At 36.8% G+C, this 72089-nt stretch overlaps 1 protein-coding gene across 2 annotated transcripts; it reads right to left on the reverse strand.

Moving 5' to 3' along the window:
- Window positions 1-39818: 39818 nt before the first annotated feature.
- LOC121430001 (carbohydrate sulfotransferase 1-like) lies at window positions 39819-59915 on the reverse strand. Of its 2 annotated transcripts, none has more exons than XM_041627270.1 (3): window positions 59752-59915; window positions 44241-44302; window positions 39819-41466 (listed from the first exon to the last, which is right to left on the reverse strand). In XM_041627270.1, the coding sequence occupies exon 3, from the start codon at window positions 41344-41346 to the stop codon at window positions 40000-40002; it is 1347 nt and encodes a 448-aa protein (XP_041483204.1). In that variant the 5' UTR covers window positions 41347-41466; window positions 44241-44302; window positions 59752-59915; the 3' UTR covers window positions 39819-39999. The 2 variants fall into 2 exon arrangements, with proteins under 2 accessions (XP_041483204.1, XP_041483205.1); XM_041627271.1 differs by lacking the exon at window positions 59752-59915 and adding an exon at window positions 50630-50900.
- Window positions 59916-72089: the final 12174 nt, after the last annotated feature.

The raw sequence follows: 72089 nt of genomic DNA on the forward strand, positions 1-72089 counted from the left end.
TCATTCCCATTATGAGTAAAAACAAAGAAGGTCATGCACACAACTTGAAGAACAGAACAAGGTTAAAGGTCAAGTCAACCACAGAAAGAGCACTGATTTGAATCAGTAGAGAAAAACCAAGCGTAATGCCCATAATTTCATCTAAATCGAATGTAAATTAAAGAAAGTTAAAATGTTATTTTAAAGTATTGTTTATTTTTCACAAAAGAGTTCATATATGCACAACTCAGTGATATTATAAGAGTCTATTATGTCAATCACTCACTATTTCTTTTGTTTGTTTGTTGCTTTTTAATTATGAAATAATGATTATTTTTACATATTTGACAATAAGAACACTCTTGAAACACAAAATATTAAAACAATGGATATTCCACATGCTCAGGAGGAAAAAAGTTTATTTGACATGACAAAAAGGAAAAAATGAATAATATACTTCATATTTCAAACTAGAAAAAATAAAAGAAAGAGCAAGTCAGTAATGTCATTGACGAAAAGAAAATCTATAATGTAAATGGGGCAGTTAACCTAATGTTTAGAATGCACAGTGGGATGCACAAGTCAAAGAACTCAAATGGCATCTAGGTTTAAAGGCATTATAATCCCCCAAAATATTCCTTAAGAAATCAATGTTCAGTTTCACTTTCCATTTGTTTTTTATAATTCTCTCCAAGCAAATATCCCCTCTTATATTACAGAGTAGAACAAGATGAATGATTACTAGTATAGGATTTGGGGTTACATGGCCAACACCATATAAAAACTTAGGTTGAATGAAAACTTGAAATACCAGTATTTATTATTTAGATGTAGGAGTTCAGACTTTAGAGGCAGTTTTTCAAGAAATATAGGGCCAACGAATAGATATAGTACCCCGCGGGAAAATTCATTATTGGCAATCAAACTCGCGTGATTGCGCATCATTTCACCCAAGTCCTGGGTATATTTTATTAAGGTTGTGCTTGATACCGTCTTGTGTGTCTTGGGTAGTCTTTCATAGCAATGTTGGAAAATAGCAAACTACTTGTGGAATCACAATTGAATGTAGCTTGACCTGCAAGAAGTTTCAAATTCTACTTATAGGCATACTCAGTTTAGCTATAAATCAGGCTTCAGGAATTATGTGTTCACAAAATTATAGTCATGTTTAAAAGCCCTTGGTGGAGACATCATTCTCTGTCTCGATGGAATGACAAAACACATGAACTCCAAAACAACTACAAAAAGTAAAAGTTCATTAACCTCTTTCACAAAATAAATCCTACTAGATTCTGTAAAGAAGATTTGAGTGCTTAGATTACTCATGGAGTTGCAGTAGGATCCATGGATTATTTTGTCAGCTAATCTTGGCAGAGGAAATCTTCTCTGAGAATGAAGGGTGGCCAATACATCCAGGCATTTAATAACGTTCACAAAAGGCCTTGATGTTCATCATAGCCATAAACTCTGAAGACACTCAGGGAGCGTTTATTCATAAATGACACTTTTTTACCCTAGAATCATGATTAGAATCATGATTCAAATCACGATTCTGCAGAATCACGATTGCGTTAAGTCGAAATTGAATATAATCATGATTAGAATCACAAACATGAGACACGAAAAAAGGGGCGTTTGGAAAGACGTTTCTGTAGAAACACGAAAAAGGGGCGTTTGGAAAGACGTTTCTGTAGAATCACGAACGAAAAAGGTCGTATAAACGATATCGTGATTTGAATCATGATTCTATGGCGTCATTGTGTCGTGCTTCTTCCGGGTTCGACTCAAAGGCGTGCGCTGTGTTTCGTGCATGTTAATTTTCGTGTAGCAGTATTGCCAGCATTTAGGAATTATCATTCTGTGTATTGTACCCCCGGGTTGTACTGTAGCGTCATTTCTATATTTCATTGTTTTCATCAATCATATCTTCAAGTTCCAAAGGCACAAATTGGACTGACGATGAACTCAGCTCAGGGCTCTGCTTGTGCTTTGGGCTCAGCCTGAAGCATTAGCATCCCTTACCGGGATTCACAGAAATATTAAGACGATCCCTTTCAGCGGCGCTTGCGAGGGATTTCAGCGGAGATGTGGCACCGCCTGTCGAGACAAAATTAACAGAATTCGTGCCCAGTACAGGACCATCATAGACAAGAAAAATCGATCGGAAGGTTGGAGGGAGGATGATGACCCCTTCTGGTTCCCGATCAAAAACAATACGAGGTACAATACACAGAATTCTGGAAGTAAAAGATTTATTTTTCGGAAGCCGAGTAAGCGTTGCACTTGCACAAACGATCGCGCGTTAGCTCCGGCGGCAGCAAAAATCTAGCAGCCGACGTGAAGTTAGAAACACGTGCGAAAATGTTGACCTATACTTCCTGGGTCAAACTGCGCACTGTGATGCGCACTGGATCGGCCCGAATTCAGGGAGAAACAGCTTTAGAAAGATGGTCGTATAAACGCTGATTCTGTCGGATCGTGATTCATGCTGCTGTTTTGAATCATGATTCAAATCATGATTCTGGGTCGAGGTCGCATAAACGCAGCCATATTGACAGATTAGTCATAAATGAACTGTTAAAAAAAAACTGGAGATCATGCTTCAAATCCTAACATTTCTGAGGTGAAGCCAATCCCCATTTCAGTCATTACAATTGCCCATAAACCACGACAGTGCTTTTTTATATCAATGCGTGGAGCATGATTATTCATGTTATTGAATTAAAGTCATGTTTTTGTATATTTGCCAATGGGTCAAATGATAGCTAAATAATCTAATGATAGCCAAATAAACATATACAATAAGCTTTCCCAATTGTAAATTGGAGTAGCCTAGAAGTTGTTCAACCTGGGCCCTGCTGCATAAAAAAGTTACTATAGGTGGTTTCAGACCGCCTCGAAGTTCGTCAGTTCCAGGTATTCTCTGATCGGGAAATTTACCCAGATCAGAAAATACCAGGTATTTTGGTAATGTGAAAGCAAACTAAGCGTAATATCCCCGAAAGCAAATACCCGCTAAATAGTATGTACTTGGCAAAATTACGAGAACTTTCATGGGGATTTTTCCAAGGTCGCAGGTATTTTGGTGATGTGAAAGCAAATTACGGGAAATTTTAGCCCAGCGTGTTGTTGGGTGCGGTTTGAAACCCCCTTATAATGGTAACTTTGCCATCCAATGGTATTAAACTTGCATGGAATCCTTGATTCTGATTGGCTGTTGATTGAGTTACAATGGTAGTTACATTGGCAGAATTACCATAATGATAACTTTTATGCAATGGCCAGGCCAAGCATGGTCTACATGTATGAAGCGGTTCCTGTATTACAGTTGAATATCGCAGATTGGTCGACTAGGCAAGTTTCCGCAATCTTTGGTAAGGCATTAATCTAGTCTGCAGGCACAGACCCTGATTGGAACTTTGATCAACAAGTGTGCCTCCACGCAAAGACTAGCACATACAAAACTTGCTAGTCTGCAGGCACAGACCCTGATTGGAACTTTGATCAACAAGTGTGCCTCCACGCAAAGACTAGCACATACAAAACTTGCTGTTCCAAGAGAGCCTTCAGTACACAAGGCATGAGTAGGCTGCACATTCAGACCCTTATTTCGAGTGAAGGGTTTGCCCAGCAGACTAGCATTAATCCTCATTACCAGGTCCCTCGGAGACCCGTCGGTCCTCTGGTTGCTCGCTTACAAGCATTCATGATTTATTAGCAATCAGGTGATCACCACCATTTACCATCTAATCATCTTTTTGAAAGAAAAATTATTAGTCATTGAGTACCTCTCATTCAAAGGGGAAAAGGCATTATAAACAAAAAGTCCCCCCCCCCCGAGCTAATCAAGAAATAGCTTTTTGGTCAACATTTGAAGTGTAAAAATTTGTATAAAAAAAACCAGGTGCCATAAAATTTGTATCATAAGGTGGTTTCAGACCGCCTCGAAATTCACCAGTTCCAGGTATTCTCTGATCGGGGTAAATTTACCCCGATCAGAAAATACCAGGTATTTTGGTAATGTGAAAGCAAACTACGCGTAATTTCCCCAAAAGAAAATACCCGCTAAATAGTAGGTACTTGGCGAAATTACGAGAACTTTCGTGGGGATTCTTCCAAGGTCGCAGGTATTTTGGCGATGTGAAAGCAAATTACGGGAACTTTTAGCCCAGCGTGTCGTTGGGCGCGGCGGTGTGGGTGGCTGCTGGGCTAGTGATTTTGAATCTCGCGCCTTGCCTGCTAATCAGACCACACTGCGCATGCTCGTAACTTCGGGAACTTATCCCAAACAATGTGTTTCGGGGCGGTGTGAATGCAGGAATAATTAACGGGTATTTTTCAGCCTTAAAAAGTTCTCGTAATTTAACAGGGATTCTTGTGATCGAGGCGGCTTGAAACCACCTATAGATCATGATAGGAGTCATGGGACTGACCAGTTTATTAAGTTGACATTTATGTTTACTGTGCGATTGATTGTAAAAATAAATCGACATCAATCACTTGGCTTGATGTCAAATGGCCCTGGTAGCTGAATGATTACTTTATTAAGGGAAAAAATATTCTGTCTTCACAAAGAGAAATTCAGAATTTCTTGCAACTTTAAATTCAATTCACACTTCCCGCTGGCTTTGCATACTTCCACAGAATACCGCAAGAACTACAAACAAGATGTCACTCTGAATGGTGTATTTGTTGAAAATTTGCTCAAATAAGCCAATTTCCGCAAACATGCAGGAATGCTGTTCCACGGTATGTCAAATAAACTCTTGTGTAAACCAAGACCAAACATTTAAGAAGTGTTCTTCCATTTTATTTCATAATGCTCATAACCGGCCATGAAAGACACAAATAGATAACAATTTGAAGGATGACAGCAGCTATTCTTTCACTCGAATATCAAAGGCCAAGTTCACCTGCCCAAAACAGAGTCAGTTTGATACCCTTTTCATAAACCTATCCTCCAATTAGCCGCCTAAGAGTAATGCGGATAATTCAATAAAAATTGCGTTCATAAACTCCGAAAATAAGCCGCATTATTTTTACGAGCACCCGTCCTGAAAGAGGGGACAATCGTCATGACAACTGGACACGCCCCCTCCAATGCGGTTGTGTTGGAAAAGGGTGACCTTGTGACCGCACCATGGCAATTATCCGCATTATTTGGAAATGCGTTTATAAACTCAAAATCTTGTCCCGATGCTGCTATTATGCGGATAATAGCAGCATCAAAATAATGTGGATAACTCTGGTCCTCCTCCAATTTTACGACCAAATTATACTGCTATTATCCGCATAATTGGGTTTATGAAAGGGGTATGAGTGTTCAAGAATTCAAGCATAGACAAAAGTATCATAAAAAACAGATTTTAACAAGTTCTGAATTTTCAAAGTTTTGCTAGCTTTTCAAAACAGTGATACACACAGGCAGAATTTTGTGGATTCACATTACGGTGCGCCACCCATCGGCTGTAGAGGACAGGCCGAAATACGCATTGCATCATAGGGGGAAAAAGGTCAACATCTGTTACACGTGCTCTTAAAGATAAATTCCAGTATTGGTAACGATCTCAAAATGACTTTTTACAGAATCTAATATAATGACCACCCAAGTGTCTGTTTGTATGAATAAAAAATATGTGCCAAAGGATTCTGGAAGAAATTGTGTAATTGCTGAGAAATAAGCAAAATAAGCGCGGATTCGGTCACTTCCGTCGGGTCTTTATTCCAGCAATAATAATACACTGTCCCACGTGTGCCTACCTGTGTTGGTGATCTTCAGTGTGAACATTTTTCAGCATAGATTTCAAGATTTCACAAAGTTCAGTTTATGTAACTTTACCAGATCTAGATCCTCGATGATATACTAACAATTAAGCCTGGTTTTACAGACTTTCTCATGAAATCAGTGTTTACTGCAACTACTGGCATTTCTCTTTAATACTGAGGTGAATGCATGCATGCAATTATTCAGCGCTGGCCAACACGGCTGCCTGCGCGCGATGTCGACTCAAAAGAAATTTGGCCTGTTCGCTGCAACCAATAGATGGCGCACCATTATTGTGAATCCACTGAATTCTACAAGTAAAGCCATAGCCCATAAGCAGAGGTTGCAGCTAGATTTGCCTTTATATGAGGTTAATGCGAAACGTCAGCAATAAATAATACAAAGCACTATGAATTGTGGCTGCATTGCCTATACACTATACTGTCTTTGTGTTTTTTGTTTTCTTTTTATCGACCAGTATTTGGCAGGGGTATTTCGTATTGAAAAATTGCTCCTGGACATCCCGGGGGGGAGGCACTCGACCAAAAAAGTGGTAGGGGTGTGCCGCGGGAGAGGCAAAAAACGGGGGCCTTGGAGCGGGCTCACTGTAAAAAGGAGGGTCCTCGGAACAGGCTTCTGAACTACAAATGTTTGTGAAAACGGGGGTCCTTGGAACAGATCTCCAGAACAGTGTAACGAAAAATGCAAAGCTTTGGAGCAGATTTCTTTCTTGTTTTTTCTCAATAAGAAGAAAATGCCATGCCTTTGAGCGGCTTTCTTTGTTCTTTTTCTCAATAAGACAAAAATGCTATGCCTTGGAAAGGAAATTTGAGTGTGAAAATGGGGGTCCCCTCCGTGGCACATACCCATTATGCATTATACCGAGTGCCCCCCCCCCCCCCCGGGCTGGACGTTCAATGTTAAAAATAAAACAAATAATGCAAAACCAGAGTTTGTGGTCTGCTGAACCTCCCTCATATATTTTATTTGTTAACCCAGTTCCAGTAAATAATGGGTTGATGTTAGAAAATAACATAATACGCCGTATTTAATAATGATGAAATTAATCCATTTGAATTCAAATGAACACTTATTTCATTTATTTCATTCTTTAAGTATTATATAAACAGGGTAACCCATCAGCAGCTTAATACTGTTGTACTTGGGGGCCCTGTATAAAGATAGGGTTACATCAAAACCAAATTCTCCCGAATAAATTCGGACCAATTCTGCCCAATACGGCCTGATTCGGATGGTTAAGGTGGATTTGAATTTTCTCAAAAACCCGGAGGGCGAACAGAATACTCCCAAAACCACCTGAATATGTGTATTCAGAAGAATCCGCAGCTAATTTGGTTTCAGTGTAACCCTAATAGAAGTGCATACATGTATACAATACAAATGAAAAATACTAATCATAAAGTAACTCCTAAAAATATGATCAATACTTACCAACCATTCCTGGCAACTCTTATGCGCAACTCTCTCTTTTATCCCGGACAATTTCGATCCTCATCTATGAAAAAAAAACAATGTTTTTTTTTACATGTATATACATGTAAATCTGACTTGATAAGGCACTGCGATTTCCAAATCCTATAGCAAACTTATCACAAGTATATCCTGGCTGAAGATATGTCTTGCTTCTTGAACTTCAAAACATGCAACAAAATTTCAATAAAATCCAAAATCCATTCCCAGGAGTATTCCAATCATATTCCTATCAGTGCACAGTGGATAGCAATAAATAACACATGGGCATTTATAGAGGCAGGGTATTGGCAGGTAGATCAAAGCATGTAATAGCAATTAATATATATCACCTCTTTAGGTCATGATGTACTTGTATCCAATACAAACATTTCATATGACATTGTGTGGACTTTGAGCATGATAAATGGGAGTTTGTTTGATGAGGGATGCTCTTACCCCTTTCCCCATATGTTAGGCCTACATGTATGTACCCAATAGATTACAAGCCATGTGTACAGGTGTGTTGTTGAGTAGTCTTGGGAATTATAATTTCCAGACCTTAAAATACAGAAAAAAGATTAGATTCAGCGATTTTTTTTTTATATTTTTTTAACTTTTACCCCAGTTGTTCTTTTTTCACCTTCTATTTCTCTTGTAATAGAATACAAATAAAAGCTTACAGAGCATATTGAATGGAAGATGCATTCACAAGTCCATTCGTGCTTAACATTAACGTTTTACGTAAGTATGTAAAATACTTTAAGAAAAGGGTCTGATCCTGTACACTACAGTATAGGGAGGGATACTGGTGGGGTTATATGTACAGGGGTGGGGTCACATATAACAGTAAGCCTGAGAAAGGTCAGTTTGTGGTTCTCAAAAACGTTGTTCTGCGGTAGCACCCGTTGATTATACTGACCACATCAAGCCAACCAATGGTCAATCTGATAGGCTTCTAATCCAAGATAACAGAGTAATAGAGGAATATTGAAAGGAAATATTGTATTTTAAGATAATTTTAAAGTTAATGACCTTCACCAGTACTCTAGAAAGCAATTGGCATCATGAATGCATGTGATGGAACAAACGGTCTCTTCAAGAAACAGGCCATGTATGTATGATGAAATATACATGTACATGGCGAGGTCCCCAGGAAACAAATATCAACGCTTTGACAATTATTACAGCAGAGACCCTTCCTAGTAGTGAATAATTTAAGTGTAATTTAACTGATAAGAAACTGTGTAGAAAAATATAACAATATTTTCACTGGAGTAGGGGCAGTCCAAAGTCTAAATTCCAATGAAGAAGTCACATGATTATATTACGTGCAATTTCCCATGCACAGGTATTTCTGGTTTCAATCTTGACAGGCAACTGACGTTGGTGGAGATATTTTGTTTTGGTTTATGTTTTTAAATATAGTACTCTCGTTTTAGTGCAGCATAGGTAAAGGTCAATATGAGGTAAAACTATGTGAAATAAAATACAGATCTGAAGTGTCAGTGTTCATGCACTTTGACCGTCTTCCTCTGCTCATGTCATTTTATAGCAGAGGTGATAAATCTATTATTAGGAATATTTGAACATTAGTTCTGTAGTCTGTAGGCGGTGATGCACCACCTCAAGTTTGCTCAATCTCGAGATTTTAGCTTGATCGGCCCTCTTCGCAATTAATCTCCAGATTCAAGAAAGCCCGTCTCCACCATCGCAAGAAAAAGCGTTTCCTGCTCGAGCGAGGCATCGATGCATTATGGTCTTACGCCATAAATAAAATAATCCCGAGTGCGTCTGCACCTGCGAATTAGCGGCATGATTGGTAAAATAACGCGCTATTTTACAAATAACCCCAAGTTGACTTGGGATTGCAATCTCAAAATTATCCTGCGAACTAGCGCGATAACTGTGTCTCCATTACAAATAATTTCAAGATTGTTCAGATCGGGATAATTTGCCGGATCAGAAAAAGCGCGCCAATTTGCAAACTCGAGCTGGTGCAAACGGCCCTAATGGGACTCTTTGGAAATGAATAACTTTATTGGCATTTAGATCTTAGATTATTACTGTGAATACTAGATTGCTTTAATATGAAAGAGATCACACATGTCTGAGGGAGACCATATCCTACTCAAGGTGAAATAAAACCCATTTTCAGTTTTTTTAGAAAATTACATTTCATTTTTTTTAATTCACCATACATATTGAAGCTGTTCACATGTGACGTCACAAATAAAGCAAAACAAGTGGAATGCCTCTGGCCGTCTCACCTGCATCACGCGGTTCAATATAGCAGCAGTGCTGACTTTGAATACTACTCTAACTCGCACAAGATGTTCAGTGATACATGGTTACTCTTATGTCCACTTTTTATGAACTAGACCAATAAACTTACAGAGATTCACCAAAAAACCCCAACATGGCCAAAGTTCATTGACCTTACATGACCTTTGACCTTGATCATGTGACCTGAAACTCAAACAGGATATTCAGTGATACTTGATTACTCTTATGTACAAGTTTCATGAATCAGATCCATAAACTTTCAAAGTTATGATGGTAATTCAACAGATACACCCAATTCGGCCAAAGTTCATTGACCTTTGACCTTGGTCATGTGACCTGAAACGTGCACAGGATGTTCAGTGATACTTGATTACTCTAATGTCCAAGTTTAATGAACTAGACCAATAAACTATCAAAGTTATGATGGTAATTCAACAGATACCCCTGATTCGGCCAAAGTTCATTTACCCTAAATGACCTTTGACCTTAATCATGAGACCTGAAACTTGCACAAAATTTTCAGTGATGCTTGATTACTATTATGTCCAAGTTTCATGAATCAGATCCATAAACTTTCAAAGTTATGATGGGAATTCAACAGATATCCCCAATTCGGCCAAAGTTCATTGACCCTAAATGACCTTTGACCTTGGTCATGTGACGTGAAACTCATGCAGGATGTTCAGTGATACTTGATTAACCTTATGTCCAAGTTTCATGAACTAGGTCCATATATTTTCTAAGTTATGATGACATTTCAAAAACTTAACCACAGGTTAAGATTTCGATGTTGATTCCTCCAACATGGTCTAAGTTCATTGACCCTAAATGACCTTTGACCTTGGTCATGTGACATGAAACTCTAATAGGATGTTCAGTAATACTTGATTAACCTTATGGCCAAGTTTCATGAACTAGGTCCATATACTTTCTAAGTTATGATGTCATTTCAAAAACTTAACCTCAGGTTAAGATTTGATGTTGACGCCGCCGCCGCCGCCGCCGTCGGAAAAGCGGCGCCTATAGTCTCACTTTGCTTCGCAGGTGAGACAAAAATGATAACATGCATAATATGGATTGTCCTAAAGCCTTCACCAAGAGATTTTTTTGTAATTTTACAGCAAACTTTTCGTCAGGGTGAACTTCCCTTTAAGTGAAGACCTACAATGTATTCTCATGACCATGGGAGTGTTTCATCAATATTTTTGTCCTAAAAGTTGTCAGATCTGACATCTTTCCTTAAATTTTGATTGGCCGAGAGGCACTCTTACTATGGTAACTGTCAGATAAAATGGGATAAAACATCGAACAAGGCCTTTCATGAAATGTTCCCCAGAGCCACCACATCTCCTGATACCAGAAAGGCGATTATAAGGTTCTTCTAGAATGGTGTTAACCCACTTAACTGCATGATCAATAATGCACATCATCACAGACCCAGATGTTACCCATGACAACTACTTGTGAAAGCCTTGGTGAGGCTGTGTTCAAATTGCACTGTTTACCCTCCAAACATAGATTTTAAAGATGTGTTCCATTCATTTTGTGTCAGCCATAAAAAACAGGTCTATCCTTCGAAATACATACAAGACATGGTCAAATAGAGATGTGTTTTGAAAGCCAAAATTAATCTGCAAGCAGTAAACTCCCAGGGGGGCCAGTAAAATATATTGCTGTACACACGTGTGACCAAAAAAACGTGTTTAAAGGGGTGGGTTTTTTTTTCAGTTTTGGACGCGGTCTGTGCGTGGACTCGTAACGGGTATCAAAACACAGATTTTCAAGAAAAAGGGTGGTTTTGAAAGACTGGTCAATCGCGGGGTCAGATGTCTTTAGAGTATTTTTTTTTTCCCTAAAGCTTTTTTTTTTAACTAATCAAACATGTTTAGGGTATGTTTTTTTTCCAAAGCTTTTTTCCCCCCGAGGTCATATTTTGGTGACAACTTGTTTAGGGGCCAAAATGTGTAAATAAAGCCCGGAAAATACTTGTTTAGGGGGTCATTTTGCACAAGGAGAAAAACTTGTTTAGGGGGTGTTTGAAAATTACTTGGTCACGCGTGTGTACAGCAATATATCTGACTGGCCCCAATAGATAAGCCTTTTATAGAATCATGACGATGAACAAGTCCATGAAAAACTTACCACTAGCAGTAATGGTCTATGAATGACCATGATAATGATAATCACACCTCGCTGGTCTTTGAACTTGATATCTCTGTACATGTAATTCGGTACATAACAAATGTCTTACCTGAAAACTTTTCCAGAATGGTCCCACATTATACAGGTAAGCCAATGTGTGTATGTGCGTGCATTTTCAACCATTATCCTCAACAAACTTCAAGTGGAACAGTGACAATATAATATTGAATGAGATAGGCCTTTACAATCATGATGACGAACAAGTCCACAAACTTACCACTAGCAGTAATGGTCAATGAATGACCATGGTAATGAATGGACCATGATGACCAACAGGGATTTGTAGTTGACCAGTTGTTTGGCTTCTTAGCTCTCCTGTCCTGACTCATCTGGAAGACAAACGAAAGAAAAAAACAAACGTTCAAATAGATTAGACATGAATGAATAGAGCTGGGCTTTCATACATCCCCAATCACAAAAAATACCTTGGGGGTGTTTCTTAGGTAAACTGCCAGTTCATCCACTCACCGAATGGTCTACTTTCATTTAGTCTGTTACCATTCTGTCCATCAACATATTGTCTAACAACCATTTGGCCCAATAACCATTTGGTCTAATCATCACTTGGTCTAATCACCATCTCGTCTATGACCATTTCATTTTATATCAATTTTATTTTCTTTCATTTTGCACAATTGACACTAAGTCCAATTAGACCAAATGGTATATGGACTAAATGGCTACTGGACCAATTACTTATCACACAGTAGGGCCTATGTATGAATGCTTGAAATTATCAAATTACCAGGGAATTCAAAGTCTGAAATATCTGAAGAAGTTTTTGTAATTCATGGATGTTTACAAGATTGGTCAGGTATGAGTATGACCATAGCTATTAGCATGACGCATTGGGTTTTAGTTCTGGGAAAGGACAGCATCATATTAAAAGTGTATAAAGGGAATGCTCCACATGCACGTGGGACTAGAGCAAGTTACACTCCCAAGTTCAAAGCTGAATCCGCTCCTTTTGTTTTCTAAAATTCCCAACCTCAGGGTTTTTACCATCAGGGGGCCGTTTCATAAAGCTGTTCGTAAGTTAAGAGCGACTGGTGATCCTTTCTTACGCGGTAAACCATCGCCAATCTTACCATTTACCAAAAGAAAGGATCACCAGTCGTTCTTTCAGTCGCTCTTAACTTACGAACAGCTTTATGAAACGCCCACCTGAAATGTATCCCATGACGCAGATAACCCACAGATCTGCCACAGACCTACCACAACTTCTTATGTGACAGATCTCACAGAAAATCTGTCTGGTTTATTGTAGGATTTTTTACTTTCAGGGTGCTTACAGAATGGTGCTCTAGCCTAGGTTTCCATAGGTGGTTTCAAACCGCCTCGATCACAAGAATCCCTGTTAAATTACAAGAACTTTTTTGGGCTAAAAAATTAATTATTCCTGCATTCACACCGCCCTGAATCATACCCTTTTGGCATAAGTTCCCGAAGTTATGAGCATGCGCAGTATGGTCTGATAAACAGGCAAGGCGCGAGATTCAAAATCACTAGCCCAGCAGCCACCCACGCCGCCGCGCCCAACGACACGCTGGGCTAAAAGTTCCCGTAATTTGCTTTCACACCGCCAAAATACCTGCGACCTTGGAAAAATCCCCGCGAAAGTTCTCGTAATTTCGCCAAGTACCTACTATTTAGCTGGTATTTTCTTTCGGGGATATTACGCGTAGTTTGCTTTCACATTACCAAAATACCTGGTATTTTCTGATCGGTGTAAATTTCCCGATCAGAGAATACCTGGAACTGACGAACTTCGAGGCGGTCTGAGACCACCTCATGAAACTAGACACTAGAAGTTTAGACCAAGGAGGTAAATTTTGCTCATTTCTCAGCAATTACGCATTTTCTTTCAGAGCCATGATTTTAGCACATATTTTTTTAGTCATGAATGTATACAAACATTTGGGTGTGTTTTTTTTCATAGGATTCTGTTAGTACTCATTTGAGCATGTTACCACAGCTAGTACCATTTATTTATCTTTAAAGGGAATGAAACCTTTGGAACAAATAGGCTTGTGTAGAAACAGAAAAATCAAAGAATAAGAATAAAGAAAGTTTGAGAAAAATCGGACAAATAGTGAGAAAGTTACGAGCATTTGAATATTGCAATCACTAATGCTATGGAGATCCTCACATTGGCAATGCGACAAGGATGTGTGATGTCACTGATGAACAACTTTCCCTTTGGTGGACTATAAAATACCCTCAAAATGTCTCTTTTTGCTTTTTCTTATGATGATACAAACTCTTTATCCATGATGCATTCTTAAAAAATATGTATTACATGCCCTCATGTAGACAGAACACATGATTTATGGATAGATGTGATAAAAGAGGCAATTCTAGTGAAATATATACTAAAGTAATGGGGAGAGTTGTTCACAAGTGACATCACACATCTTTGTCGCATTGCCAATTTGCTATCTCCATAGCATTAGTGATCGCAATATTCAAATGCTCATAACTTTCTCATTATTTGTCCGATTTTTCTCAAACTTTCGTTGATCTGTTTCTTTGATATTTCTGTTTTCACACAAGCTATCTTGTTCCAATGGTTTCATTCTCCTTTAAGTGATATGTTGCAAACATGTATAAAGGTCTATTCTTCCTTCAGAGATCTAAAACTTTTGTCTTCAAAAAAAAAACTCTGGTAAACAGAATTAGTCCATTTAAACTTACACATTAAAAAACTCTTGACAAAAAAATACCAGATTTTTTTCTTCTATATGCAACAGGGCCAGATCTTTGTGAAATGAATACATGAAGGGCATTTTCTTCCCTATATAATTTGTGACTTTATACATGACAGGCAATTTTGCGGTATATAAAATTGTTATTATTATAATTATGTATATATGGAGGTCAACTCCTAAAGATGAATATTTTAATACATAATAATAACGTGACTTGTAAAGCATCAAATCCACTCTGTCGAATGCTCAAAGCGTAAAAAGAGCTAAGAGTAAAATAAAAAGAGTTTTCAGAAGAATTTTCAAGGGATTAATATCACTTGGGCAACAATATTGCTTCCTCTTTTTTTACCATTTTTATAACTCTGACCTCTCCTTCGTTACACTCACTACATAAGAATGCATTGATGCCCTCTGATTACTACTATAAACTGACCACAAAGTGGACCAATCATTATCTCTACTGCATTCAGGTTTGTTTAATGACTTAACTGCAGATTTTTATAAATGAAATTCATGTCCATGCAATTTTCTCTTTAGGCCAGCTCAACAGTATTTTTTTATTCTAGTGCTAAAATGGCCTTCCTCTAGTGCGATACCCAAATAATAGATTTTTAAATTAAATCTAAATAGACAGGGATGAATGAAGCAGGAGGGAACAATCTGAACTACAGCAAGAGAGGAAAAGCGAAAGAGGGAAAAGGAAAGGAACACAGTCCAATATCTGTGCACTCCCTCCCCTCCTACCCCCCCCAAAAGCATAACAAAATTAAATTTTCCTGGTTAAGACATGATATGCATGTAGGCCTATGTAAAAAATGAAAACAAAATTCAAAAAAAGTTTATCAATGCACTCATCCCCCCCCCCCTTACCCTGAACATAATAGATAATCTGCATTCTCACACTTGGTGGTTTTAAACCACCTCGATCATAAGAATCCCCGTTAAATTACGAGAACTATTTTAGGCTAAAGAATACCCACTCACACCGCCCCGAAACATACCCTTCAAAGATAAGTTCCTGAAGTTTCGAGCATGCGCAGTATGGTCTGATTAGCAGGCAAGGTGCGAGATTCAAAATCACTAGCTCACAGGCGCGTAGCCAGGGGTGGTCGCCCCCCCAAAAAAAAAAAATGTCCCCAAAAAGAAAAAAAAGGAAAAAAAAGAGAGGAGAAAAGTGTAAAAAGGTAGTTTTGTGTATTTTTCTTTTTATTCTTTTTTTTCTCAAAAGAGAAACTCTGTCACTCTTGCTCTAAATTTATGAATTTTGCTTCCGCGCTGTGCGCGGTTAAATGACAAGATCGAATTTCTCCATTGTTTCCCCCACCCTTTCTCTAACCCTGTTTTTCCACCTTGGCTATATGTGTTTCTTGCCAGTTACATGCAGTTCAAATGTATACATTAGGGGATGGAATTAGAGTAAGGTAAGGCCGAAGTATATGAAGTTATCTTTTTTTTATTGATCGTGCAACTTGTGGTCGGGTCGGCTCCGGACGGGTAAAATCTTTATATAAATTTCTGCCGTAACCTCCATAAAGGCAACCTCTCCCGATCTTCAGCTCATTACTATACATCCATAATTTGGGGGCAAACAGGTTCCTAGTTTAAAAAGAGGAAGGTATAAAAATTGTGTCGTATTGAATAAAAAAAGTACAATATTTTTTATCAAATGCTATTAGACTTCATGTCATTTCCCTGCACATTCATCTCTTGTCCTGTTTTATGCCCTCAGTTTGAAATTTTGAATGACACTTAAGTTTCTTTATAATTCAAAATGAAGCGCTTCAGGATAAGTCAAAGAAATTTGGCAACCTTTTTTATATAATTTCAATAAATCACAGAAGTTTCAACTTTTTGCGCACTATTTTCCTTGTAATGAAGTTCAATAATCTTAGAAAATCAATTGAATTAGAGCCGATGGGGTATTAGAGATATCTGCATTTGATGAAATGTCCGCCCTTTTAAATTTCAGAGTTTCATTGGTCAGCGCGGGGAGGAATATCTTCCTCCCGGCATATACACTTCTTCTCCTCTGTTTTGCGAGTTAAAGATATGCACTGTCGCTAAATTGTTCGAATCTGATCTTTCCAAGGGAAGTATTCAATATCTTAGTAAATACCCTTTTATTTGCAAAAAAAAATTGATAAAACGCTTTAACTTCCGCGCATTGCGCGGGGTTATTACAATTCTAATTTCCTCCATTGTATTCCTTTTTTGTGCATTCACAATCACTTTTAAAAACAAGGTTCAAAATCAAAATATAGTTAACTAAATTGGAGCTGATACAGGTACTAGAGACAAGAGAGACGGCTCCTTTTCATTTCCTTCGCGCTTCACAAAGGAGGGGGAAACTCCCCCTCCCTGCACCCACCCCCTAGGGAGCATGCTCTGTAAGTGTTGGCATGCTTCGCGTGTATTTACCGCCCCCTCCAAAATGAAATCCTGGCTACGCGGTTGCTAGCTCAGCAGCCACCCGAGGCGCCCGCGCCCAACTACACGCTGTGCTAAAAGTTCCCGAAATTTGCTTTCACATTGCCAATATTACCTGGTATTTTCTGATCGGGGTAAATTTCCCGAACAGAAAATACCTGGAAGTGACGAACTTCGAGGCGGTTTGAAACCACCTACTTAGGTAGTTAACACCAAATATAATATTTCAATAATGATAAGATAACAAAAGATGACATTGTTCTCAAGTACAGAACTCACTGAAAAAAGAGAGGATTATTTACTGTCCAACAACAGAAAAGTCACTAGTATTACGGACCTACACATGTACAAAACCAAAGTGATTACCAGAGGCAGTCAGGTATTACACTTTTGGTTTCGTGAACTGAGAGTTTAAAGGTATTGATTTTCTATTAACCTACCTTTGAATGGGAATTTGAGGGCATAATGCCAGCTCAGTTAAGCATGTAATGGAGATTGATACTTTGGTGCCTTCAGCGATCTATAAACACTCTATAAACACCTTTCTTTTTCATCAAAATCACACCAATCATAAGGGGTCATTCACACGATGTGGGGATTTTTTCATCAACCTGCAACTTTAATAGGGTTTTACATACACGTGTATGTAGGCCTACTTATCCTTTTGATATATAAAACTGTAGTAGATCCTACATGGACAAGTACCTGGGTTAACAAAACATAAATATAGGTCCTGCATAAAAACATCAAATTCCCCCACCCCCGCATTTTTTTTATCTACATGTATTCAATTGCATGATTTGTTTATTGGTGTGTCTTTAGCACTATGTAAACTTGCAAATTTTCCAAATTATTTTTTTTTTGCAGTGTAAATGACTGTACAATACAATTACCAACTATTTCACAATACTCCAGTAGTGAGGGTTATGTTATAGTCAACTGATTCCAAACACTGGTATCATTGTGCATGGAATATCCAGGTAAGAGATAAGGTATTTCAAGAATTTAAAGGGGGAACATACAAGTAATAATGATCAAGATTCAACCCTATAGGTACATGTATAGGTATGCTTGTTACTTCATTACTGCAAATCTAGGTTGCACATATAGTGAAAAGAATGAAAGTAATCAATTAAGACACTGTGTAGGGAACAAAGGCAAGGAATGATACATTTCAAATTCCAATTAAAAAAAAACATGGGAATAAATGCATGCCCTTTTTACATAAAGGCAAACAATATCATAAGGATGGTTACCAAAACTACATGTATAGAAAACAAAGTATTCATAAAAGTGGGCCCTTTTCACCAAATCATTAAATATTTACTGTATGTATAAAAGTAAGTTAAAATGGGACTTAAATTAATCAGGCAATGCTAAATGTACCGTGGGTATAAAAAAGATTATCCAATATTGGAGGGATAATATTCAGAGATTATTACACATGTATTTACCAAGATGAAAAAGCTTTTTATTGAGACATCCTACTGGTATGAATTTTCTTAGGGGAGCCCTTGATAATTTTTTCCTGTTCAAAAAAAAAGAAATTGCGAGTTTTTGCAGTTGCAACAGGGACGGATTCAAGAACTTAGAATTAAATGAATTGAAAATTCCTGTCAATTCAAAATGAACAGCAGAGAGGTCTTTGTCGAAAATTGGTGGACTGGGACAGCAGATCGTCCTAAGAATCAGATCTGACAAAAAATTGCAAATATTTCATTTGTCCAAAGTCACATTTTGAGACTGCTTTGTCATGAAGTGTTTTTGACAATAGATTTGCAACACTTAAGAAAGCGTCTGCCTAGTGTTTGCGAAAAAAAAAATCAATATTAGGCGGTTTCAAACCGCCTCGATCACAAGAATCCCCGTTAAATTACGAGAACCTTTTAAGGCTAAAAAATACCCGTTAATTATTCCTGCATTCACACCGCCCCGAAACACATCCTTCGGGATAAGTTCCCGAAGTTACGAGCATGCGCAGTGTGGTCTGATAAGCAGGCAAGGCGGGAGATTCAAAATCTCTAGCCCAGCAGCCACCCACGCCGCCGCGCCCAACGACACGCTGGGATAAAAGTTCCCGTAATTTGCTTTCACATCGCCAAAATACCTGCGACCTTGGAAAAATCCCCACGAAAGTTCTCGTAATTTCGCCAAGTACCTACTATTTAGCGGGTATTTTCTTTCGGGGAGATTACGCGTAGTTTGCTTTCACATTACCAAAATACCTGGTATTTTCTGATCGGGGTAAATTTCCCGATCAGAGAATACCTGGAACTGGCGAACTTCGAGGCGGTATGAAACCACCTACTATCAGGTTTAATGAAACGGGACCCAGGAATCTTAAAAAAGTTAGAGGATTACATATCCTAATTCTTTTCAGCTCCAAACTGATGACAAAATGACTCCTTGGCAGATCTTATTTTAGTCTGCGGTCGAGCATACCAGCATGAATGCTTTCCCTTCATGATGAAAACTCCCTTTAGAAATCAGAAAGAAACTTGATATGAATGAAATCGTTTATGAAAACACCTGTACTGTACTGTAAAGTGTGTTGTCAAGGGACATTCGAAGTTTGAAAAGTATACTTCGTTCAAGGTTTCTATCCATTATCAGGTCTAATTCTCAGATCGTCAAATACCATCATGTCTATCGAACTTATAGTATATGAAATCAATTTGGCATATCATGTAAAATCATCACCTAAAGGGATATTTCAGGGGCCGCAGAAGCGGGGGTTAGGGAGCGTCAGCCACCCACTTTTTTTCCAAAACCATGTACAAGAAAGTAAAAAATGACCATATGATTGTGATTTTTTGCATACTCAGCCCCCCCCCCCCCCCCACTTTGAAAACCATTCTGGGGCCCCTGTATTAAGCACTCCAAGCTAAAAGTATTTAAATAAATAGAGAAAAACTCAGAGCAAAATGCTGAAAGTTTCATCAAATCTGATAAAAAATAGCGAAGTTGTTGAATTTTAAAGCTTAGCAATATGTTGTGAAACAATTATATGCACGTCGTCATGAATATTCATTAGATGGGCTGATGACATCACATCCGTACAATAATATGTTGTTACATGAAATCATAAAAGTTTCATTTTTTCATACATGTGTGAATGATATGTCTCCCTTATCCTGAAATACATGTGAGTTGCATCAATGAATTATAATGCACTTTATTTAGTTGTTATTCCAATAATTTTGGTTCTTGTTCAAGGGAAAATGTTTATTAAACCTGATTTCGTATAATAAACAAAAAAAATGAGAGGGGATATGACATCATCAGTTTGCTCATTGAATATTCATGATCGAAGCCATGCTAAGCATTGTTTCATGGGAATAATGCATATCTTTAAAATGCCATAACTGTGGTATCGAAATTAATATTCCTTGTCCGATTTTGATCAAATTTTCAGTTGTTTTGTATGTCTGATTTTTCTTAATCTGTTCAAATCATATTTTTTCAGCCTGCAGTACCCATTATTTGGCCCAAAAGTTGTTTTAATTTCAAATTTGTCCAAGCAAATTTTTTTAGTATTATTTTCGAGGGATACTTAAAACTGTAACTTAGTACTGCCTCAATCTTCCAAATTGGATATCAAAGGGTGCGTTTATTCGACACTTTTTTACCCTAGAATCATGATTAGAATCATGATTCAAATCACGATTCTGCAGAATCACGATTGCGTTTAGTCGAAATTGAATATAATCATGATTAGAATCACAAACATGAAACACGAAAAAAGGGGCGTTTGGAAAGACGTTTCTGTAGAATCACGAACGAAAAAGGTCGTATGAACGATATCGTGATTTGAATCATGATTCTATGACGTCATTGTGTCGTGCTTCTTCCGGGTTCGACTCAAAGGCGCGCGCTGTGTTTCGTGCAGGTTAATTTTCGTGTAGCAGTATTGCCAGCATTTAGGAATTATCATTCTGTGTATTGTACCCCCGGTTGTACTGTAGCGTCATTTGTATATTTCATTGTTTTCATCCATCATTTCTTCAAGTTCCAAAGGCACAAATTGGACTGACGATGAAGTCAGGGCTCTGCTTGTGCTTTGGGCTCAGCCTGAAGCACAAGCATCCCTTACCGGGATTCACAGAAATAAGACGATCCCTTTCAGCGGCGCTTGCGAGGGAGGGATTTCAACGGAGATGTGGCACCGCCTGTCGAGACAAAATTAACAGAATTCGTGCCCAGTACAGGACCATCATAGACAAGAAAAATCGATCGGGAGGTGGGAGGGAGGATGATGACCCCTTCTGGTTCCCGATCAAAAACAATACGAGGTACAATACACGGAATTCTGGAAGTAAAAGATTTATTTTTCGGAAGCCGAGTAAGCGTTGCACTTGCACAAACGATCGCGCGTTAGCTCCGGCGGCAGCAAAAATCTAGCAGCCGACATGAAGTTAGAAACACGTGCGAAAATGTTGACCTATACTTCCTGGGTCAAACTGCGCACTGTGATGCGCACTGGATCGGCCCGAATTCAGGAAGAAACAGCGTTAGAAAGATGGTCGTATAAACGCTGATTCTGTCAGATCGTGATTCATGCTGCTGTTTTGAATCATGATTAAAATGGTGATTCAAATCATGATTCTGGGTCGAGGTCGCATAAACGCAGCCAAAGAGCTCTATTTATTAGACATTCCAATAAATGGGGATTTCCAGTGCTCATTTTCTTTTAGTTTCCAGGGTTCTTTTCAAGTTTTTTTATGGCTAAATGCCCCCCCCCCCCTCCATGATTTTTTTCCCCTGACCTTGTCTAAATTACTTTTTACTTTGTCAAACTCATATTTCATCCAAAATACTTCATCTAATCTTATTTGGTGTTATCTAAACCAAATGAAAATTAAACCAGTGATAAAAGGGCGCTGGGGGGTAAAGGGACTTTTGTTTATAAATACCTGAATGTCCCTCCATGTTGAGCTTTAGGGCCTAACACTCACATGGGCCAAACTGAACTACATGTAGTGGTAGCGGTATTAAGTTTTTGAGGCCCTTTCAAGTTATTTCCGAGTTGGGCTAAACTATCAAAGAATCTACTGGAACTTAAGAAATCCAAATAGATTTATTTCCAGTTCAACTCTGAAAGCAAAGAGTATACCTGTGACAGTCAGCAGCAGACTCACTGTATAGCAGGGGGGGAGGGAATATTACATGTACAGACAGTTTTGGGCAATTTCACCCCTGAAATGCTCAAAAGGGCCCAAGAAAATCCCTATACATTGCAGTGTTAAATACTCATATCAAAAGAAAGTATAGTGAAAAGTAGCCTCAGAAAAAAAAATTAAATGCCTGCTGTGTAGTCTGTCTATCCATGGACTGCATTGTTGATGTTCTCTCAAGCCTATATTCATGTTTCAGAAGATTATAAAGTGGATTACGTAGATCTGTACACTACATATGAAGAGATGCACTCTCATAGCAAATTCTTTTCTTTCACACGTCCTCTAAAACTTTGCTCAATTGCTGAACATTGTTCAAATTATTTAAGAAGTTATTTATCACTCAAGATGAAAAATGATGTGCATCAAATATATTGTTTGGTTCATGTAGTGAAGAGATGCACTCTCATAGCAAATTCTTTTCTTTCACACATCCTCCAGAACTTTGCCCAATTGCTGAAAATTGTTCAAAATATCAAAAAGTTAGTTTCACTCAGGATGAAAAACAATGAGCATCAAATATATTGTTTGGTGCATGTAGTGGATAGGGTGACACTTATAAAACTGGCAGAGAAGTTTCATAGACTTTTGACAAGATGGGACAAATTTGAATCAGTTTTATGTCAAATATCCTTTCTCATCAAAACCGAAACTTTTGTCAATAAAACGTTGCACCATAGTCACTTGAAAATAAATATCTTGCCAGACTGCTAAATGAAAGATATAGATCAAATGAAAATAAATACAAAAGCTGACAAAAGAGGATTTATCCAAGTCATTTGAGCATCCTATTGTCGGTTAACCAGTTGAATGAAAATATTTCATGCTCGATGGAGCTTATCCTACAAGGAAGTTGTATTAATTCAATCAGGCTTGGGAGTGATAGATTATAATACAAGGCATCACTGACAGGTTACATATAGTTCAAAATGTAATAATTTCAAACAAAAATTCAATATGTGGGAATGATAACAGTGATCACACAATCAAATCACGGAAACCATTAAATGGCCAACAAACTTGGTATGTTTATCACTTGATGTTTATTCATTATGTTGATTTTGTTTTTAAAAAAAACAAGTGGAATGCCTCTGGCCGTCTCACCTGCATCACGCGCTTCAATATAGCAGCAGTGCTGACTTTGCATACTACTCTAACTCGCACAAGATGTTCAGTGATACATGGTTACTCTTATGTCCTCTTTTTATGAACTAGACCAATAAACTTACAGAGATATGATGGTTATTCAACAAAAAACCCCAACATGGCCAAAGTTCATTGACCTTACATGACCTTTGACCTTGATCATGTGACCTGAAACTGGAACAGGATGTTCAGTGATACTTGATTACTCTTATGTACAAGTTTCATGAATCAGATCCATAAACTTTCAAAGTTATGATGGTAATTCAACAGATACACCCAATTCGGCTAAAGTTCATTGACCTTTGACCTTGGACATGTGACCTGAAACACGCACAGGATGTTCAGTGATACTTGGTTACTCTAATGTCCAAGTTTAACGAACTAGACCAATAAACTTTCAAAGTTATGATGGTAATTCAACAGATATCCCCAATTCGGCCAAAGTTCATTGACCCTAAATGACCTTTGACCTTGATCATGTGACCTGAAACTTGCACAAAATGTTCAGTGATGCTTGATTACTATTATGTCCAAGTTTCATGAATCAGATCCATAAACTTTCAAAGTTATGATGGGAATTCAACAGATATCCCCAATTCGTCCAAAGTTCATTGACCCTAAATGACCTTTGACCTTGGTCATGTGACGTGAAACTCATGCAGGATGTTCATTGATACTTGATTAACCTTATGTCCAAGTTTCATGAACTAGGTCCATATATTTTCTAAGTTATGATGACATTTCAAAAACTTAACCTCAGGTTAAGATTTCGATGTTGATTCCTCCAACATGGTCTAAGTTCATTGACCCTAAATGACCTTTGACCTTGGTCATGTGACATGAAACTCTAATAGGATGTTCAGTAATACTTGATTAACCTTATGGCCAAGTTTTATTAACTAGGTCCATATACTTTCTAAGTTATGATGTCATTTCAAAAACTTAACCTCAGGTTAAGATTTGATGTTGACGCCGCCGCCGCCGCCGCCGTCGGAAAAGCGGCGCCTATAGTCTCACTTTGCTTCGCAGGTGAGACAAAAAGCAAGACTAGAATTCTTTTGAACTCCTTCAAAACTTTTGTGACTAAAACCTATCAAGGAGAATGGTTATACACTACATGTATGTGGACTGTAATTAGGAACCAATCAAATTTTGCTCACATTATAGTTTGAATCTTTTAAGATTTCTTTTTCAATCTTGAGGGATTTAAGGGAATTCAAATCCTTTGAGATTAAAACACGAATCTGTAGGATTCATACTTAATTGAGAATCTGTTTTGTCACTAAACAGTCGATCTGGATTGTGCATTCCGCATGTATACATGTATGTAGAGTAAAATATGTGTAAATGACTTACCAAAGAATAAACCTTGCAATAATAGCCTATTACATTCAGTCAGAGGCCGTCAGTCTCTCAATATAAAAAAAGCTGCATAAATTGTACATCCAAGATGCAATCATCATGAACACTGTATTGATGACTGTTGCTTTCCTTTATCATTTTATTTATCAGTACCACTGCCCTTCAGCAACAAAATAAATAGTACAACTCCACTGGCAAATGGCAAAACCAAGTTGTGTCGAAGAACAAACACTTTGCTTGTCCATATAGTAATGCAGTTATGTGTATATTTATTTCTATAGACCCTCGGCTAACAAAGAGTCGCCTGCGGCTTTTGACCAAAGAGCAGCCAGTGAGTCCATGCCTTGATAAATAGCTTGGATGAATCGGGTTTAATCGGAGGCAAATAACCAACACCAAACAGACACTCGGAGTCAGGGAGGCGAGCGATTCATATCATTGCTTTTTCGCAATCCTATTGTTGCCAAATATTTCCCAACTTTCCAATATATGCAACAAAAACAGTTTTGTGTTCCCCAGCTCTTTATACAATTCTAAGTTCTAAGAGATATATTGTACTATGGAACGTTACTTGATGATCACATCGTGAGTGTATTGAGGGTACAATGAGGCTTTTGTTGTAAAACCTGATTGCGGTTTCTAGACTACCCTTTTTTATGAAAATTGATTTTCATATGACTTCCGTTCAACTTTTCTTGACATATTACTGTAAGTTATCCTGGGGCTTGGTATTAATTATGCCAAATCAAGAACACAGAAGTGACAGAACACTGGTTGAATTTAAAGGGAAGTTGATCTACTATCAGTCAACCAAGTTATATCTGAATTATGAGCACATTTTTGTTTTCCTATTTTAATTATATGTACATGTACACATACGTCATATCAAACCTTTTTTCCTTTTATTCATGTTACGATTACAAAGTATAAACAGTGAGCACATTTTTGTCTTCCTTTTTTAATTAAGTTAAATCAAACCTTTGTTTCCTGTAAAAAATTCCTGTTACAAGTATAAACAGTGCTGTATAAAATTTGTGAGCAGAGACAGAGACATATTTAAATTTAATCGGGGGGGGGGGGCACTTCCATTGAGTGGATACCATGCGCGACCACAGGGTCTCGAAAAGCACCCTAAACACATAATTTCCATATTCTGAAAATGCACCCCTTAACAAGTATTGGCGTGAAACCCTACCCTTAACAAGTATTGGAAACCAAACGATACTCATGGCAAATATTCCCTGAAATGAACACCTAAACAAGTACAGGAATATGTCACGGGTCCTTCGGTCGTTGGTTTTGCCTTTACACATAATTTGGTTTAGTACGACCCCACCTTCCACACCTCGCGCAAATCTGACTCTAAACACATAGTGTTGGGGTGAAAAGGACATCCTTTATAAAACATTTTAATTTTATTTTATCATCCCCGCAAAATGACCCTAAACACGTAACTTTCCTCGCGAAATAGATGCCCTTTTTTCATAATTTTTGACACCCTTATCACATTACGTACGTAACGTGCCCTATCAAGAAAAAGACATCCTTTTTTCATTGTTTTTTGGGGTCGCGCATGGCATCCACTAGTCAATGTAAGTGCCCCCCCCCCCCCGGGATTTAATCATCATCACACATTACAATCATTAACAACCAAACTACATGTTCTCCAATATGAAATCCACTTTTGATATCATCGTTTGACCTAGTCATCACCAATTCTTGGAATAACATCATCATCACCATTGTCATCTCCAATACCAACATAATTCCATTTCATCATCTTCATAGAAACACTGTGAATCATTAAATTCCGCTGATGATAATGATGATGGGGATGAATGATGAATTGATGATGATCATCATCATCATGATGGGGATGATGACAGGTGATGATGATGTTGATGATGATGATCATGATCATGATCATGATGATGATGATGATGTCGATGATGAGGATCATGATGATCATGATGATCATGATGATCATGATGATCATGATCATGATCATCATCATCATCATCATCATCATCATCATCATCATGGGGATGATGACAAGTGATGATGATGATGATGATGATGATGACGGTGATGATATGATGATCAGACATCATCATCATGGTGATGATGATGACGATGATGATGTCTGATGATGATGATGATGATGATGATGATGATGATGATGATGATGATGATGATGATGATGATGATGATGATGATGATGATGATGATGATGATGATGATGATGATGATGATGATGATGATGATGATGAGAAAATAGAATGGATCTTATTACACTTACCCGAAGACCTGATGATATCAGCAAGAGTAAATCCGAGTAGGGTATTCCTTCATCAAATCAAGTTTAATCACCGGAACACCACGGGTCAGCGGCGATGGCAACACCGCTCCGGCGGCTGCGACCAGTACTTGTAGTACAAGTTGTACGTAACTTCTGAAAAGCAAACGTCCGGGCAGGCAACTTCTTCAAACTCCAACAACTATAAACAACCGATTTATTCGTCTTGACTCTTGTAAAGTCCGGATGTTGTTATCAAACTATTGACAAATTACGATGCACTCCTCAGTCTACCAAATGGAGAAAAAAAATGAATAAGCACAAACAAGTGTATCCGATACGCATAAACGCTATTAAAGTTGGTGACAAGTGAGGGCCACAAACCTTCCGGTAGAAGCAATCGGTGGGCGATTGAACAGGTGAACCGTAGCAGCACGACTCCGACCGCCTGGACTTCTGGCCCACATCCATAGAACTTTACCGTATGCGATAAGCTGCTTCGATTCAACAACAATTTGCTCACGTGTGTCATTATTATGGTAAATAAACCAGTCAAACAGAGCTTTGGGTTATAGCGCCATCTGATGTAATAAATGTTATATCATTTTCTCTCATAGATGTAGGCCTATTATATCAAAATAATAAATCTAAGGTTTCTCTTCTCTGTGTTTTTTTTATCACTAACGTCTACTATAAGAACAATATTTTTTTTAATAATATAATAAGCCAAAAATGTTGAGGGGAATAGAAATCTTGTATCGAGCGAAAGTCATAAAAAGTTGCGAGCGAGCAAATGTTTCAATATTTTCTATGACAAAAATCCAATATATGTGTAAGATGACGATGACATATGATGATGATGGTGATGGTGGGGTGATGAGGGTGATGGGGAGGAGGATGATGATGATGATGATGATGATGATGATAATGGGGATGTTGATGTTGATGATGATGATGTTGATGAGGAGGAGGAGGATGATGATGATGATGACGATGATGGGGATGTTGATGTTGATGATGGGGATGATGATGATGGTGGGGGTGATGAGGAGGAGGATAATTATGATGATGATGATAATGGGGATGTTGATGATGATGATAATGATGTTGATGATGATGATGGGGATGATGATGATAATGAAGTTACAAATATGAGTTACATACTAATAAGATCATTATTATGAGGTTTGCTTTGTTTAGTTAGTAACTTACATAAATCAGACATCGGTTGATTTTCTTCTTTTTTTTTGCATACCCCTTCCCTCTCCTTCCACAAACACACAAACCCTCTCTACTCTGGCGCTCTTGACTGTGGCTGTGCTGCATCATTTATTTGAATAATAGAATGGATCTTCTCTCTTCTTTTTTTCTATTCTTTTGTCCTTGGTCGTATTTTTCATTTATTATTATTATTGGGGGGGCAAGCACCCCAATACTCTTCTGTACGCCACTGCACTTCGTCATCCATCCCTTTTTATATTCCTATATCTTGCATCCTTGTTTCAAATTTCTCTTCTTGTCCCCTCTTTTCATTTCTTTCACATACAATGACTTATAACAGGCGCGAATCCAGAGCTGGTCTTTTAGTATTACGGGTTGCGAAGTTTGTGCAAAGAAATAAATGTTTGCTATACTTATTTAAAATGATAGTACACTGTAAAAACTGTGGTGTTAAAACTGACACCAGTTGGTGTTAATAGAGGACCACACCCTGAGGTGTTAAAATAACACCCTAGAGATTGAACATTACACCAAAGAGTGTATATGTAAAAGGCATAGGTGTTGTCATAACACCTATAGGTGTAAAACTAGCACCACCAATTTAACACCGGTGTAAAATAACTGGTGTGGTCCTCTATGTACACCGGTTAACACCACAGTTTTTGCTGTGTAGGCTGTTTACTTCATTTACAAACCCTTTTACAAGCATGACTTTAAAATTTATGCTTAAAGGGGTACTCCGGGCTGAATACATTTATATCTCAATGAATATAGTAAGATTCACAAAGCAATATGCTGAAAATTTCATAAAAATCTGTTTATTCTGAAAATCTGAGTTATTGAATTTTAAAATTAAGCAATATTTTGTGAAAACAGTTTTATGCACATTGTCATGAATATTCACTAGTTGGGCTGATGATTTTTCATCTCAACTCTCCTTTTTCTTTTGCTATTACATGAAATTATAATTGTTTCATTATTTCATACATGAGTGAATGACATGTCTCCCTTATAATGAAATAAATTGCAGCAATAAATATCTAATGCACTAAATCAGTAGTCAATCCAACATTATAGTTTTTAGAGGAAAAAATTGAATAAAACTAGTTTTATAAAATTCAAGAGAACAAGTGGGGTTATATGGTATCATCAGTTTGCTCATTGAATATTCATGAAGATAAGCCTAGAACTCTTTCACTAGAACAATGCAAAACTTTAAAATGTCATAACTTATTATTATTCCTTGTTATTCCTCGTCTGATTTTGATCAAATATTCAGTGCTCTGTTTGTCTGATTATCTGTTCAAATCATATTGGCCCGTATTCTGAAGTTGGGTTTAACTTAAACTCAGGTTTAAAGTTGTGGTTTAAGTATGGACAGCCAATTGTTACATAATCATTAACAGTAGAGATATCATACTTCAGCTCATTCGGCTCTCATAAATCATTTATAATTGTGTAGGAAGTATAAATAGGTGACTGTCTTCACCATCGATGAATCAGGAAAGAGCACAGTAAACATAAGAAACATACAACTTCATAAAAATTTTGGTACTTTTGGCTTCCCATACTTAGACCACAACTTTAAACCTGAGTTTAAGTTAAACCCGACTTCAGAATACGGGCCATTATCTCCAGCCTGAGTTTTATATACTTCTAAGAATGTCTGTTAGGTACTATTCAACTGCAATTTATTTCTTTATTATGCTAATAATTTTTAATTTGAACTTATTTACAATGAACCTCTAGAGAACTTAAATTCATTTCATTCTGACTTTTTGGATTTTCATAAGGTATTTTTTTGAAAAATACTCAACATAATTATTTACAAGTTTATCTGTCTTACTATCTCATTGTCTTCATCCAATAGAACAGATATCATGATCATGTTTTTTCCTTTAAAAAAGAAAATACTAAACATAACTGTCACTTTTATCACTTGCACATGAGTAAAGATGGGGGGGGGGGCTCCGCTCGGGCCAATCAGAAGTTATAAGATCGGGGAAATATGGAAACGGAGAAAAGCGACCAAAAGAAAGGAAAATGGTGAAATATGATTTGAATTTTCTAAACATTGTATCAAAATTTATGAAAACTTTTATTTTTATTTTAAAGAGGTGAAAAATGGTACCTGCTTTGGAGTAGTTTTCCCCCAAATACCATGTTCTGTCGCAAAAAAAATAATTCCCTTCACTTCAGTTCTCCATTCCTTCCTTTATGATCTCTGTGTCTTTCTAACTTACTATAGGAGGGGTAAGTAAGCCAGCAGTGTGGGGAAGAGGTCATTTCGGCCCCAGGGCCCATTTCATAAAGCTGTTCGTAAGTTACGAATGACTTTACGCACGACTGGTGATCCTTTCTTCTGCTTAGCACCAAAGAACAGGTTTCAGTATTGCGTAAAGTTGTGCGTAACTTTATGAACAGCTTTATGAAACACCACCCAGGACTCCTACATGTTTTTATTATTATTTCTTGTTTTCCCCCATATGCACACTCTATTTCTGTTTCTTGCCGAGGTGGCGCAGTGCTGTTTTGGCAATACCTCTTTCCTCCTCTTTATTTTCTGATTAAAACCTCTTCCTTGTTAAAAAAATTGATTTCTCTACAATGTTTTTTCCTTCTCTCCTTTTATTTATTTTTTTTTTGGGGGTGCTTTGCCCACTCCTGGATCCATTTATGCGGGAGAGCAAGTTGATTTCGCACCGGATTTTCTTTTTAAAATCTTCTCCTTTCATTTGTGGACAAATAACTAAAAAAAAATTAAGTATTTCTAAAGAGCTCATGCAAAAATCCTTTGATCTTATTATCAATGTACACTCTAGAGGTGAAGAGGCTGACCCTTTTTTACCCCCCCCCCCATCCCCATTTTCTCTCCCCCTCTCCTTTGTTGATCTCTTTCTGTATTTTCTCTTCGTTTCTTCTCTCTATCCCTGTCCATTCTTTTCCTTCTCTATCTCTATTTTACCTTTTCTCCCTCCATGTGCTAATCTCTCTTTTCATATAGCTTTCCAGGTTATGATATAATATCCTACAAGTATATTCAAAGATACTGCAATCATGTTTTTGATCATTTGATTTGTAATCATAACATGTAATTCATGAATTTGTCATTAACTCCTTCAGCATGTGTTGGTGGTCAATATTCATATATTGACTAGCCTTGAGGGGAACATCAAATATATTGCCAGCAAATGAATCATATTGGCCCGAGTCTTTAGACGAGGGCAATATGGGTCATTTAAGGGCAATATATTTGATGTTCCCCGAAAGAAGAGCTAGTCAATATTTTTATTATCATCCAAATCAGATATCTAGAGCAAAAATCATGATAATGGGGATATCTATTTCAAAAATAGAGTTCTATTGTGTCATGTTAATATCGGTCTAGGCTCTGCACTTTACCATTATGACGTACTTGCAAGCGCTCGGATCCAGCGTTGTCTTTATTATGACGTATATTGTTGGTGCGCGGATCTTTATGAAGCGTATCTTTTTATACGCATCCTAAAATGCCCGGATGTGAGACCAGGGAAAATACAAGGGTATATTTTGTGTCGTCTCTACATGCAAAGTAAATACGCGCATTGAGACGAGGAAAATACAAACAATATACCTACCCTTTCCGATATTCAGAAAATGTAGGGCAATACGGTTTTGTAAATGACCAGCTCAGATGTCTGATACGGGTGATAATGCTTTTTATGTTTGCATTTATTTACAAATACAGATAAAAAGATGAATGATAAATAGATGAAAAACTTGTTTCCTTTCTATTCTTTTTCTACCCATTTCCTTATTCCTCTTTCCGTATCTCTTCTTTCTTTTTTAACCCCCTTTTTAAAATTCCCTTCTCGATCTGCACTCCTTCCCTTTCTTTTGTCACTCTGTTCCCCTTCCTTTTCTTTCCCCTCTCTCTTTCTCTCCTCCTCCCCTTTCCCTTTTCTTTCACTCTCACTTTCTCTCTCTCCTTCCCCTTTTCTTTCTTCTCTCATTTTCCTTCTTTTTCTTTCTCTCCCTCCCTCTCTCTCTCACACACACAGCCACACTTTTCGTTCCCCTCTCCCTTTCCTTCTCTCTCTCTCAGTCCCCATTGATCCGCATCTGACTTTATTTGCGACACACTGCATCTGTTTTTTTTTTTTCATGCACATGACAGAAGGATCTGTCATTTTCGCACAAAATTTTGCATAACAATATTTTAGCAAAGAGCTTCAAACTTATGTCACAAACAAAGCTGCCGAAATACAATGACAAAGAAAAGCAAGTACATAATCCACAAGTTAATCAGTATATATACTGTGCATTCTTCTTTAGAATCTTTAAAAACTCTTCAAATTACATGAAAAATCTACATTAGACTGCGCTATCATACAAAGCAAAATACATCAACTCTAAAACAAATATTTCAAATTTTCATTCATGATTTAAAAATGGGTTTTCTTTGGTGGACATGAATAACTACTTTTAGGGGAAAATATGGCACAATAATATCAGGAGGATCGGGGGAGGGGGGCGGAGGGAGATCCTTCATAATGCTACATGCTACCAACATATGTCGCCCCCCGACCCCGACCCCTAAAAGGACCTGAATGGCATTTTACACATACCAATAAGTCCAAACTTTTTTTTTTACCTCCATGCTTATATTCCTGATTGACATACATTAAAGATCAAGTCCACCCTTAAAAAATGTTGATTTGAATTGAAAAGCAAAAACTCAAAACAAGCATAACACTGAAATTGTCGTCAAAATCTGGTGTAATATAAGCCCATTTTGACATTCTAAAGTTTCACTTAATTTCACAAAACATTAATAGACAAAACATGGTCGGTATGCAATCGAGGGAACTGATGGTGTCATCCACTAATAATTTCTTTTTTGTATTTTATTATATGACATATTTTTTGCTTTGTCATCATTGTAATGTGAAACAAAAGTTGATTCCTTCCTGAACATGTGGTATTGTCATTAAGTATTAACCTATAAGATTTTGAGAAAATCTCTAAATTTTTTCAAATCTGCAAAAAAATTATTGTAGAAATAGAGGATGAGTGACATCATAGAATCTCTTCTTAGTATATAACTGTGTTGTGGCATATAACTGTTTTGGGTAAAACAGGCAAAAATTTGAAAATGTATAATGAAATTTTCTGTGTTGTGCTAGTTTGATTGTTTCTCTTTGTTCAACAACTTTTGTTGAGGTGGACTCGACCTTTAAACGGTGTCCAATTGGATGAGGTTGGCAAGGGGGCACGTGTCATGGGCAAAGAAAAAAATATATAACCATAACATTACACTGCATACAAACTATAACATGATCATTAATCAGTGAATCTGTCTAACACCGTATTCAGTAACTCATGATTTTTTGCTCCATACCAAGCCCGCACTAAAAATAGTCGAGACCATGGCATCCAGTAGGTATAAAGCCGGAGCTACTTTTACGATCACTATACTAACAAACTCAGGCTGGCGCTGGTCTGGTGCTGATAAAAGCAGCTAGCATCAAAATAGCCAAGGCCTGAAAAGGCCCGGGCCATTCATAAACTAAAATTTTTTGGACTTGGCCCGAGACTGGTCCGGATCATCGAGTTACTGAAAACGGTATACCGGGGTAAGTCAAATCTTTTAGAATCAAGATACCTGTTTGACAATGGAGAAACTCAACTCAGAAGAATAACATACTGTACATTTCCAAATATTCTATTTAGAGAAAATGGCCAGTATTCTCAAGTAAAGTTTAACTTAGACCATGGTCTAAATTTTTAATAAGTTGTACGGTCCTAGTGCTCTTTCCTGATTCTTCAAGGGTGAAGACAATCATCTATTTATACTTCCTAGACAATTATGAATGATTTGAGAGCCAAATGAAGTGAAATATGATATCTCTACTGTTAGTTATTTATGTAACAATTAGCTTTCCATACTTAACCCACAACTTTAATCCTGAGTTTAAGTGAAACCCTACTTCAGAATACGGGCCAATGGCTTCGGTTACAAGACCAATGTAGGAATATTAGCAGAGTCTACTAGGGTGATTCCATGCTAGAAAAATCAGCCATTTTTATAACATTTTTCAACCTGCTGTCCAAACAAACAAAGAATTTCAATTTGCTTCGTGGTAATATTAAAGTACTACTGGGTAGACATGCAAAAAACTGACAACCAACAAAAATATGTTGTCCATAGGTGAATTAGAGCTTAAAATGTTGCATGTCGTACGGGACATTTCTGCGTCCCGTACGACACACAACATTTTCGCCTATAATTTACCCACAATCAATTTTTTTGTGTTGGTTATTAGTTTATCACATGACTACCCACTGTAGCTTTATCATTGACAAAAAAGAACATTTTATTGCTCAAGCATTCGGCTAGGAAACTAGAAATTGTTGTCAAAATGTCCTGTACGACACGTATGGAATCGCCCACTAGACACATAAAGCCTATACCATAATAATACTAAAAATTTAAATCTTGAATGTCATGATCTGGAGAGACAATCGGGATTCAAGACTTCAGTGCTTCTGAGGGTGTGTTCAATGTAGATTTTCAAATTCAAACAGCAATATGAATCATGATTGAAAACGCAATTACAAAATGCAGATAAAATGATAAGCAAAGGGTGTGTACAATGTTGAATGTCCCCTTTTTCCTGGTTGTAAAAGTAAATGCCTTTCAGATTGCAACTGGAGGAAAATTTAAACGCCCAAAAAGATACACTGAAAAAAAACCTGATCAGCTCAGATTTCATGTCCATGAGCATCGTGAACGCAGCGAAATGCAACATTGAACACGACCGAGTTTCTCTTGCAGAGGTAGCCTACACAAACAAGTGCCAGAATTGCCCGTATTTTGTGACGGGTCAAACTGTGCCGCAAGCTGCGCTGCTAACGAGAGCAGGAAATTTAAGGACGGTCGACTATAATCAGACTTATATTTTTGACACTGAATATTGAACCCCTGAACGTGTTGTGTTTTTTGTAATTGCGTTGCTGTTTAACTGTGAAAATCAACACTGAATACACCCTAAATGAATAGTCAGAGATTATTAGACAAAGATTTCTCACTTTGAAGGATCATTAAAAAAAAAGAAACATCCAAAATATCATATCTAAATCTAATACTGTTTGAGATTCAAGGAACATACTAGTATCTAAAAAGCTAATACTGTCGTGGGAGAATGTCAAAAACATGAGCACACATACGGTAGACACGCAGGCAAATATAATACTTCAACATGATTAAAAGGAAATCGAGACCTCTAAAGTTACACAAAAAATGTGATATTTTGTTTAGTTTTTAGTACATATATATATGATACAGATACTGAAAAAAGAAAGTACATTCTTTTTATGTGATTACATTTTTTCATATAAAAATAAGTGTTGTGAAATTGAAGCAGATCTCAAATTGGCAAGTGTGTATGCAGTTTCCCAGAAAAAAATACACATACATCTACTAGTGAAGTTCCTCATTTGCATAACATGAATTTGCATATTTTTTCCGATAAGCGACTTTTCAATTATAGGGCAATATATCAAAATACATTAAGACATCATATACATGTAAGGGGGGAAAAACCCCACATCAGTTTAAATGAATTATTTGCAATTTTTTAAAGTAACTTCGTGTTTTGGAGGAAATGCGACACCTGTCTTACATCCCACCTACAAGTTTTTCTTCAACTCCTAGGGCAGAGCTCCTAATCCTATGTTCCTAAATCCGTAGGGGAAGGCGGGGTAAGTTGCGACACTTCTTGCATATTAGAATTGATATGAATAATAATCTTGTAGAAATAAGTACCTTGCCTTAAAATTTAATTCTTCAGAAACATTTTTTACCTTAATATATCTTTCTACTCCACACTGAAAGTCAGTGTCACCTTTGAAAAAAAGATATGTCAATATGAAAAAAAGATATGGCCAAAATGAACTTGCCCCATCTGTGGGGGTAAGTTGAGCCACCTTCTGGGGTAAGTTCAGCCACAAAACCTAAGTACAAAATTTATGGGGGAAGAATCAGCATGTCAATTTTTTTTTTCATTCATTTCACTCATTCCTCATTTGCCTGGGGGTGGTGGCTTAACTTGCCCCTATGCTCAACTTACCCCGCCTTCCCCTGTATTTTCTATGACTGATTTTTATCTGATTTAACTAATACACATACATCACAGTGATGACCCATCCATGTCCATTAAAAGTTTACAACTTTCAAATAAAATACTTTGGTTTGTCCAATCTTTCAAAAACTGATTCCAAGTCTTCTCTAATTTTCTTTTTTTTTCTAGATGCTAGAATCAAACTACAATACAACTTCTATTCAGATACAATTACTGTCTGCATTGACTACAATTTTCAATTAATCTTGAGAATCAAACATAAAATTAAATTGATTGGCCCATATTCCGAAGTCAGGTTTACCTTAGACCATGGTCTAACTCTGTGCTAAAATTATGGAAAGCCAAACATTTTTATTAAGTTTTATGTTTCATATGTTTACTGTGCTCTTTCCTGATTCATCGATGGTGAAGACAATCATCTATTTATAGTTGTATGTTTCGTTTGTTTACTGTGCTCTTTCCTGATTCATCGATGAAGACAATCATTTATTTATACTTCCTACACAATTATGAATGATTTGAGAGCCAAATGAGGTGAAATGTGATATCTCTACTGTAAGTGATTTATGTAACAATTGGCTATCAATACTTAAACCACAACTTTAAACCTGAGATTAAGTTAAACCCGACTTCAGAATATGGGTCATACATAGTCTTTGTGTATGACGGGACCAAGATCATATACATGTACATGCCAGCATATGATGAGAGCGACATTCAATTTTTGCCCTAATCACAGCCATCTTCCCGAGTGTTGCCAAAGTCTATTCCAAGATTCTTTCCTTCTTTCATCCACAGTGTGCTGCACTCGACCCAGGTAAAGTAAATGGCTACCGGCAGGAAGTAATTCCTCAAAAAGCTGTGTGCACCTGAATAGGTAGCCTAGCTTAGCTGGGGTAATAATGATAGCAGGGCCCGCTGGAAGAACAGTTTTCGGAACTGAAGTGGCTACCCTGGGTAAATATACCATTATTATCATTATTATTATTATAAACAATATTCAAGAATGTAGAAAGAAAATATTCTACTTGATCTAAAAGCTGAATGATTTGCATATACATGTACCTCATCATTTGTAGTTGGTCAAGAAGGTATATCTAGAAATGAAATAAATTGGGCCCCCCCAAAAAAAAAAAATAATAATAATAAAATGGAAATAAGTCAACACCCAAATGTGAAAAAGTAGCCCCTAAAAGAGACAAATATTTTATACCCTGATGCATGCTATAGTCTAACATGCATCTCTAAATGAGAATACTTTACTGTACAATGTACCTCAGTTTGTTTCTAAATTTCACTCACATCCTGTACAATATGCAGCTGTAGAAAAGCATTGTTCAAGAAACAAATTATCCATTTTCGAATGTATGAACAATTCATTAATTTCTAATTAAAAAAATAAAATGTCCTAAGATTGCACATGCAAGAGGAACAATACTTTATAATAATAGCACAAATTAGCAAATGAATTAACTTGACAACTACACGCACAATTTACACTATACCATAGTAAATTGTCTGCACAGCCATGGGTAGGGTGTCGTGCGGTGGTAGGGAAGGGGATATTGTTTGAGAGTGGAATACTTCATGATAACGTCCAAATTTTGGCTGATTTTTGTATAAAAAAAATTACCAGCTGAAAGTCAAGTTAACCCCCATGACAAGCCTTTGAATATAAAAGTAAGAGGCCCCAAAGCATATACACTGGAAAACCATCAAAGTCATGATATGAATTATTATTTTCCACAAAAATTGTCCAAATATGGGGCATGAAAAAAAAAAGCACACAAAAAGCACAAGGTTCAAAGCACCGTGATGATATGAAGGCTGGAGCTTCCGAGCCACGAGGCCACTAGAGAAAAACTTTGTCCATAGACCTTGTAAATCTGACTCAGGCCAAGGCCACCAAAAATGTGGCCATGAGGCCGGCCTTGACTACATCCCTGCAAAGCACCATGAGAGAAGTCAGAGCCCTTATTCACCTCATGCAATTATCCCATTCTGTTTATTTTCCCTTCTACATGGCCATTTTCTACAAAACTGGAGGTCAAGAAAGAAAAAAAAATGCATACAGTAATTGCTCAAAGGTCAGACCTGCCAACCTTCTACAACCAAAAAAAAAACCCAGTCTTATAAGGAAAAACAAATAATTTTTTTACAATTTTTTTTTTTCTAAATTTGTCTCAATGTAACAATCCAGGGCCGTCGCCAGGGGGGTGCGGAGGGTGCGAACGCACCCCCCTTCAGAACCAAAAAAAAAAAAAAAAAAAAACCCGGAGGGGGGTGGGGTAAGCCAGTATCCTTCACAGACACCGAAACTGCATTGAGGAACAATAGGCATGTTGACCAGTATGTACTTTCTATATCCATTCTGGCCGGCGGGCTATACAGGTATAACTGCATGAAATTGAGTTAATACGTTGTTTTTTGTGTTTTTGTGTTTTTTTTTTCATAAAAAGCACCCCCCCTAGAAAAAAGCTGGTGACGGCCCTGCAATCGCCAGCCTGTTGTAGTGAGATCGGTGAAAAAAACGTGAAATTACTCTACTTGAAAACTTGATAATTCACCCTTTTAAACATGTGCTCATAGGCAAGAATTTACTTGTTCTTTTCATGCAACAAGAATACTGGCCCGACAGTGACTTTTACCAGTCTGGGACTGTTGGACAGGTGCTAGTGCAAGGTATAATACCTACTCCATGATCGGAAATAAAAAAAAAAGTAACAAATTATACAAAAAAAAATATTTATAGCAAAGTGTATTAATGGCAAAAAAGAGGAACAAATACTCTAAAAAGGGAATGGTTGGCATGTCTGAAAGATGTGGAACTATCAAAATTTTGTTATCCTACCTTTATGAACATCACCCAAGTAGAAAAACATCAAAAGAAATACAGTCGTACATATATTTACTAAATACATGTACGACTGTATTTCTTTTGATGTTTTTGACTCGAGCTTTTGTGCAATTTTGTCATAGTCCTGAAGATATAAATTTTAGATCTTCAGGACTATGACAAAATTGCACAAAAGCTCGAGTCAATTTCGCACCAAAATGCTTGAGAGCCCTGAAATTCCCTACTGGCCACATTCTTAAAGCTTTTCGAACCTTACAGATGTACATGTCGGCAATCAATGCCCTGAAAATAAAAGATCATTTTTTTACTTGTTTTGGATTCTCTTCTTTCCCAAAATGTATATTTATTGAGCACCATTCAGTTGCAGCTCTTCTACAGATCATTCAGGCAGTAAACAGCAGGTAAAAATTACACAGGGGCAGGGGGCAATTTAGCCCCCAAAATGCTCAAACGAGGCCTGAAAATCCTCATTAATCACAATATTAAAGCTTATCCATTGTTGACAAATATGTTGTGTCAAGTAGACCCAAAAATAACGAATTGGGTTTTTTTACCCGTTTTGGACTCTCTTCTTTCACAAAAGTATAGTTATTGAGCATTCAGGCAATCTGCTATTCCATGTACATCCACACTTTATTTTCTTAGAGGAGAATTAAAAATCAAAGGACTTGTTATGTACATCATGATTTGGCTACTGTACTGACTATTCAATGATAATTCTTTTTAGATAAAGCTGTGAGCAAAGATGTGCAAAAAGAAGGAAATTTGCCGTTTTGCATCTATTTCATGTGCTTTAGCTTCATAAGGAAAATTGTTTTCTAGCCATTTTTCATGAGGGAAACAAAACAGCTACAAAGAGCTATAAAAAGGGAGATAAGGGGGGGCAGCTATAAAATGGCAAGTTGCTCACTCTGTCCATGGCAATTCAACACATTACCAATCATAGCATGTCTTTTTCACAGCTGCACCAAACTTACTGGCATCCTAAAATAGAGGTTCTAATGTATTAAAAGACATGTTCATCAAGTCGCTTGGCCTCTGCACTTGTTTATATCCACTAATGGCCATAGCTGACCCACAGATGTCCTGGACCTGGACGACTTCCTCGTAAGGTAGCGAGTGGCGCCAGCTCTGCATGACCTCTTTGGAGTTCTTCTGCATGCCAAAGGTTCTGTTTTGGTAATTATTCTGATTGGTATTGTTGCGCAGCCATTCCTGGATGACACGGGGCATGGTGAGTCCTACAAAATCATAGATCTCCTCTGAGACGGTGACAGGATTCAACGCCAGGTCCTCGTAGCGAACAAACATGTAGCGATCCTCCAGCCACGAGGGTCGGGACCTGGCCAAGGGGATGTTCTCACTCATCCATTTACAGTACTTGCTGATGGTGTTGACATGATACCGTGGGTTCTCCTCCAGCAGTCCAAGGGTTTTCAAAGACATCTGCGGAAGCACATGGGGTTTGGACATACCCTTTCTGGACATCTGTTGCTGTCTCATTCGCCTGTCCCCGTAATATGACCGACGGGAATTAGCAGTTCCTCTGGGATCTCGTACCAGGTGAATGACCTTGAGATTGACCTTGTCCTTCTCAACAAGCGGTTTCAGCATATTCAAATCAGCCCTAATGGTCTTCATGCCGATGCGACCTCCAAACGCCTGGCATCTTTCTTCGATGAGAAAATGCGAGGCATGTCTACAACCATCGCTGGCTTTGCATATAGGTAGAAATCCACTGCTTTTAGCCTTTCCAAGTGGCCATTTTGATAAACTGTCAATAAATTCTGGAGTAAATTTACATTTGGTGATCATACTTAGGAGAGAAATAGAGAGTCCCTGCCTCCGAAGTGCTGCTGCAGAATGGTGACGAATAAAACTATCCACGGCATGGAGCGGCTCAAACATATAAAAAATTGACGGATTCTGATTAAAAATCTCTCCGACTAAAGACGACCCTGTCCTCATTTGAGCCAATACTACAATAACAATAGGTTTATTGTCATTCTGCCTTTTAGTCGTTTCTTCATTCACCTCCTTCTGAATATTAGCAATATCTACGAATCCTTCATCAACGGAACTAGAAACATCAGACGAAGCCTCATCGATAACTGCCTCAGCAGATGTAAGCGTTGGATGCTTTGGAAAAGTTAAATTTGAGAGTAAGCCTTCATGGTTTCTATATAGGAAGGATTCCTTGGTGCTACCGCTGCTGGTGGTTAGCGTCAGACCTCTTCGTATTAGTCCATCCTCTGAGAGCTTGCTGTACGCAACCACTAAAAACAAGATGGCTGCCGAGCAGACGATCCCAAAGGCCACAACTCGCTTCATGTTGATCTCACTGCCTCCTTCCTAGGCAATGGTTCTATGACGATGCTGTTCGGACTGGGAAGAAACGAGTCTGGTGTATCATCTGTCTTCGTAACATGTCATTCTTCCTAGCACAGCCATCTAGGGTGATCAAACAAAAAATGGGAATGCTTTATTATGAAGTCATGTCAATATAACTGGCATACATGTACATCATATGAAATTGATTTTCTGGCAGTTCATCAGAGATGTTCAGAAAAAATGACAGTGGAGTATTGACACAGCTGCGCATCTTCTTTAAACACTCATCATTAATAAGAAATGAATGTTACATGCAAGCGGCATGCATGGAGGAAAAAATGGAAATACTTCATGTGTGTGAACATTGCTTTGATTCTCAGGTCATTTGTGATGCATACATGTACATGTATAGAAAATCTTTCAAGAACCCTCTAAATATTGGTAATGGTTTATTGAAAATTCATTTGCAGCCAAAAGCTGAATTACAGAATATTTTACAAAGCAAGTAAAAGAAAATAGGATAAATGTCAACGAATGAATTCACAAATACAGAACTCAAATATTATGGAACCCCTGCACTCCTTCATGCTGAGTGGTGGACAACAGCACAAAGATGTTCGGCGAGCCCAGAGAAACAAACTCTAGATTTCATCACCTGACTTCAAACTTTAAAGGGGAATGAAACCTTTGGAACAAATAGGCTTGTGTAGAAACAGAAAAATCAAAGAATAAGAATAAAGAAAGTTTGAGAAAAATCGGACAAATAATGAGAAAGTTATGAGCATTTGAATATTGCAATCACTAATGCTATGGAGATCCTCCTATTGGCAATGTGACAAGGATGTGTGATGTCACTGATGAACAACTTTCCCTTTGGTGGACTATAAAATACCCTCAAAATGTCTCTTTTTGCTTTTTCTTATGATGATACAAACTCTCTATCCATGATGTATTCTAAAAAAATATGCATTACATGCCCTCATGTAGAAAGAACACATGATCTATGGATAGATGTGATAAAAGAGGCAATTCAAGTGAAATATATACTAAAGTAATGGGAGAGTTGTTCACAAGTGACACCACACATCTTTGTCGCATTGCCAATTTGATATCTCCATAGCATTAGTGATCGCAATATTCAAATGCTCATAACTTTCTCATTATTTGTCCGATTTTTCTCAAACTTTTGTTGATCTGTTTTTTTTCTATTTCTGTTTTCACACAAGCTATCTTGTTCCAATGGTTTCATTCTCCTTTAATATATTAAACATGGCAGAACAGTGGGATTCACAAACTTATGAGCACCACTGTATATTCATTTCATATGTACATGAGAATATGTTAATTCTGCCATGAATGTAATGAGAAGTGCCCACACATGTACAATTTATCAGTCACAAACATTGTGTATGAAATGAAAATTAAGCACAGAAAGCACATGGTAATGATAGATTCTTCATTCAGCCCACGTACTGCTGATCTTCACCATGGCCTCAACGCCATACAAGCCATCAAGCCATACAACGTTGTATTCAGACCAACACCATCATCAGAATACCCCTAATTCCGTGGATTCACTGCGGCATTTTTCGGTGGCAGCGGACAGGCCGAAATTCCCAATGCCTCATGGGAAAATGTCAACATCTGTTGCGTACTAGTGCATGTATGCGATTATACTACGCTGGCCAAAACGGCTCAACCAGCTTGCATATGCTGTTTGCTAGGATCCAGGGGGTGGGAGAAAAAATTTGCCCGTTATTTCTTTGCAAAATTTAGACCATTTTCATTGAATTCTTCCTCTGATTTTTTTAGCATCAGTCACAGTACAATACTTTAACATCGTGCGATGCATGCGCGTGATATTGACCCCGAAGTTAGAAATTGGGCCTATTCGCTGCAACCGATGGATTGCCATCATCCATCGAATTAAAAGAACTCCTTCAAACCTTAAAATACCCGACAATTATATTCTGCATTTACAGTTTTACACCGCACCTGAAGCAGACCCTTTCGAGGTAAGTTCTCGAGGTTATGAGCATGTGCAGAATGGTCTGAGCAGGCCAGGCCACTGCGCTAGCACCCAACTGCTTGCTGTATGGGTTGAGAAAGTTCTTGTAATTTGCTTTCACACTGCCAAAATAACCAAGACCTTGGAAAAATCCCTGTGGATGTTCTCGTCATTTCAGCAAGTACCAACTACATGTATTCGAATCCCAGCCATGGCGTAATTTCCTTCAGCAAGAAACTGATCCACGATGTGCTGCACTCGACCAAGGTGAGGTAAATGGGTACCGGTAGGAAGTAATTCCTTAAAAAGCTGTGCGCTATGAACGCCTAGCTTAGCCGGGTAATATAGGAGCGCCTTGAGCACCTAACAAGGAGGAAATGTGCGCAATATAAATATCCTGTATTATTATTATTATTATTTAGAGATTATTATCTTTCTGGGATATTACTTCAAGTATTTTGCTTACAAGTATATCAATTGGTATTATCTGGTATTTTTTTATCAGGGTACATCAGTGTAAATGTCCGGATCAGTAAATACCTGGGCCCCCGTCTCACAAAAAGTTACGATAGATCCAATTAACCATAACTATGGAAAGCCAGCAACTTCATCACCTATAATGCGTACATGTATGTACTTCGCTCAAAATATTTTCTAGAGGTGCAAATTCATATATTCATTAATTTCTTGAAAAGTCAGTGTGCTTCTCTTTGTTTACAAAATACATTGTGCAATTTTTTTGTAGCAAAAATTATGACATTTGTGGATTTCTAGAGTTGAGATTGATTAGCTCAATCGTAAATCTTTGTAAGACGGGGCCCTTGTTCTCTCAAACTTTAAGGCGGTCTGAATACGCCTACAGAACGAGACTCCTAGGGTGACTCACCGCATTCATCTGTCAAGTAAGTCCGTCAGATGCAAGACGACTTCCTCCGCCGTTCAGTCATCCTATACAAATGAAAAATGAAACAGTATTCCATATAGTGTGTTACACATAGTTATTTCTATGATTCATGCTCCCTCGATGAACATACTGTAAAATGCAACTACACGCAGTGAAACTTTAACCATAACAGAGACAAATCATCAAGTTCAGTGGGTAGCACTATCAGCTTTTAACAACAAGGAAAGAATTCTCTATGAGGAGTCTGGTTCATGGAAACCCTTCAACTCAGTTAAATTCAATCATTATAAAAGAAAATGAAATGAAAGGAACATACTGATGGAAGTTTGAGAGAAAATGGAATGAATGATACGAAAGCTATAAAGAATTTGAACATTGAGATCACAAATGCTATGTAGCTCCTCCTATTGGCAATACATCCAAGATCTGTGATAACCTTTGTCACAGTACACCTCCTCAATACTAGTACTTTGTTTTTTGTTTTTTAAGTATTCTTGTCATTGGTCATTTTCCTTTATGAACTCAATAGTATCCATCAATTACCGTGTTTACACATTGACTCGGCTCGCGTGTTGAATCCGCGAGCCGAGTTGAACACTGCGAAGAAGGGATCAGAGATCGCGTTCATACGTACATATAAAAAGGCGAGTTCAACACGGCTCGCGGATCTCGAACGGAAGAAGAATTATGACGTCGCAAATTAAACGCGGGAAATTCACCGCCGGAATCGAATCTTGTCCGTGCGAACAACAACAATGCCAAAAGTGAAAGCACGCGCAGTGACCTAGGTCAAGAGAGTTCGACACGGCTTTCTGTTTACACACGAAAAAATTGCCGAGTCTGACTCGGGTCGCGGGTTGAAACCTTCGATTTTGTAGGATCGATAAAGCCGTGTTCGACACGGCTCGCGGATCACTCTGATCGCGTTTACACAGCAGAAAATTGCCGTGTTGAGCACGGCTCTCGTGTTCAACCCCCGAGCCGAGTCAATGTGTAAACACGGTGAATATCGATAATGCTACTTAACTTACATTTTAATGACCATTTTTATGTCTTGTATTGTATAATGAGTTTTTATTCTTAAGGTTGCCTCTTATTCCGTTTCAAGTTTCCACCTCTTGCTTTCCCTTTTCTTTTGTATCCCTACTTGATTCCCTTTTCTCATCCTTTTCCTCCCCTTTCTCCTCTTCATCCCTCAATCTTTCACCCCTCCTTTTCTTCATTGGTAATACCTTGAAGTAATTATGTCATGGCTTTTGGAATTTACTTTATATGATACATTTCTTATTCATCTGTATGAATCTGTATTGCTTTTTTTTTATTTATTTATAATGTTTACTTTATATCTTATGTTTATATTTGTACATGTACATGTAAACAGTCGCACATTTCAGTCTTTGACTGCTTGTGATTGTATGTTGATAGTTTTATCGCAATAAATCCTATATCATTTAATATTAACCCTCTTGTATTTGTTGTAACATACACTTGTCTATTAATCGCACAAACACTTCAAATCATAGCACTTGCCACACACATATGTCATGTAGAATATACAGAGTAAATTATTGCTTTTCCATATGATCAACTGTAATGATTAATTTCTCACTTCTCAGAGTGCAAAATAAACACACAAAAAATTGCCAATGAATCATCAATCAAGCCACTTTATAGTATCAAGTCGATCAAGCTCTCTCTGATCTGCGAAAGGGACACTACATGTATTCACTCATTACTCCTTCTAATTAGGCCTATCTACATGAAACACCTGGTTCTTGATATCAATCATAAATAATGCATACATGTATGAGAGTGCTGTGGCGCACTCATTCAATGAACGAGGTTATTATATAACCTTGTTCTCAGTTATATCTCCATGTGTGGCAAAATAAGGGTGGCAATGTTTGGCTTATTTTCTATTTTTCTTTGGGGCAAATGCTTGATTTTTTTTTACACTGGCAGTTTTCATTACACCTATTATTCATACTACTTGGCTCTTATTTCAATTTGATTCTTAAAATCATTTTTTTCTTAATTAAAAATAGAGATCAAAAAATGAAAATTGTCTTGCCATATTACTTTCCACCAATAGAGGGCGTACACAAAAATATGCCCAAAATTCAAGTTTCTGAGTGCTCTGGTGAATACAAAAATTATTCCCAAGTTACTAATGAAAAATAAATTGAAACTGTATGAAAATTAGTAATTTTGGTCACAAAAGTGATATTTTAATGATTTTTAAAGTGTGTGCTCAATGCAGTATTGGCATACCATAGTCCTACCTGTAGATTCACCACAGGCAGGGTGGTAGCAGTGAACAAGTGTTGTGGCGGTGACATGCATCATACTGTACATGTAGGATTGCAGCACACTCTATTTATAAGATTTATGCAACAACCCATTTTGTAAAAAAAAATATATATAGACCTAAACATCAGTTCAATTACCATACCCTGTATATACAGTGCGTATCAAAAAAAAGTTTACACTTTGATAAAGCTCTGGGAATTAAAAAATATACAACATGTGGATAATTTTTTCACATATAATCTTGGGTTTGGGTCTCATCTATCCAATGAAAGTAAAAGTTTTGACAGAATGTTACAATTGAGTGAGCACCGTCCATTTTTGTAAAGCTTGCAGAAATCTTTTTTGCGCAGAAATGCTCGTTTTCACGCAGTGTCAAGGGGAAAGTGTGAAATCAAACTTACCCTGCGATACATTTTTCCTACATTTCCCTTGCACTTTTAGTCAATTAAGATAAAACAGATACATTCAGGCATTTTTAATCAAATTTGCCACCCAAATTGAAATTTCAACTCTTAGTAAGCACAACTTTTACCCTTTTTGTGCCAGCTGGATCTGAGGACATAACTGAATCTGAACAAAAGTTTACATCAGACATCTTCAGCACTTTTTCACTAAGTTTTTATTACTTAAAGTGGGTTGACATTTATTTTTTCATTTAATTCTTGTTTCTCTACACTTTTCCCAAGCTTGACAATGATTAACAAAATGAAATCAAGCCTAATTCATTTTATGTAAATCACAGCTCAGTGTAAATCAAATATCGTCTTGATGGCCTTGGTGTGTGGGGGAGTGGGGCGGGCCGCAATGCACTCTTTGAAGTGTATCAGGCAAGGAAACAAGTTAAAAGAGGTCAAAGATATCTTCAAATCAATTTTACTTCCTAAATTCTACGTGTTCTTCATGATAAAGGTTTACTTGTATTCGCATAGCTATTTCAAAGTTCTGCGCAAATCATTTTTCACTAACTTTTCAAAAGTAATTGGTGCTCACTCAAGCGGAAATATTTTTCGATAGTTATACCGTCATTTGCTTAAATGGATCTGTACCAGTGTTAAAATGTGGAAAAAGCTTCAGGATATTACAAATGTACGATTTTACACGATTTTTTCAAAGTGTAAACTTTTTTTTGATACGCACTGTATAATAAAGGCAAATATCAAAGTTTGTGAGAATTCTCTTTTTTTAAATCTTTTTTCTTAGTTTTGAAAATGATTAAATTCTGGTTTGAAAGTTTCAAAGCACTGTATGGATATAAACCATTTTAAATTTGCTGCAGTTGAACTTGCTGAAAAATAAACTCATCTACTGCCCAAACATGTGAGGTTTTTCTTTGGGGGGGGGGTGATATGAAGCTATCTGCATGATATCATACATGTAGATTTTGAATTTCTTTCAATTCAATTCATTTATTTTCTCTTTCAATCTTTTTACATTTACAATGATAGTTCAATATACATAATGGGTTCAATATACATATTTACAAAATATAACATTCAATGGGTTGTTGTTGGTATCGTATGCTAGCATACACAAGCATATTTGCTGAAAAGGAGAAGTGAGAAACCTATTTACTTTTACTTTTGAATATACATGTAGGCACATCAGGGTTTTTTTTTTTTGGGGGGGGGGTCATTGTTCAGCTGTCAGCTACATGTATGTACACATAAATGAATGGCCATACAAAGCTGTTTACAAATTAATGAAATCATCTTTGTGGGTATTATTTGACACCAAATATAGACCAGGATTAACTTACTCCTCAGATATTTCAGTAATGGATGATATTTGAGCTTGACTTGAAACATTAAAGGGGAAGTTCACCCTGACAAAAAGTTTATTGTAAAAAAAGCAGAAAAAATAATAAAAAATATTGCCGAAGGTTTGAGAAAAATTCATCAAATAATTAAAAAGTTATTAGAATTTCAATTATTTGATTTGTGACGTCATATGCGAGCAGCATTTCTACATAGCGAATGGTAAAAAATCAATGAAATGTCATTTTCTCAGAAAATTGAAAATGGTTTTCACTGTACCTTTTGTATATCAATAGACAAATCATTTTACACCCAATCATGAATAGAAAACAAAATTAAGTCATCAGGAACCATACAAAATTTGAAATTCATGCATTTTATATTACATAACACATGGGGCAGCTGCTCGTTTATGACGTCACATATCCAAAACTTTGAACTCTAATAACTTTCTTACTCTTTAACGGATTTTCCTCAAACCTTCACCAATATTTTTTACTATTTTTTCTACTAATTTTACAACAAAGTTTTCTTCAGGGTGAACTTCCCCTTTAATAAACAAGCACGACTTTCATTGATTCCTGAAGAAGATAGTGTACTTGGTGTGGTGCCAAATATTTTTTAAGTTATAATATGATAACGGTATATTTACCCAGGGTCGCCACTTCAGTTCCGAAAACTGTTCTCCCAGCGGGTCCTGCTATTATTATTACCTGGCTAAGCTAGGCTACCTATTCAGGCGCACACAGCTTTTTGAGGAATTACTTCCTGCCAGTACCCATTTTTACCTCACCTGGGTCGAGTGCAGCACACTGTGGATGAATTCCTTGCTGAAGGAAATTACGCCATGGCTGGGATTTAAACCCGCAACCATCTGTTTCAAAGTCCAGAGACTATTCCATTGGGCCATGACGCTCCATGACAGTAAATGTATTTGCAATGCAGCTTTTATAATCATGGAATAATGCAGCACTTTTGCACGCTCTACACTTTTAAGGTTTTGTGGTCCAGCGGACAAGTCTCTGGACCTTAAACCTCAAAGTATCAGGTTCGAATCCCTGGCAAAGCTCCGATATGCACATTATCATGGCATTAATTCAAAATTTCCATCAGTTTTCCATGCTCACCCCAGGTGAGGTGAATGGGTACCTGGCAGCAATTGATTCCTTGAAATGCTTACAAGTGCACTGTTACTGTGTATGAGCATGGACCTATGGTATGAGCATGTGTAGCCTGTAATCTAGTACCCCTTTCATAAACCCAATTATGCGACTAATAGCAGCATCAGGACAAGATTTTGAGTTTATGAACGCATTTCCATATAATGCCGATAATTGCCATGGTGCGGTCACAAGGTCACCCTTTTCCAACACAACCGCATCGGAGAGGGCGTGTCCAGTTGTCATGACGATTATCCGCCTTTTTCAGGACGGGCGCTTGTAAAAATAATGCGGCTTATTTTCGGAGTTTATGAACGCAATCTTTATTGAATTATCCACATTACTCTTAGGCGGCTAATTGGAGGATGGGTTTATGAAAAGGGTATTTGTGGGGAGCTGCTGTATTAATTTTGCCATTACAGTAATGTAATAAAAGCAATAAAGTCTATCACCAATTACACACCAATCTTGTGTTGGTTGTTTTCTTTTGATCAACAAGCTTGCGCTGCAGGTTTTTCGTAACAAAAAATTGCCACTGGACATGAGTCGATAAAAAGAAAACAATGTACGGGGGAGTAAATACATGTAGGATGCTTCACAGCCGCAGTGCATAGTCTTCCGCATCAGACACAGTAGCGTAAACGGCATCAGACTAGTAAAAGGCAAAGACAAAAGCTGCAGCTAGATTATCTAATCAATAGACTGAAATCAAATATCGACCAGCACTTGGCTACGTACACGATGGGCTCAGCCCAAAGCAAGCAAGCCCACAAATCTTCTCCCCTGACTCGGAGGCTGTCAGGCAAACACCAAGGAAGCATTCTTTCAGAAGCACATACAGTTATTTGTATGTAAAATACATTGCAGAAAAGGTGATAAAGAAGAGATTGGACTATATATATACTTCACAAGAATGGAATATAATTCAAAACAGTTTGTACCAATAAACCCTATATGTAGACATTGGTATTCCATTGTGACTGCAAAATAAAAAAATACATGTGTACTGTTAAAAAATAGAATAAAGTAAAAGAGAAACACCCTATTACTTTATACAAATAGTACAAACATTCAACTTTTATTTTTTTTCAAATGATTTATTTTCTCAATGAATACATACTAAACTATGTATTTTTTTTCTACTCACCAACACACAGTAAGTGAATTCCATGTATTATTTTGATTTTTTGCACACAAAAAGATTACAATTGAATCTTCCGAATACATTTTTTGCTCTGAGATCACAAATATTTCAGGTTAACTTCAACATCTCCAAACCATGTGTGCCATTGCCAGCACAGCACAATACATGTTTCCCGAATGTCTTCAAGTTCAGTTTCATCAAGTTACAAGACTTGACAGATCCTATATACCATGTTTTAGTTTTGCTTGCCAGCCCACATCCTGTCTCAAAATTCTCCTTTTCCTGTCTGGCACATGAATAGTCAGCAACTCTAAAATATCAACATGAACGGTGGTATGAATTAAGCTTCCTTGAACCACTATACCACCCTTTCCCCACCCATTCTACAGGTTGTGTTCACACTGCAATATTAAGGAGTTTTTAAGAGAATAAATACATGTAGAATGTAGTGGAGCTGCCAGTTGACCTTTAAAGTGACCTTACATTGACAAATCATGGGGAAATCAAGGCTAATCTCAGAACAGAGAAGGGATTCAAGTCTTTGTTTTCACTTTGAAACATTTAACTTGACAGAGGTTATTTATTTTGGTTTAGCACTCAAAAGACCTGCTAAGAGTCGAGGAATTCGGATTGTGGGGAAACTAGAACTGTGACGACCTGAAGTAAATAACCATCCCGAGTGTGGTCAAATTTGTGCTGTCCAAACTTTTTATCGCAATAGTCCGAAAGGCGCTCATGACGGACGGATTATACTATGCAAGTCGATTGGCCTTTTGCAGTTTTCATATTGATTCAATTTCCCCATGGTTTGTCAATGGCAGGGTGCTTTAAAAGTTAAAACTAATAATCCAGAAGCTCAAAAGTCCTGATTTTGACCTAAAACTAAAAGTCATTATTTCATATGCACCACCATTGCGTAATCCTTGATACATGTAAATCCAAGAGGATTATAAAGCATGTGATGATATCATTAAGAGGGATGTAAACAAAGATACAAAGATCATGTGAATAATGAGCATCATTGGCCACTTGCAGATGAGTTCACCACTACCTAATGGATATACATGTATACTTCTTTGCCCTCAAAAGGGTAACTTGCACATCAATGATGTGGAGCTCATCCGGCATCTCGCAACGAAATTTAACACAATTTTAATTTCAGCCCAGTTGACACTGTAGTGAATTATATTGGTGACATAAATTAAAGGTAAGTGCTAGTTTTGGTAACGATATCAAAATGAGTTCGTACAGAATCCAATGAAATGACCACTAAAGTGTCTGTTTGTATAAATAAAACGCATGTGCCAAAGGATTCTAAAAGAAATTGTGTAATTGCTGAGAAATCAGCAAATTACAAGCACATGATTCGGGTAGGGCGTCGGGCCCGACGCTCTAACACTAAGCAATAATTATACATTGTCCCACGTGCGCTTATCTGTGTTGGGGATCTTCGGCGTGAACATTTTTCAGCATAGATTTCAAGATTTCACAAAGTTCAGTTAATATAATTGTACCAGATCTAGATCCTCGATGATCTACTGACAATTAAGCGTTGTTTTACAGACTTTCTCATGAAATCAGTGTTTACTGCAACTACTGGAATTTCTCTTTAAGGATATAGAATTTAAATGACGAAGAAATGACATAGAAGCATTTTTTGTGATCTATGAATAAATTTCATACTAATTAAGCATTAAATAACTTTCTAGTCCAAATTTCTTAACTCTGTGTAGAACCTTGTTAAACCTCATGTAGCTCTCAGATGGAACAAAAATAATCAAAATCAATTAACAAATAAATAAGTAATTTTTGTTTTGAAAATATATGAATAAATTAGCATATTTAATAAATTTCAAAATTCTGCGTTGAAATTTTGTATCACCACCTCGAGCTATCATATTAAGCAAACAAAATTGAAATTAATTAACAAATGAAGAAAAAACATTTTTGTGATTTATGAATAAATTTTGCATAAATTAGCATAAATACTTTTCCAGACAAAATTTCAAAATTTTGTGCACAAATTTGGTGAACCTCATGCAGCTCTACCAGATGGAAGAAAAGAAATCAAAATCTGTGAACAAATAAAGAAGAGGCATTTTCTGTGATTTCTGAATAAATTTCGCATAAATTAGCATGAATAATTTTCTACTGAAAATTTCAAAATTCTGTGTAAAAGTATGGTTAACCTCATGCAGTTCTACCAGATGGAAGAAAAAAAATCAAAATCGGTCAACGATTAAAGAAGAAACAGCATTTTATGTGAATTTTTACAAATATGAATAAATTAATTTTGCATAAATTAGCATAAAAATTGTTCTAGTCAAAATTTCAAAATTCTGTGTAGAAGTTTGGTGAACCTCATGAAGCTCTACCAGATGGAAGCAAAAAATTCAAAATCGGTCAAGAAATAAACAAGAAGCATTTTTTGTGAATTTTGAAAAATGCGCATAAATTAGCATATTTAATAAATTTCAAAATTCTGTGTAGAAGTTTTGAATCCTCCACCTATCATATAAAGCAAACAGAATTGAAATCGGTCTTGAAATGGCGAAGAAGTAGCATTTTGAAATTGTGGACGGACGACAGATGACAGACGACGGACGCCACGGCATAAGCTCGTCTTGCCCTTTGGGCCAGATTCTATGAGCTAAAAATTGCAAGTCCCAAATACGTGCTGCTGATTGCTTGAAAATCAAGTTGCACATGATTTTTAAAGTTGTGACTGATTGCAACTCTTTCTGCAACGGGCCCTTGATGTAGAGAATGCAAGTGGCATACATATACCAGCTGACTGATCATGTGTGTCAATGTCATCATCTGCCCATGGTCACTACAAATATGAATATTTTAGATTTCACTCAATACACAAAAAATTAATAAAATTGAATTGGTATATAGGTACTTTGGAAGAAAACACTAAAACGGGCACTAATCCTGCAGCCGGATCTCATGAATAGCCATGCATGCCAGCGTGCGTAATGTAAAATATAACATACGGCTATGCCAACATATACATATATATAGGCCTAGTACAGCTTGGTGCTTGTCAGTCAAAACGTCCGACAAGTCCTGTTTTATCTGACAGTTACCATACATGTAGTAACATAACAGAGCTTCTCAGCCAATCAAAATCAAGAAAAGCTACAACTTTTAAATCAAGCTATATCGATGAAAGCTACCCTGAGCATGAAAATAAATATGTGCAAGACAGGTGTTCGTAGACAGACTTCATGAATATTCATGGGCAGCTGCAGGATCGGTGTCAATAAAGTGCTTTCCAAAAACCAGAAATCCTTTTAAACATGTCATCAAACGTAATCACGTTCAATGATGTGATTAAGTGCATGGCAAATGGGAAGTTGTTCATATTACATGTCATAACCTATTCATCAAGTTGACAATATGAGATTTACTATTTATACAGGTACCTGTAGTCTTGTTCTCAGGTAATCTCATTTAGACACCCTTTATTTATTAAGTATTCTTTAAACAGGGTAGCCATGTCAGTAATTAGATACTATTTTACATCTACTTCGGGAAGTTGGGGGCCCTGCATAACATAAAACAAAACAAAATACATGCATGTACATGTACAATTTACACAAACAAAATAGATTCTACTTTCTAGGCCCTATACATCCGAAGTAATTCATGTTATTTGAAATGGAATTACAATACACCAGGCCTTCATTTTTTAGGAGCGCGATCGCGCCGGCGCTCCTACTGCGCTCTTAAAAAAAAATAAGGAGAGCAAAATATCGCACTCCTAAAAAAAAAAAAATGAAAAATGAAAAAAATTCACATTTTACATCTTTAAATCCATGAAATGGCCTTCTTTTTTCCATGATTCCTTGAAATTACTTTGATTTAGTTGAAAACTATCAGAAAAATGAAGAATATTCATCTCTTTCCCGACTCTGATTTTAATTTAAATTCGGTAAATATTGCAGTCCCATATGTAGATTTTCATGGCAACACCATGGAAGTCTACATGTGGGACTACAATATTTACCGAGGTAAGTTTTCGGAAGGTAGTGAGAACGGTGTCTTAAGTGGTCTTCCAAACCAGTTTGCAATGTGGCTTTCATGACTGCTTTGCCTCGTAAAAAAATGGTTAGACACAACTTTCTCCGAGAAGTGAAAGGGCAAGACTGTACATGTACATGTATGTTGGGCATGCTTCTATTCTAAAAGTTTTATGCGAAACATGTGACTCCACTGAGTGCATTCCCATAGCAACAAGGTCACTTTACGTGAAGTAATTCTGGAAACCAGTTCAGGAGATGGCGCCGAGGACGATAGCGAAGCGATCTTCTACACTGGTTTCCTGAAATGGTTTCCACTACACCAGGTCAAGAAAGTAGATGAGAATGAGGTCATAGACACTGTTCTCACTACCTTTCTAAAACTAGAAACTAGTTTAACATGTAATGAGAACGGTCGGAGTAATCTTCCAAACCAGTTCAGAAAACCACCTCGCAATGTAGTTTCAAGATCACTTTGCTATGTTAAACTGGTTTTAGTGTGAGGAGTGAGGACACAACCGTTCTTCGGGGAGCGATCTTCGCACATTTTGAGCGCGCTATCCAACACACTGTGTGTAGAATGCCTACGCTGCGGTTTTGAATTTCGCGCCAAATGTGTCAACCAGCTGAGCGTTCCCATAGCAATAAGATTGCTTTATGAGAAGTATTTTTGAAAACCACTTTCATGTGATCAAGTGGGAACACTAGCAAAGCGATCTTCCAAACTGGTTTCCTGAACAGTTTTCCAGTAAACTAGTTTAGAAAGTAGAAAGCGTAATGGGAACGGTGTCTTATACGTCTTTGTAAAATAGTGTGGATATAACTTCACGACCTCTCGTGTAAACTTGCCCACAATCGCCCATGATGAAGGGATACAGGTCATGGAAGGCTAATGGCTTACTCCTACACACCCATTCAAACATTTGAACTTGAAATTAACCTAATGAGATTACCGTCTCCTTTTATCAAGCTGGCCAAATGATGAAAGCAGAGGGAAACTTGCTCTAATCACGTCACTAAATATCAGGAAACTACATGTACTTCTAGACAAACTTAAAATCAGTTTCCCAAGACAACAGACAATTGACACATGTATGAAAGTGATTTCAAACCGCAATCTCTTTCTTTGGAATACAATAGTGAAGGTTTGAGGTAAATCCATCAAAGATTAAGAAAGTTTCTGATATATGACGTCATATACATGTACGAGCAGCTGCCCCCAAAATGCATAATTTTCAATTTTTAATTGGTTCACGATGACTTATCTTATTTTTTATGAGCAAGTGTGAAATGAATTGTTGGTCAATGCACTGAATAACAACCATTTCCATGACATTTCATTGATTTATTTGCCAAACAATATGTACAAAAGCTGCTCGCATATGACGTCACAAATGAAATAGTTTAACTTCTAATAAGGTATCTTTTTTTATTCTTTGATGGATTTTCCTCAAACCTTCACCAATATTTATCTTTTTTTTCTGCTCAACATATTTTTACAATTAACATTATTTCAGGGTGAACTTCCTCTTTAGACTTTAATTTGGCCATTAAATAGATACATCTTATTTTTACCTTCAATTTTGATTTATAATTAAGAGAAAATCAATAATTAAAGGACAAGTCCACCCCAACAAAAACTTGATTCGAATAAAAAGAGAAAAATTCAACAAGCATAACGCTGAAAATTTCTTCAAAATCGCAAGTAAAATAAGAAAGTTCTGACTTTTTAAACTTTCGCTTCATTTCACAAAACAGTTATATGCACATCTTGGTCGGTATGCAAATGAGGGAACTGATGACATCACTCACTCATTATTTCTTTTGTATTTTATTGTATGAAATATTTTGATTTTCTCGTCATTGTCATATGAAATGAAGTTTCACTCCTCCCTGAACATGTGGAATTCCATTACTTTAACATTTTGTGCTTCAGGCAAGGTCGCAAGGAGGTCCTAATCATCAAATTCATAAAATTTGAAATATTGTATAATTCAAACAATAAAAAACAAAAGAAATAGTGAGTGAGTGACATCATCGACTATCTCATTTGGATGTAACTGGCTCGTTCACATAACTATTTTGTTAAAAATAAGCGAAACTTTGAAATTTCATAACTTCTTATTTTACATCTGATTTTGATGAAATTTTCAGCATGGTGCTTGTCTGATTTTTCTCTATTGATTCAAATCAACATTTTTCTAAGGTGGACTTGACCTTAAGAGATTGGTTCAATCACAAAGAGGCTGTAGCCCCTCAACTCAATTGGTTCCGGAATCTAAAGTGACAAAATGACAAAAGAAAGACCAGTGAAAATGAGATGGGATTAAAGAATCCTATTTGTAACAGTTTATCAAAGTTCACAGAACCACCGTCGGCATGTTTAATTGATTGCCTTAATAACTGAGAAGTTTACAGGAAGTTAGAATTAAACACACCTACATGTAATGACGTTAAAGAAGCACAATGCATGGATGGGCTGAATAGCACTCGAGCAAAGAATGACCATTTGGTTGAGACTGAAACCGAGAATTTAGTGACTTTAGATTCCAGAATTAATTGATTTTTAGGGCTACAAGCCTTTTTGTTATTTATAGGTCAAGTCCACGCCAGAAAAATGGTGATTTGAATCAATAGAGAAAAATCCAACAAGCATAACACTTAAAAATTCATCAAAATCAGATGTTAAATAAGAAAGTTATGGCATTTTAAAGTTTTACTTATTTTTCACAAAATAATTATATGAACAAGTCAGCAACATGCAAATAAGAGAGTCGATGATGTCCCTCACTCACTATTTCTTTTGTCTTTTATTGTTTGAATTACACAATATTCTAATTTTTACAAATCTAACAATCGGGACCAACTTGATTGAACCATAAAATGTTAAAACAACGGTAATTTCAGATGTTCAGAGAGGAACAAAACTTTCTTTCACATGACAAAGAGGGGAAAAATTAGAATTCACTTTTCATATAATAAAGTACAAAAGAAATAGTGAGTGGATGACATCATCAGTTCCCTCATTTGCATACAGAGCAATATGTGCATATGACAGTTAATTGTGAAATTTAGCGAGATTCAAAAATGTCATAACTTTCTTATTTTACATCCGATTTTGATGAAATTTTCAGCGTTGTGCTTGTTGGATTTTTCTCTTTCTATTCAAAACAACTTTTTTTATGGGGGTGGACTTGTCCTTTATTTAACCAATCTCTTAATCATTGATATACAGGTACTTTAGTAAGGATTATTGAAGGTAGCCCGTGTCAAAATATTGTTTATTTTGACAGAGTGGTATTTGTGTACCGGTACTGCAATATTGAAGTCAAGTTTCTTCAATTTTGGAACCAATTTATTTCACCTTTGCCTCTTTTGCACTGACAATTTTATGACATGTACGTAGCTCAACCAAATAAGTTTCAATGCAAGCAGTGTAAAACCAGTTTATAAATAGTATAAAGAAACTGTAAGTACACAAAATAATCCTTTTCTGGAAATGATGCGTGTACATGTACATGCAAAATGCAGATACACCACAAAACGGAGCACACATGTAGATTTGAGCTCGATATAGTATCAGGAGTCCACTTCCTTTGAATTTTTTTTTAAAGGTCAAAGGCCCCAAAACTGAACTTGACCATTGGAAAAGCACTGTGTATAGAGAGTATTCACCCCCCCCCCTTGGAAATCTCTATACTTTAAATTGCTGGATTTTCCATGGATATCAAATTGAAAACAAAAATTTTGAAAGTACAGACCCATTATCAAAAGACATACATGTATACCAGCAAATGTTTGGAACTTTTTTTGGAATAATATTTGGGTTTTTTTTACTGGCTGGTTAATTTCTAGATTTGTTCATATTTATAACCGTTGCTTCACTAACACGGGCCCATGAGGAGTGCATGTCTTTCAAACTTTGGACGCTGTTTGTACTCTTCAACCTACATTATTATCATTGTCATTGTTGAAGGCACACTTAAATTGCTTTAAAAAGTCTTAATATCATCAAGAATGCCTGCTTTCCTGCATGATTGTGTTTTGGGGGGACAAAAATATTTTTAAAAGGTGTGACTTCTGAAAAATGGAATCCATGTTATTGTTTAAAAAAATGTGCAAAACTGCATTTGCTTTATTACACAGCACAATGAACAGAAAACTGTTATAATTTCTTTCATTTTATAAATGAACAGAAAACTGTTATAATTTCTTTCATTTTATAAAAAAAAATATTTGCGAGTGAACAAAGTACAATGTTGCAAAATATCATACATTTTTTCATTTTTTCAACAATATTAGATGTCCTGCTTGAGATTTTCATTGTCACTGATCAATGTTTTCATCAGGAAAAGGTAGGCAGTTGAGTTTCCCTTTTTCTGTTACACCCATACTTTTCCACATATACAGCTGTGCTTAAGAGTAAGTGAACCTCACCTGAAAATGAACATATTTTTTTCAAGTTCTGCTATGTTTTAGATATTTGATTGTGAAGTCAAGGTGATAAAATATTACATTCAATAAAGTTTGTTTCTCTGGGCTCACCGAACATTGTAGTGTATACATGTATATCCTTGGAGCGTTGTGGTTCAGTGGATTAGTCTTCGGACTTTGAAACAGAGGGTCGTGGGTTCGAATCCCAGCCATGGCGTAATTTCCTTCAGCAAGAAATTCATCCACATTGTGCTGCACTCGACCCAGGTGAGGTGAATGGGTACCCGGTAGGATTTTTCCTTGAACGCTTTAGCGCCTATTAATATGGCGGCTTAGCTACAGCCAGGGTAATAATATGATACCAATTATCAAAGCGCAGTAGAGTATATGCACATAGTAACTGCGCTATATAAATGGACCTATTATTATTATCACTCAGTGTGAAGGAGAGTATTACATTTTGTGGCTGGCATTATTAACTTTTTAGCACAGTGTAACACGTACATGTACATAATATTGGAAGCACTTGGTAAAATCTGAGCATCGTGTGAATTACTTTTGTTGGGCATGCACAAAAGCTTTCAGTTCAGAATTCACAACAATTGCTGTAAATAAAAAACAACCCAACTGTGTAAAAAAAAATCAAAGATACACTGTACTCACACTGTGTCCCCACTTTGACAAAGAGCCTGTTACCGTGACAACCTTTCCACCATCCTTGGCTTTTACCAGTGGGAGATATCTAGCACACTCAGCACAGGTCACAAACACTGCACTATACAGTGTAGATCGTCCCAGAATCCTAATGATTGATTGATAGGAAGAGGAAAAGATAATAAGTAGGTGCATCGTGGTCTAGTGGTTCTGACTCTCGCCTTTGAAACAGAGGGTCGTGGGTTCGTATCCCAGCCATGGCGTGTTTTCCTTCAGCAAGAAATTTACACACTGCGCTGCACTCGACCCGGGTGAGGTGAATGGGTTCTTGGCAGGTGTAATTCCTTGCGTGCACTGAGCGCCGGTGATGGTACCTCGAGCTAAGGCCGCGGTGATGGTACCTCGAGCTAAGGCCGGGGTAATAATTGCAGTGCATTGTATCCTCAGGCAAAAAGTGCTTTATAAATCCAGCTATTATTTCATGAGAAAGTACACGTATCAGGGTTAATTTTCGCTCAATGATCATAGTCTACTTGTAGATCAATTATCTTAGATCTAGACCAATACATTTACATATATCTCTTTGTGGAATGAAATCTTACAACTGACATCACCTACAATGTACCATCACTAACAAAGAGAAGCATGTGGGGCAGTGTATTAATATTGCTTGATAAAACCTGACATACTACTTGTACATATATATAATTCCATGCTTATTTTTCATTAATTACACATTTTTTCCAGAGCCATTTGGCACAGATTTTTTTTTATTAATACTGTACAATACACAAACACTTGGGTGGGCATTTCGTACTCACTCTGAGATACATGTAATTATCATGACTGGCATTTCTCTTTTTAAGACTTCATAATAATCTTTACTTTGCAATGCTTGTTCTCTTGACACACAGTTCAGCAGTCTTGGATTTTAAAGGTCAAGTCCACCTCAGAAAAATGTTGATTTGAATCAATAGAAAAAAATCAGACAAGCACAATGCTGAAGATTTCATCAAAATCGGATGTAAAATAAGAAAGTTATGACATTTCGTTTCACCTATTTTCAACAAAATAGTTATATGAACGAGCCAGTTACATCCAAATGAGAGAGTTGATGATGTCACTCACTCACTATTTCTTTTGTTTTTTATTGTTTGAATTATACAATATTTCAATTTTTACGAATTTGACGATTAGGACCTCCTTGCCTGAAGCACAAAATGTTAAAATAATGGAATTTCACGGTGTTCTGGGAGGAATGAAACTTCATTTCACATGACAATGATGAGAAAATAAAAATATTTCATGTAATAAAATACAAAAGAAATAGTGAGTGAGTGATGTCATCAGTTCCTCATTTGCATACCGACTGAGATGTGCATATAACTGTTTTGTGAAATGAAGCGAAACTTTAAAATGCCATAACTTTCTTATTTTACATCCGATTTTGATGAAATTTTCAGTGTTATGCTTGTTGAATTTTTCTTTTTTTATTCAAATCAAGTTTTTGTTGGGGTGGATTTGTCCTTTAATTGGGATTGAAACTTCTTCAAAGCTTCAATGACTTTGCAACTTGCATGCGTCACAATAGACCATTGTTTCACAGTATCTCTGCACAAATTCATGACAGGTAAACTTTTCCTTGTCTTTTTGTTGGCCAACAAGTATTATACCCTTTTCATAAACCCATCCTCCAATTAGCCGCCTAAGAGTAATGCGGATAATTCAATAAAAATTGCGTTCACAAACTCCGAAAATAATCCGCACTATTTTTACGAGTGCCCGTCCTGAAAAAGGCGGATAATCTTCATGACAACTGGACACGCCCCCTCCGATGCGGTGGTGTTGGAAAAGGGTGACCTTGTGACCGCACCATGGCAATTATCCGCATTATTTGGAAATGCGTTTATAAAGTCAAAATCTGGTCCCGATGCTGCTATTATGCGGATAATAGCAGCATCAAAATAATGCGGATAACTCTGGTCCTCCTCCGATTTTACGACCAAATTATGCTGCTATTAGCCGCATAATTGGGTTTATGAAAGGGGTATGAGAAATACATGTCCAAATAAAAGGAACCTTAAAAAAAATAAAACAACTTTATGTTACATCAAAATAGTCAGAATTTATAAACCCTTATTTCTCTATTTATTTGAAGCAACTTGATGTTGGGTTAGTCTGCTGGGCAAACCCTTCACCCCAAATAAGGGTCTGAATGTGCAGCCTACTCATGCCTTGTGTACTGAAGTATTGGAACAGCAAGTTCTGTATGTGCTAGTCTTTGCGTGGGGGCACACTTGTTGATCAAAGTTCCAATCAGGGTCTGTGCCTGCAGACAAGTGTTGGGTTGCCTTGGCCTTTAAGCTAAATTCAATGTGGCTACAAAATAGTACAGGTAATTAGAAGAGTGTAATTAACTGAGATGTTAATCTTTAGATCGCTATTAATTACTTGGCCACATTGAACAAGATCCCTGATATTACTAGGCAGGGCTTACTGTCATGCAAGGTCAAGGGAAAAATGATATTCTACATGTAAGATTCTTTTCAACACGAGTACTAGCCCCTGGAGGTACATTGTATTTAAAGCCAAAGGGTCAAGTCTACCCTCAAAGAAAAAATGATTAGAATAACGATAAAACTCAAGCAAGCATTACACTGAAAAAAATCACTAGAATCTTATTATGTAAAGTTGCATTTTTCACTGCTGGTTTTTTGCAAATTAACAGTCACTTTGATTTTTTTTTGGGGGGGTATTTTATAGGCTAATTCTAATTCATTTTTGTGGTGTACAGTTTAAATTATCATGTACATTATAAATTGCTTTGATATAAATTTCACGAAAAGCGCATACACACTGCATGCTTACTTTATTATTATTACTGCACAATATACATGTACAAATTATGAGACTTTGCTGTACATGATGTCATACGTTGTGCTGGTGCAAATAACATGTTCCCTAAAATGTACATCATGCACAGACATTCCTCGTGTGAACATGCTTGTGTGCACTTAATTATGACATTGCTTAATTTGACAAAACAGTTATGCCCATCCTAGTCTGTATGCCAATGAGGGGACTGATGACGTCACTCACTCACTATTTCATTTGCATTTTATCATATGAAATACATGAATTCTCATTTTCTCCTAAATATCATAAAGAAACACAGTCCTATTCTTCCCTGAACCTCTGGATTTACCATACATGTAAGTTTTATCATTTTGTGGTTCAGTCAAGTTGGTCCTTATTGTAAAAATTGAAATATTGTTAAATTCAAACAATGAAAAACAAAGGAAATAGTGAGTGAAGGACATCATTGACTATCTGAATTCCTATCACTGAACTATCCATAAAAGTGATAAGACTGAAATGTAAAAAATAAGCAAAACTTTCTTTTTAATGCATCCAATTTTGATGAAATTTTCAGCATTACACTTCTTTGATATTTCTCTATTTATTCAAATCAACTTTTCTCTGGGGTGAACTTGACCTATTAGATAGGACAGTTCATCTATATAGCTTTCCCCTGTTTAGTTACGTCCAGTCTAGTCCAGGCTTAGTTTAAGTCATACATCATGTACCATACATGTAGCTCTATGATCATATCCTATAAAACTCAATTATTAAATATTACCCCCAACAGCACAATATATATTTATTGGGAATTTTTTTATTTCATTGTCTGAATTTCAATTTCAGAAGATTTGTCAATTTAAGGAAACACTTCATTTAATCAGGCTCAACTATTGTTTTCTACATGTTGCAGGGAGGAATAAAACTGTATTTTTCATTCTAAAGAGGAAAATTTCAAATATTTCATATAAAGTGGAACGTCTCTGGCAGTCACACCTGCATTACGCAATTCTATACAGCAGTAGTGCTGCCTTTGAAAACAGCTAATAAATAATTATTCACAGAAAACACTAGTATGATCAAATATTCTGTCCATTGACCCAAAATGACCTTTGATTATGATCATGTGACCTACATGTAACACATGTTTAAAAAAATCATTCAGACTTGATTAGGCCTACACCCTTTATTAATATCGTCAATGTTTCATGAGCTAGATCCATAAACTTTTTATGTAATGATGCCAATTTAACACATACTCCCAACATGACCAGAGTTCATAAACCTTTAAATGATCTTTGATCTTGGCTATGTTCCTGAAATGTGCACAGGGTACTCAAGGATACATTGCTGCTCTTATGTCCAAGTTTCATGAACTAGATCCATAAACTTTTAAAGTTACATGTATGAAGACAATTCCACAAATACCCCCAACATTACCAAATTTTGTTGACACTAAATGACCTTTGACCTTAATCATATGACCTGAAACTCAAGCAGGATCTTCTGTGATACACTATTACCGTAAAGTCTTAAGTTTTATGAACTAGGTCCAAATTTTTTCGAAAGTATGACAACATAATTTAAACAAGTGGAATGCCTCTGGCCGTCTCACCTGCATCACGCGATTCAACATACATGTAGCAGCAGTGCTGACTTTGAAAACTACTATAGCTCGCACAAGATGTTCAGTGATACTTGGTTACTCTTATTTCCACGTTTTATGAACTAGACCAATACACTTACAGAGATAGGATGGTAATTCAACAAATACCCCCAATGTTGCCAAAATTCATTGACCTCACATGACCTTTGACCTTGATCATGTGACCTGAAACTTGCACAGGATATTCAGTGATACTTGATTACTCTTATGTCCAAGTTTCAAAAGTCAGATCAATAAACTTGCAGTTATGATGGTAATTCAACAGATACCCCCATTATGGCCAAAGTTCATTGACCTTTGACCTTGGTCATGTGACCTAAAATGCGCACATGATGTTCAGTGATACTTGATTACTCTTATGTCCAAGTTTTATGAACTAGACCAACATACTTTCAAAGTTATGATGGTAATTCAACAAATACCCCCAATTCGGCCAAAGTTTATTGACCCTAAATGACCTTTGACCTTGATCATGTGACCTGAAACTTGCACAGGATGTTGAGTGATACTTGATTACTATTATGTCCAAGTTTCATGAATCAGATCCAAAAACTTTTAAAGTTTTGATTGTAATTCAATAGATACCCCCAAATCGGCCAAAGTTCATTGACCCCAAATGACCTTTGACCTTGGTCATGTGACGTGAAACTCATGCAGGATGTTTGGTGATACTTGATCAACCTTATGTCCAAGTTTAATGACCTAGGTCCATATATTTCCTAAGTTATGATGACATTTCAAAAACTTAACCTCAGGTTAAGATTTTGATGTTGATTCCCCCAACATGGTCTAAGTTCATTGACCCTAAATGACCTTTGACCTTGGTCATGTGACATGAAACTCTAATAGGATGTTCAGTAATACTTGATTAACCTTATGGCCAAGTTTCATGAACTAGGTCCATATACTTTCTAAGTTATGATGTCATTTCAAAAACTTAACCTCAGGTTAAGATTTGATGTAGCTCGATCTGTACAGGAACTTAAAGAGATGGTCCGGGCTGAAAGTATTAATAGCGTAATAAACAGAGTAGAATTCACTGAGCGAAATGCTGAAAATTTCATCAAAATCGGATAACAGATAACAAAGTTATTGAATTTTAAAATTTAGCAATATTTTGTGAAAACAGTCGTCATGAATATTCATCAGGTGGGCTGATGATGTCACATCCCCACTTGTTCTTTTGTACTTTATTATATGAAAATGAAATTAGGTTTATTCAAATGTTTTCCTCCAAAAACTAGAAAAATTGGATTGACAACTGATTTAGTGCATTAGATATGTACATGTACTGTAGCTTATTTCATTATAGGGAGAAACATTATTCACACAAGTATAAAATAATGAAAAAAATCATGATTTTATGTAATAACATAAGAAAACGGAAAGTGGAGATGTGACATCAGCCCACCTAATGAATATTCATGACGACTTTTTTCACAAAATATTTCTTAATTTAAACTTCAATGACTTTATTATTTGTTATCTGATTTTAATGAAATTTTTCGCATTTTGCTAGTGAATTCTACTCTATGTATTAAGATATAAATATTTTCAGCCCGGACCATCCCTTTAATGGCCATATGTTTATGTATTAAGTTCGGATAAAACACGTAAATGAAGTTGCGTGACAGCTGAAAGTCATTGTTCTTTCCACTTTTAAGTTTATTTTTCCGTTTCGGTACATCTCAGGCCAAAACGGAATAATTTTTTTTTGGTACAGTTCTTTTAATATATTTTTATGAAAAAAGACAAAAATCGATGAGCCCCGTCGGGGGGAATTTGTATTGTTAACCCTAATGATGGCTGCACGATAGCACTTGTTCACTGCTACCATCTGGCCTGTGGAGAATCTACAGGTAGGACTATGGTATGCCAATGCTGTATAGAGCACACACTTTAAAAAATCATTAAAATATCACTTTTGTGACCAAAATTACTAATTTCCATATAGTTTTAATTTATTTATCATTAGTAATGTGGGAATAATTTTTGTATTCACCAGAGCGCTCAAAAACTTGAATTTTGGGCATATTTTTGTGTACGCCCTCTATTGGTGGAAAGTAATATGGCAAGAAAATTTTCTTTTTTTGATCTGTTTTTAATTAAGAAAAAAATGATTTAAAGAATCAAATTTAAATAAGAGTCAAGTTGTATCAATAATAAGTGTATTGGGAACTGTCAGTGTAAAAAAATCAGGCATTTGCCCCAAAGAAAAAGAGAAAATAAGCCAAACATTGCCACCTTTATTTTGTCACACATGGAGATAAAACTGAGAACAAGGTCATAACTGAGAACAAGGTTATATTATAACCTTGTTCATTGAATGAGTGCACGATAGCGGGCCGTCTGAGCTGTGTAATGTTACAAGGAGATATTTTTTTTTTAATTAAAAATGTTAAAAAACTCCTTGCAGATTTGCACCTCGAAGTCGAAACAGACGGCTGCCAGCTGACAACTTACGAATGTTACGCCGTACTTACCAAAGTCCAAAGTTTAACTGTTGTTGATAGAGAGTATGATGATGGTATACTACAGAGTTTAGAAGGTCAGGCCCCATATCCCGATCCGACGTCCGACCCGCCTAAGAAGATGACTGCGTTAGTCTGTTCAGTTTTACTTTTTATGCCCAGCAAGCCCAACCAACCAAAGTCAAAGACGAAACGGCGGTACAGCAGACGAGGCGGCCACGCTGCCCTGCCTGCCCGCCCGACTCGGGGGCCGGGCAAGTGTACCGGTACCGCCGAAATTATTCTTCGAGATGTGCGAGTAAATGAACTCCTTTCTGTTGACTGTGTTGTCGTTGGGTTTCATTTGATCTCATCAATGAAAATTGAAATAAGAATTCCAAATCAGCCTTTGAATTTCAGTTGAATAATTGGATTAATCCACATTACTTCTAGCACATCTGTTTCTTCTTTTTTCTACTTCTTTTTAGTCGGAGTAAGAAAGAAAAGAAAATTTTGGCAGAAAAAAAAAACCTCGGACTGTCGGAGAGATGGATGTCGTCCGAAGTTAATCGATTGGAGATGAAATGTATGGAGTGCCAAACGTGCGTTCGATAAAGAATGGGAAATGACACTCTTCATTTTCTCAGCCGCAAACTGTTAATTTGTTCTGTGATATTTTGTGAAATGATATTTATTTATTAAAGCAAATAATTTTCCTAGCTTTATCTTTTGCACATATATTAAATATTTATCTCTCCAAAAGTATTTTTCCCGATTCTCTAAAAACAATAGACGACGGATTTGGACGGACGACCCATGACATGTCGAACGTAAACTACCGGCCAATAGTTACCAAGTAAAGAAAAAAATTTACAGTCGTTTATACTAAATTTTTACTCGAAAAACTTGATAATCTCCAACCAGTATAGTTTCATGAAAAATCATTCGAGTGATTTTGCAATTTTACAACTTTATGAACAAAAACTTAATCGTAAAAAAAAGAACTCGACACTACTGGCGTTTTTATGAATTTATCTAAGGCGTTCGATGCAATGGACCATTTTATTTTACTAAGTAAATTTAAGACCTAAGCTAAGAGTCAGAGGGATCATACTTTCTTAAAAGACGTCAGTACGCTAATTAAAATCATCTGTGATATATGTCCCGTTAAAATGTGGCATACCACAGGGTTCAATCCTAGGCGCTTTATTGTTTTTAATGTGAATGAATAATATTGTAAACATCGCCTTTACTATGTTTTATTCGCAGGTGACGAACACCAGAACATAGTTGTTACACCTCTCAAAGATTAAAGAAATTATCAACATCAGTAAAGCAAACTTCAATTTATTCTTTGTATTTAGCAATGATATTTACATCAATGATATATGCCCACTGACGAAAAACAGGAAACTAAATTTTGAGGCATATTGATAGATTCTAACCTGGAGTATTCAAGTCCATTAGCATGACGTTTGCAAGCCAAGAGGCATAGGCATTTTGCATAATTGGAATATCATCTCTCCCAAAGAGTTTTGTCACATAAATATATCTTATTATATGACCCCGGAGGGGCCACTTACATTGACGAGTGGATACCATGCGCGACCAAAAAAACACGTAAAAAGGATGTCTTTTTCACGATAGGGCACGTTACGTACGTAACGTGATAAGGGTGTCAAAAACACAAAAATAATGAAAAAAGGGTATCTATTTCGCTAGGAAAATTTTTAGGGTCGAATTTGCGGGGATGATAAAACAAAATTAAAATGTTTTATAAAGGATGTCCTTTTTGCCCCAACACTTCGTGTTTAGAGTCCGATTTGCGCGAGGTGTAGAAGATGGGATCGTACTAAACCAAATAAGGTAAAGCCGACGACCGAAGGACCCGTAACAATAAAACATTCCTGTACTTGTTTAGGGGTTCATTTCTGGGAATATTTGCCAAGCGTATACATTATGAAAAATACGAGACATTTGGTTTCCTCCTGCTCGTACGCACGGGCGTCCGTCGATATAACACATGATATTTTTATGAAAATATGCACCCTTTTTCTTAAAAGTTGATGGAGAGGGGGAAAAATTAATCGTATCAAGTCGGGGTATTCAGTAATGAGTACAGGAGGAACTATATTTCACTGATTTTCATGATTCATTCCATTTGATTAACTCATCTATTCGTGTTTTGGGGCTAATCTTTCCCTTACGCATTGCTTTTTGGCAGAAGTTCTATGGAAAATGCACCTTTTTTCACACAAACTTTGAGACACTCTGTATTCATTCCCCCATTGCTCGAGAATGAATGGGCAGTTAACGACGGGGTTAAAGATTTATTGAGGAACGGAATGTATATTTCATGAAAATGAAAGCCATTTTCCCATTGGATATCTTCAATACGTGTTTTTTACTAGATGAAGTTAGTTGTCGAATAGGCTGTCCTGGCATTTGAGGTCTCTATCGGTGACGTCACACAGGATCGTCATGCCTGAACCATCGGCCGGGCAGGGGTCGCAATGGTAGTATGATTTATGGATAATGCACTCGGTATATACAATAATCTTGTCCTCCCGTTCAAATGAATGTGAAACTCATATAATTTTCATCAGAGCATTCAACAGGAGTACTGCATGTAGTACACATTTCTTTGTTATAAGTGAATTAAAGTCCCTCCAGTGAGTTTGATCACACCTATTGCGAAAATGTATCACCCCTACGTTGTAACACAGTCAGCTGTTTGCACTCAGGGTCACTCCGTGACCTGTGTGTGCGTTCAAGAGTTGTACACGATTTTCTGTCTCATTTAGGCAGAAATCTTTCATAATGCGTGTTGTTTCCAATACTTGTTAAGGGTGGGGTTTCACACGCCAATACTTGTTTAGGGGTGCATTTTCTGAATATGGAAATTACGTGTTTAGGGTGCTTTTCGAGACCCCATGGTCGCGCATGGTATCCAATTGTGAATGGAAGTGCCCCCCCCCCCCCGGGTATATGACACCTAGATAGATCCCTGTGATTTGATTGGTTGTTTGATATCGTTCATTCAGCCCATTTTGCAATGACGTCATCAACGGTGCAATTTTGGATCCATTAATCGTGCAATTTTGGGTCCATACCATTTCGTATTTTTATTCATTTGTCTTTGGTCCATACGATTTCGTCCATTGCACGCGCGCACCGAGACTCGGCGGCTGTTAAGGCCCTAAACCGTAAATTGCACCTAAACCGCAAATCGCCGCCTAAGCTTGTAGAAAAAAGGTATTTTTGAAACGAAGGACCTTGGATGAGTGGTTTCACTCCCCTGGTAACATTAAGTATTAAAGTTTGAAAATTTTTGAAAAGAAGCTACTATTACTACTACTACTACCACTACTACTACTACTACTACTCCTACTCCTACTCCTACTACTACTACTCCTACTACTACTCCTACTACTACTACTAAAACTACTACTACTACTACTCTTACTGCTACTACTATTACTCTTACTGCTACTTCTACTTCTACTACTGCTACTACTACTACTACTACTACTACTACTACTACTACTACTCCTACTCCTACTACTACTCTTGATTTGAATAAAAAGAGAAAAATTCAACAAGCTTAACACTGAAAATGTAATCAAAATCGGATGTAAAATAAGAAAGTTTTAAAGCTTCGTATCATTTCACAAAACAGTTATATGCACATCTCGGTCGGTATGCAAATGAGGGAAGTGATGGCATCACTCACTCACTATTTCTTTTGTATTTTATTATATGAAATATTTTGACTTTCTCGTCATTGTCATGTGAAATTAAGTTTCATTCCTCCCTGAACACGTGGAATTCCATTATTTTAACATTTTGTGCTTCAGGCAAGGAGGTCCTAATCATCAAATTCGTAAAAATTGAAATATTGTATAATTCAAACAATTAAAAAAACAAGAAATAGTGAGTGAGTGACATCATCGACTCTCTCATTTGGATGTAACTGGCTCGTTCATATAACTATTTTGTTAAAAATAAGCGAAACTTTGAAATGTCATAACTTTCTTATTTTACATCCGATTTTGATGAAATTTTCAGCATTGTGCTTGTCTGATTTTTCTCTACTGATTCAAACCAACATTTTTCTGAGGTGGACTTGACCTTTAACAAAACCAATGATTGCCCACAAATCAACACTTAATCACGGCTGCTTTACCGAATAATATAAAGCATCTCTTTAAATTTATCATAAAGTTTCGTAAAAGAGTTTGGTTGCAAAAGGGGGTTAGATCCACTTTGGACCATTTCCATTTTTCTTTCATTCTCCCATATTGCAATATTCTAATGAGAAACTAGATTGTCATAATGTACTATATACCCTGCCGTGTAAATATCAAGTTGGGTATAAAAGAAATTTACCTGTCTTCATTTTTTTTCTTCAAAAAATTTACATTATGGATCTAACCTTTTGCAAGCAAGCAAACTGAAATGGACACGATCCCTTTGGAATAAAAAAAAGTGATTTTTATTTACTACTTTTATTCACGTTTTAATAGGAATTTCAAATTTTCTTTGGTATCATCAGAGCGACTAAAATTCTATAGGTTTTGAAGTTTTTTTTGAGAACTTGTTTGCGAAAACGGCTAGATCGATTCCAAGAAAATAATTTTTCTATTCTCCCATATTGTTATATTCTTGAGCGAAATCTAAATTTTCATGATACCTTACCACGCCTTTGAGAATAAAAGAAATTTACCTGTCTTCACATTTTTTGAAAAAAATATTCCTTATATTCTTTTCCGAAAATTTCCTTTGTGGATCCATAACCCTTTTGCAAGCAAACTGAAATAGATCTAACTCGCTTTTTTAAAAAAGTAAATTTTCTTTGTCATTTTTTGTTCACTTTTTAATGGGAAACTTGTTTGGGTATAAAAAGTTACTATAAAGCCTCTACATTGAGAAAAAAAATGAAATTCGATTAAAAATGGATTTAACCCCTTTTGCAATTGAGCTCTTTGTAAAGCTCTCACTTGCACGTGTACTCACACTCACTCACATCACTCTCCCCCTCCCATCTCCCTCTTTATATCACATTGAAAATATTTGTAAAGTAATTTTACGCAACATCGGCATAATTAATAAACTGAATTTTCATTTTCCTCCACAAACCTTATACTAATGATTTATTCTTCTTATTACAAAAGAAGTCTCTCCGTATAATTAACCATTCTTCATTTCTTTCACACACAGACCCATTGTTTGCTGAAAACAAGCTGCTAAAAATAAATCTGTTTCACTTAGGCCAATTTATGTATAAATATAATAACAATTCACTTCCTCACGTATTTGATTCAATGTTCCTTCAAAATCGTTCATTTCATCATTAATTACCCTATACGAGA

The sequence above is a fragment of the Lytechinus variegatus genome, chromosome 16, assembly GCF_018143015.1.
Source record: "Lytechinus variegatus isolate NC3 chromosome 16, Lvar_3.0, whole genome shotgun sequence".
NCBI classification, from domain to species: domain Eukaryota; kingdom Metazoa; phylum Echinodermata; class Echinoidea; order Temnopleuroida; family Toxopneustidae; genus Lytechinus; species Lytechinus variegatus.

What these genes read in the sequence shown, in the direction of transcription:
- LOC121430001 (XM_041627270.1), bottom strand. Translation starts at nt 41,346, where the DNA reads ATGAAGCGAGTTGTGGCCTTTGGGATCGTCTGCTCGGCAGCCATCTTG.